General features: G+C 50.4%; 2 protein-coding genes and 1 long non-coding RNA gene across 6 annotated transcripts; 2 read left to right on the forward strand and 1 right to left on the reverse strand.

The window, feature by feature from the left end:
- Positions 1-19,246: 19,246 nt before the first annotated feature.
- Positions 19,247-28,705, forward strand: LOC123618378 (uncharacterized). 3 transcript variants are annotated; one of them, XR_012510903.1, is made up of 6 exons: positions 19,247-19,978; positions 21,214-21,399; positions 22,489-22,547; positions 22,937-23,114; positions 27,540-27,778; positions 28,071-28,705. It is a non-coding gene; the product is annotated as an uncharacterized LOC123618378 (long non-coding RNA). The 3 variants fall into 3 exon arrangements; XR_006726815.2 differs by having other exon boundaries at positions 27,709-27,778; XR_012510902.1 differs by having other exon boundaries at positions 27,540-28,705.
- Positions 28,706-29,408: 703 nt separating this feature from the next.
- Positions 29,409-37,609, forward strand: CDC42EP1 (CDC42 effector protein 1). The gene is made up of 3 exons (XM_074375513.1): positions 29,409-29,563; positions 33,832-34,568; positions 35,918-37,609. Exons 2-3 carry the CDS (start codon positions 34,106-34,108, stop codon positions 36,538-36,540), a joined length of 1,086 nt encoding a protein of 361 aa, XP_074231614.1. The 5' UTR covers positions 29,409-29,563; positions 33,832-34,105; the 3' UTR covers positions 36,541-37,609.
- Positions 37,610-37,613: 4 nt separating this feature from the next.
- Positions 37,614-41,261, reverse strand: LGALS2 (galectin 2). 2 transcript variants are annotated; one of them, XM_010960340.3, is made up of 4 exons: positions 41,187-41,261; positions 39,447-39,529; positions 38,105-38,261; positions 37,614-37,944 (listed from the first exon to the last, which is right to left on the reverse strand). In XM_010960340.3, the coding sequence occupies exons 1-4, from the start codon at positions 41,190-41,192 to the stop codon at positions 37,798-37,800; spliced, it is 393 nt and encodes a 130-aa protein (XP_010958642.1). In that variant the 5' UTR covers positions 41,193-41,261; the 3' UTR covers positions 37,614-37,797. The 2 variants fall into 2 exon arrangements, with proteins under 2 accessions (XP_010958642.1, XP_045376636.2); XM_045520680.2 differs by lacking the exon at positions 41,187-41,261 and adding an exon at positions 39,858-39,879.
- Positions 41,262-54,677: the final 13,416 nt, after the last annotated feature.

Consider the following 54,677-nt stretch of genomic DNA (forward strand, 5'->3'; position numbering starts at 1 on the left):
TAATTTCTCAAACTTAATTAACCATTTTTGTTTGTTTGTGTTGCTTTGGAGATCACCTGTTTACATCAAGAAGAAACGCTTTGGAAGTACTGAATTCTAGTGCAAAGTTCTCAGTTCACAGAGGAGGAAGCAGAGGCCAAATAGGACACAGAATTTGCTCAAATTCACACAGTGAGGAAGCAGTGGGACCAGGCCAGAGCCCAGCACCTGGCCCTTCTTTCTCCTCACCCAGGCTCTGTGCCCAGACACACACCAGGCCACCTTCCCAACAGCCCTGGGTGCCCTCGGCCTCCTGTACTCCTCCCACCAGCAGCCCTGCTCATTGTGAATGTTTTTAACTTAGCCAGGAGAATGGGATGAAAGCCTTAGAAAATGCTTCTATGGTTACTTTCTCATCAAGAAGCCTAAGCAGGGCCTGGAGCTAAGGCACAGAAATCAAGGACCCTGCAGACAAGTGGACAGAGCAGTGACAGGACACTGGTCTGAGCAGGGATAGGCTGGGTCCCCAACAGTCCTGGAGAAGCTGCAGTTCCCACGGGCACCATGCTCACACATTCACGTGCAGTTGCACACACAGACACACACACACGCTTGCCCTCAATGGACGTCCAGCCATTTGGGGGACAAGTGGGGACACACTCGCCTCCCCCCAAAACAGCCTCCTCGTTCATCTCCTGTCCCTAGGCGTCCACAGCACCAAGGAAGGAAGTGTGCAATTTAGCATCACCTCCACTAATGTCCTCTTATAGGTTCTGCTACATTCATCTCTCTGCCACGCACCAGGAAGGCGGGAACTGCAGCAGGAAGACAGGGGGTCTAGACCTCACATCAGGGGCCCTGGATCTCATCCCAGGCTCACTGTTACGAGTCCTGTTCCTCTGAGCCTCAATTTCCTTGTCTGTAAAAGGCAGGTTATGAGTAATCCCAGCCACACCTTGAGAGGAAGACTGTGTAGGAGCAGAGAAAGTGCCCTAGAGACCTACATTTGACCTTAGTTTAGTCTCCTGAGACAAACTCCTTCCTCTTTCAATATCTACGTCTGTAAAATGGGCCTAATGGTCCCCCTAGGCAGGGACCGTCTCTGCGCTACAATTCCTTTATTTGTGAAATGGACACCGGGCAGTCAGTCCTCTTCCTGCTTCAGAGCAAAGCGTGTCCCCATGTCTCAGACCAGTCCATGTCCCACCACCTCTGACCCTGCTGGTCCAGGTTACTAACCTGCCCACCCACAGGGCACTGGGCTAGTCTGCTCTGCAGCCAGAGAGATCGCTTTAAAAACAGTCAGAACCCTCCAGAGGTTTCCCACCAAACTGGAATATAATGCAAATTGCCCCGAGGCCCCGCCAGCTGCCCCACCCACCCCATACTGGCCCCCTCACTCATCCACCTCATTCCGTTCCTAGAACTGGTCAGCTTTTCTCATCTCAGGGACTTTGCTCAGCCTGTCCCCTCTGCCTGAAATGCTTGTCCCTCAGCTCCTGGCATGGAGGGCTCCTTCTAGCTACTCAAGTCTCAGATGAAATGTCACCTCCCTTGGGACAGGAGGGTCCACAGAGGCAGAGCCCCCCCTGCGTGGTCCCCATGCACCCCCTCAAGCCACCCTGTGCTATTTTCTCCATCTCTCATCTCTCCATCTAATGTTTCCCCATTTCTCGATTTCTTTACCTGTTTGTTGCCTGCTTCTGCTCCAAAAACAGAAATTCTTGGTCAGCAGCAGTGGGCTGGAATGTTCCCAGAACAGTAAGGATGAGGGATGGAGAAGGAGACAGAGCAGAAGGCCGTACAGGTCATTGGCAAGACTTCAGCTTTCCCTTTTATCAGAAGTAATACAGGGGACCCTTGAACAACGCGGGTTTAAACTGTACGGGTCCACTTATCAGCAGATTTTTTTTCAATAAATATGTACTACAATACTATATCATCCTTGGTTGGTTGAATCCAAGGATGCAGAACCTGGGATATGGAGGGCAGATTGTAAAGTTTTAAGAGGATTTTCAGCTGCACAGGGAGTCAGTGCTTCTAACCCCCACATTGTCCAAGGGGCAACTGTACTAGATTATTTGTGAAATGGGCACTGGGCAGTCCGTCCTCTTCCTGCTTCAAAGCAAAGTGTGCCCCCATGTCTCAGACCAGTCCGTGCCCCACTACCTCTGATCCTGCTGGTCCAAGCTACTAACCTGCCCACCCACAGGGCACTGGGCTACAGTCTGCTCAAAGCCCAGAGGCAGGCATCAAACTTTCCATTCACTCCTTTAGGGGGCCCTGGCACCTTCCCTGTTTCTCTTAGGCAGCCTCTGATTGCACCCCAGGAATTGGAGCCTTGATTTCTCTCTCCTGCTAGACTATAAATGTGGGTGCATGGTGGACCTGGGCTCTCTCACCTGAGTCCCCAGACTGATCTCACCTTGTCTGGCCATCTCATCACCAAGAGCAGGGCCTGGGTCTCATACATGGCAGCACCCAGCACGGGACCTGGCACACAGTAGGTGTTCAGCAGAAAATGGGTGAACGGATCTGGCACTGGGGAGAATTCCTTTTGATGGTCTGAACGCCACCAGAGTCAGACCGCCCCAGGGTTCAAATCCCAGTACAACATTCGACAGTGATCCTGGGCAAGTCACTATTTAGCTTTTCTCTACCCTTCATCTGAGGGGCCTTGCACAGCCCGAGTTTAGGGTTGTGCTAAATGTATATGCTCAGTTGAGTTCACCTAATGATGTCTCTTTCTCTTCCACTGCCCAGTGTCTGCCTAGGGTCGCTCAGTGCAGTAGGGGACCTACCCGGCCATGGGGGACCTACTTCTCTGGGACCTATTCCATGGGGGTGGGGAAGGAAGGGGGAGGACGGGGAGTCTTTTGTGGCCTATCGCAGGCGTCTGGGCCAGAAGCATCTTTAAGACTATCACCTTTCATTAGCTGTAAAAAAAAAAAAAAAAAGAAGGAAGAAGGAAACCCTGCCATTTGCAGCAACATGGATGGACCTAGAGGGCCTTACACTAAGTGAAATAAGTCAGACAGAGAAAGACAAGTACTGTATGATCTCACATGTGGAATCCAAAAAAAAAATAAAGAACTTATGGAAACAGGACAGATTGGTGTTTGCCAGGGGTGGGGGCTATGAGAATGGGGAAACGGGTGAAGGGAGTCAAAATGTACAAACTTCCAATTACAAGATAATAAATGGTGGAGATGTAGTCTACAGCAGGGCGATTATAGTTAACAATACTGTATTGTATATTTGAAAGTTGCTAAGAGAGTTTTTTAGTTCTCCTGGCAAGGAAAAAACAATTTGTAACTAGGCGAGGTGATAGATGTTAACTAAACTTAATTGTGGTGATCATTTCACGATAGATACACGTATCAAATCATTGCGTGTACACCTCAACTAATAGAACGCTGTGCATCAATTATATCTCAATAAAACTGGAGGGAAAGACTGCCATTTTACAGAAATTGGGGGAAATGTGACCCAAGGCTTCAGTAGCCTGGGTGAGCCCTGGGTTCCCCAAGGCAGGGACAGCAGGGCACCTGGAGGAGCACAAGTTATGGCCACCGGGAGCCACCCTCTAGCATCACATGAGCATCCATAGGGGCCAAAGGGCGGAGATGTGGCTGGATCCCCACCTTCTCTTTCCCCCGTGACTACCCTCAGCAGCCTTGGCAGCAGCAGAGTAGAAAGGCAACTCACCCTCATTCCAATTCAGATCAATTACAGAAAGATTTGTGCCTGCCTATCCTGGGGCTCCCTGGGGGCTGGGAGCTGGGCTGAGCTGAGGGGTCCTGTTTGGCAAGTGCAGGGCTGGCCTGGGAGAAGACAGAGAAAGCAGCCAGAAATTGAAGCTTAGCTTCTCCGACCCAGACCCCTTCCCCATGACTATACCACCCAGCCACATCGCAGATCCTCTCTGTGCCTCAGTTTGCCCCTCTGCACCACAAGGTAATTGCAGGCAGGAGCCTATCCCACCTGCCTCTGACCCTCCTCCTGAGAGAAGATGGAAACCCCAAGGCAGATGCAGGACACAGCCAAGGCTGCCATGGGATGCCATAAGCCACCCGCCAGCTTTTTAGGGAGCACATCCCAAAGGAGGCAGCCTCTTAGGAATGCTGCCTGGGGGCCCTAAATTCCAGAAAAAAAGCCTACAGAATTGTCTGGGCTGAGTCAGTAGGAAAGGCGGGCTGGGGGACCTGCCAGCTCTGAGTCACTGGGGCCTTACTGGCTTGCATGCCTTCCTTTGTTGCCTGCCAGAACCAAACGTGGGATCCTGCAGACCCAGGTTCAAATTCCACTTCAGCGAGGTCGTGACCCTGGGCAATGGAGACAATAACTGTTGTGTGCCATTAACTGAACGACTTTATGTAACATGCTTGGCACGAAGTTGGCACTCAGTAACAACAATAGCAAACCGTTTTGACTGTGTACTGGACATATTAGAGCATTATGTATATTATGTTTTCCAGAATTAGCTCCTTAAAATCTTAACAAACAGCTAGAACACATAGAGTCACAGGGGCAATTTTGTTGGTGCTGCGCTAAGCCTGGGGTGGGGGGTGGGGGGGCCTGCCCTGTCCTGTGTGATCCTCCTTCCCCCTCCCACCCAGGCCCACTTGCCAGGCCGTTTCCCCACCCAGTCTCTGTCTGCAGCCCTGTTCGGTGTCCTGGACCAATCACTTTAGGTTAAGTCGCTTGCAACGGTAAGAAGATGGAGTCCTCTGTTTGAGGGACATCAAAAACTAAAGCTGAGGAAGAGGCAAGAGAAGGAAAGGCAATCCAGGCAGAAGGAACAGCCAGTGCAAAGGCCCAGGGGCCGGAAATCTCACCTTCTGTTCCCCACCCCAGGACCCCCCATTCCCCTCACTTGCTCGGACTTGCCCCCTTCCGAGCCATCAGTGCTGCTCAGGGTAGTCCCCATGACTCAGACCCCACCCTGGGGGGAGGAGATGAGGTGCGGGGGCGGTCCTGCCTGGAAGGCCGGTGAATAATCATCCCACCAGCGTTCAATGTTCACTCACCTCCCGGAGAGAGCTCAGACCCGGTGCAGGGCACTGAACTCATCCGTCTCTCACGCAAGCGCAGGGGGCGGGGCTTGTTGCTCTCCCAGGCCGGGTGAGGAAGCCAAGGCTCAGGTACGGCCATCAGCAAAGCTGCTCTGTCCCAGTCAGCAGCCTGTTGACTTCAGCGCGCTCTTGGGAGGATGAACAGCCTGCGTGTGGACAAGGTTTGAACCCTACTCTACTCCTCACTTGTGACTGGACTTTGGGGAGCCGGAACCTCCTTTCGTGACCTCATTTTCCCCTATGTGTGCAGTGGGGGTGGCCTGATGAAATGAACCCGCAGCATGGCACAGGCCTGCATTCAAACCCCGACTCGGTGCCTCCGTCTCCTTACCTGTGAATGGGGATAGGTAAAATAGAACCTACCGGATAGGGCTGTTCTGACGATGAAATAATATTCACAAAGTGCCCTGCACGTAGTAGGTATTCAGTATAGTGATGGCTGTTGCAATCCACCAGGGCTCTATTTGCTGGGGAGATCCCGCCCTCCCCTCAACCTCCTGGTCCAAGTCCCGCACGCTTGGACCCTGCAGAACCTCTGCGCTGGTCCCACCTCCTCTGGCTGGAATGCCTTTCCCTTCCCTTTTCTCCTGACTGTTCCTCCATATCCTTTGTTCTGGCCCACAGGTCCCCTCCTCTGTGAGGTTTCTCTGTCCACAGGGTCTTCCAGTTTCTATGTCTGCCCTTTGAGGGCTCATGAAAATCTGTCAACTCTTTGATGTATTTGTCCCCTTCCATCCCCCATAGAATGTAAGGCCCTGACAGCCAGTGTGGCATCCACATCCTTCACTGCTGCATCCCTAGAACCTAGCTCCATGCCTGGTACACAGCTGGTACTCCAGAGATACAGGCAGAATGAACAAATGAATGAATCATCCATATTAGGTTTCTGATGGGTCTTACACCCTGAAGAAGCCCCCGGAGCTTCAAGATGACGGGACCCCAGGGCCTGGGGCCATCATAGTAACTGCCAACATTACAGAGTGCTTCTTGTGTGCTGGGCCATTCTGAGTGCTTTCCATGAATTAATCCCTTTAACCCTTGCAATAGACATGAGAAGTAGCCACTATTACTACCCCATTTAATGGATGAGGACACTGAGGCTCTAAGTTAAGTACCTTGCCCAAGGGCACCCACCTGGGAAGTGGGAGATCTGGAATTTGAACCCAGACAGAGTCTGGTCCTGGAATCAACTTGCTTTTTTTTTTTTTTTTTTAAATAGGCACATTTTTTAGAGCTGTTTTAAGTTCACAGCAAAACTGAGCAGAAGGTGTAGACATTTCCTGTATACCTTCTGCCTCCTCAGAGGCATAACCTGTCTCGTTATCACCATCCCCCATCATCAACTTGCTTTTCAACACTGCCCAACACTGCAAACAGGAAGGCTTCCTGGAGGAGGCAGGGCAGTAGCAGGATGTGGAAGAGTGGAATAGATTCCTGCACCACAGACAGGGCAGCTTGTTTGTGCAGTAGGAAACTGGATGTTCCCGGTGCGACTGGATGAGTGGCAGAGAGAGGGCCTGGAAAAAGCCCTGGGGAATAAAGTTACCAGATGTTCCCGCTGTCTACTGATGCACATCAATCCACCCAAAACACAGTAGCATAAAACAACCACCACCATTTGCGTAGCTCATGAATCTGCACTTGGGTGGCTCATCTCTGCTCACGTGGCATCAGTTGGGATCAAAGGACAACTAGAGGTTGGCCGGCTGGGGGTCCTCAGGCACCTCTGTCAGCGGTCCCCCTGCGTGGTCTCTAAGCACCACAGCATCAGGGCAGCCAGCTTCCCACATGGCCCGTCCAAAAAGGGCCAGAGCAATCTATTGCCTTTTATGACCTGGCCTTGGACGTCAGCCAGTGTCATTTCTGTCACACTTTATTGGTCAAACGGTTTGCCCAGGGTGGGGGTGGCAGCAGGAGCATGGACTGTACCTCTTGATGGAGGAGTGACAAGGTCCTGAAAGAGCACATGTGGAGTGAAAAATACTGTGCTGGACATTTTTGAAGATGTATTCTATCACAGAGGGCGACTGGGGCTGGGTCACAGCGTCAGCCCAGGACCTGCTCTCCCCGTGCACCACCAACTCAGTCTCCAAGTCCTGCATCGAGGGACTGCATGCCTCAAAGCTTTTTATAAAGCTATTAAAAAAATATTTAGTTAGGTGTAAAACACAATAAGATGCACAGATCTTAAGTGGGAACTCAATGGAGTTTGATCGATGGCTATACCTGGGTGACCACCACCCAGATCAAGACAATGGCTGTTTCCAGTGCCCAGTCAAGACCTCCTCCAGAGGCAACTACTCCTCTGTCCTCTGTCGCCACGGATTATTTCACCTATTTTTGTTCTTCATAGAAACAGAATCACCCAGTGTGTGCTCTTTTGTCTTGGGGGTCTTTCATTCACCAAATGTCAATGAGATTCTTCCATGCAGGTACGTGTATTTGCAGAGTATCCAGTCTCATTACTGAATAGTATTCTATTTTGTGAATATACTGTTTAGTGGACATGTGGGGCTCCTACCTGGGGGCTATTACAAATACTGCTGCTGTGAATAGTCATGAGCACTTCTTCCAATAAACATACGTACGCATTTCTGTTGGACTCACACCCAGAGGTCAGGTTGCTTGGTCATAGGGTTGGCATGTGTTCAGCCACAGTAGATCTGCCAAGAAGTCTTGCCACAGGCTTGTACCGTTTCCCACTGCCACAGGTGGTGGGTGAGAGTTCCACACCCTCACCAGCACTTACTGTGGGCACTTTCCTTTTAGTCTATTGATTGGAGGTGGAGTGGAAACTAGTTTTCTAAATCTCATGAAGCGCCACCATTTCTAAGACAGCTTCAAGGCGAGATGACAGGAAGGTAAACACCGTGTACAGTGGGGAGCCAACAGGAGCATCTCGCTAGTGTTTTACTTGGCTTTCCTTTATTTTATATGTTGATTTTTTTATTGAGGAGATTACAGATTGTTAAATTCCAACATAAAGTATGTGTGAGCACTTCTTGAAAAACTACTGGGTAACAGCAAGCAGCTAAGAGGCGACTCTAAATAAATGAACTTAGAAATGGAGGAGCTGTGGGGAAAGGACTGAAATGAACATCGAATCCACTTCAATATAGAATTAAAACTACACAAGTGGGAGAGGGTATAGCTCAGTGGTAGAGTGCCTGCTTAGCAAGCACTAGGTCCTGGGTTCAATCCCCAGTACATCCGTTAAAGAATGAATCAATCAATCAATAAACAGATCTAATTACTTCCCCCAAATAAATAAACAAGACAATAAAACGTTAAAAAAAACTATACAAGTGAAGAAGTTATGGCAAAAAAACAATTTAAGTGTTGTAAATGCCAACAAAGCAAAAATAATATGAACCATCATATCTGGGAAGTGATAGGAGGGGAAGCGGGAGAAAATGTAAAGGAGCAAATTCATCTTTTATTTCAAAGAAATGATACATGATGATTAAACTGGAACATGTTTTTTATTGAAGTATAGTCAGTTACAACGTGTCAATTTCTGATGTACAGCATAATGAAACGTCGTTTTCGAAAAATGACTCCAAATATTCCAAGTCAAAGATAAGACTGTCAGACTAGATAAAAACAACAAACCCAAATTTATGCTACTTACAAGAGACATGATTTAAATAAAACGGGAAGATTGAAAATGAAAGTGCAGAAAGAGATATACCACACAAATTATAACCACAAAATTCTGCCGTAGCTGTCCAGTGTCACAGAGTAGACTTTTAAGACAAGAAGCAGTACTAGAAATAAAAGGGGCGTATCAATCTGGAAGATAGCATAATCCCAAATTTGTATGTACCCAATCTCAGAGCTTCAAAATACAAGCAAAACAATTGAACTAACAGGCAAAATAGACAAACCTGTAGTCATGGTAGGAGACTCTTAACAAATATCTCTCAAAAATTTACATGAATTTAGCAAAGTCATTAGAAACGGGGTCTATATATGAAATCAACTATATTTCTCTCCACTGGTCACAAATATAAAACAATATTTTAAAATTGAAACCGTTAAACTCCTAGGAGAAAATACAAGAGAAAATCTAGATGACTTTGGGTTTGGTGATGACTTTTTTGATACAACACCAAAGGCATAATCCACGAAGGAAATAAATGACAAGCTGGACTTCATTAAAACTGAAAACTTGTGCTCTGCAAAAGACACTGCCAAGAGAATGAGAAGACAAGCCATAGACTGGGAGAAAACATTCCAAAAAATGTATCTGATAAATGACTGTTATCCAAAATATACAAAACTCTTAAAACTCAACAATAAGAAGATGAGCAACCTGACTTAAAAAGGAGCAAAATATCTGCACAGACACCTCCAGGGAAGATGTACAGATGTCCAAAAAGCGTATTTAAAGATGCTCAGTATCTTGTGTCAGTAGGGAATTGCAACACAACAATGAAATGCTACTATGCACCTATTAAAATGGCCAAAATCCATAACACTGACAACACCAAACGCTGGCGAGGATGTGGCACGACAGGAACTGACATTCATGGCTTGTGAGAATGCAAAATGGTACAGCCACTTTGGGAGACAGCTTGGCAGTTTCTTACCCCATTAAACATACTCTTCTGATCCAGCAGTCACACAGTCCTTGTTAGTATTTACCCAAACAATTTGAAAACTTAAGTCCACACAAACACCTGCACATGAATGTTTCTGGCAGCTTTATTCATAACTGCCAAAAACTTGGAAGCAACCAAGATGTCCTATCTTGGTAAACAAACAAACTGTGGTACATCCAGAGAACAGAATATTATTCAGTGCTAAAAAGAAATGAGCTATTAAGCCATGAAAAGACATGGAAGAAACTTAAATGCATATTACTAAGTTAAAGGAGACGATCTGAAAAGGCTACATACTGTATGATTCCACTTATATGACATTCTGAAAAAGGCAAACCATGGAGATTAGTGGTTGTGGGGAAGGAGGGATGAACAGATGGAGCGTAGAGAATTTTTAGGGCAGTGGGATTATTCTGGATGGTACTATAATGGTGGATGCACATCATTATACATTTGTCAAAATCCAGAGGATGTACAACACCAAGAGTGAACCTTTATGTAAACTATGGACTTTGGGTGACAATATGTCAATGTAGTTTCATTGATTAAAACAATGGGGCGTTGATAGTTGGGGGGAGCTATGCATGCGAGGACAGGGGATATGTGAGAATTCTCAGTACTTTCCACTCACTTGTGCAGTGAACCTAAAACTGCTGTGAAAAGTAAAACCCAGTTTTAAAAAATTGAAGTCGTATATGGGAATATCAAAAACAACAACTTCCTAGAAAGAAATCAAACAAAAGGTGTGCACGACCTCTACACTGAAAATTACAAAATATTATCGTGTTAGTCATTAGGAGAATGAAATAAGAACCACAGTGTCCCATTTCAGACCCGCTAGGATGGCTATAGTCAAACTGACAAACAATAACAAGTGTTGGCCAGGATGTGGAAAAATTAGAACCCGCTCACATTGCTAGTAGGAATGTAAAGTGGGGCAGCTGCTTTGGAAAACAGTTCAGCCGTTCCTTAAAAAGTTCAATGTAAAGTTACTGGAAGACCCAGCAATTTCATCTCTAGGTATGAAATACCCAGGAGAATTGAAAATATTTGCCCACACAAAGACGTATACATGATATTCACAGCAGTATTATTCATAATAGCCCCAAAGTAGAAACAACCCAAATGTCCATCAATTTGATGGATGGATGGATGAACAAAAGGTGTATATCCTGACCATGGAACACTAGTTAGCCATAATAAGGAACTAAGTAATGATATATGCTCCAGCAAGGACAAACCTTGAAAACATGATGCTAAGTGAAAGAAAGTAAACACAAAAGGTCACACATTTTATGATTCCATTTGTATTAAAGGTCCAGAATAGGTAAATTCACAGAGACAGAAAGTAACTAGCGGTTGCCAAGGGCTGGGGGGAGGGGCAAGGAGGGAATGACTGCTAATGGGCATGGAGTTTCTTGGGGAAATTATTCCTTTGGGGAGTGATAAAAATAATCTGGAATTAGGTGGGGGAGGGTATAGCTCAGTGGTAGACTGCCTGCTTAGCATGCACGTCATCCTGGGTTCAATCCCCAGTACCTCCATCAAGAAATAAGTAAATAGGTGGGGAGGGTATAGCCTAGTGGTAGAGTGCATGCCTAGCATGTGCAAGGACCTGGGTTCAATACTCAGTACCTGCAATCGATCAATCAGTCAATACCTAATTATCTACCCCCCAAAAAAGATTTTTTTTAAGAGATAAGTAAATAAAACCTAATTACCTCCCCCCAAAAAAGCATTTTTTAAATAAATAAAAATAATAATTTAGAGTTAGATAGTGGTGATGATTGTACAACTTTGTAAATATACTAAAAGTCCACTAAACTGTACACTTTAAGTGGGTGACTTTTGTGGTATGTGAATTACATCTCATTTTTTTTAAATGTTAATAACATTATTGTGTGAAAGTAATAAGATCTAAATAAACTGAGGGATATATCATTTTCATAGATTAGAAGAGTCAATATTATAAATATATCAGTTCTTCTCAGATTACTCTACAAATTCAATATAATCCCAATCAAAATCCCAGATGTCTTTTCCCCCCTGAAGTTAACAAGCTGATTCTAAAATGTATATGGAGAAATGTTAGCTATCTTGATTGCGGTGTGGTTTCATGGGTGTAGACATCTATAAAACTTCATCAAATTGTACATCTGAAATACGTGCAGTTTACTGTCCAGGAAACATACTACAAGAAAGATGTTTGGAAAACTAAAATAAAATGCATATGGAGATGCAAAGGAAAACCCATTTTTATCAAATAAAGAACAAAACCAGGGAACTTACTATACCAGACATGAAGAACTATTGTAAGGACAGGAATTTAAATAGTGTGGTGTTTCTATAATAGACAAACAGACTAATGGAACAGAATAGAGTCCAGAAACAAACCCACACATGACACAAAGTGACACTGCAGTGTGGTGGGAGAAGGATGATGTTTTCAGTAAATAGTGCTGGGTCAACTGGAGAGGCTGTTGTGAAGAAAAAATGCATCTTGACCCCTATAATAGCTTCCTGTGGCTGCTGTAAAAAATAACCACGAACTTGTGGCTTCAAACAGTAGAACTTTATACCTTCACAGTTCTGGAGGTCAGAAGTCCAGAATCAGTAATCACTGGGCCAAAATCAATGTGTTAACAGAGCCAACCTCCCCCTGGAGGCTCTAGGGGAGAATCTGTTGCTTGCCTCTTCCAGTTTCTGGAGTTGCTGGCATTCCTTGGTTCATGGCTGCATCAATCTAATTGCGAGGCCAGCAACTTCCAATGTGTGTGTCTCTCTGCTGTTTCTTCATAAGGGCTTCCGTGTGTGTGTGTGTGTGTGTGTGTGTGTGTGTGTGTGTGTGTGTGTGTGTGTGTGTGTGAAATCTCCTTCTGCCTTCTTCTTATAAGGATGCATGTGGTTGTATTTAGGGCCCAAATAGATAATCCAGGATAATCTATTTCAAGACCTTTAACTTAATAACATCTGCAAACCCTTTGCCATATAAAATAACAGGTTCCAGGGATTAGGAGGTGTGCATCTTTGGGAGCCCATTTTTCAGCCTAACATAACCCCTATCTCACGCCATAAACAGAAATAAATGCCAGACCTAAATGTGAAAGATTAAAACAATGAAGCCTTAGAAGAAAGCACAAGAGAACATCTCCATGACCTTAAAACAGGAAAAGTTTTCTTAAACTGTAAACAAAAAAGCTAATCATTTTTTAAATAGAGTATATTAAATTTAAGAACTAGCTTCAACAAAAAACACACTTAGAAGAGTTAAAAGACAACCCACAAAAGTGGGAGAGGATATTTGCAACACATGCATACAGCAAAAAAGCTTCTGCTTGAAATATATATAGAATTCCTATAAATCAATATGAAGAACATCCAATACAAAAAGATACCCCAACAGAAGAATAGTAAAGACTTGAACAGCTAAGAGAATACCCATGCAGCCAATAAGCACAAGAAAAGGTGCTCGGTTTCATTAGCAATCAGGGAAATGCAAATTAAAACCACAGTGCAGTAGCACTGCACAGCTACCAGAATGGCTAAAGTGAAAAGGGCAGAAAATATCAAGTGTCAGAGAGGACATGGAGTGATCAGAACTGGTGGGAGTGTCAACTGTTACCATCATTTCGGAAAACTTTTTGGCAGCTTCTGCTACAACAGAACACATGTAGACTTTTGACCCAGCAATTCTGCCTCTAGGTATAGACCCAACATGGTCACCAAAAGACACATACCCCAGGAGAATATTCATAGCAACACTATGTGTAATGGGCAAAACCTGGAGACTATCCAAATGTCCACCAACAGTAGAATGGATAAGATACAGTGTGGTGTATTAACTCAGTGGAGCATCACACAGCCATACGGATAAAGAACGTACAACCACGGGCAACAGCATGGATGGATTCTACAAATAGAACATTGAGTAAAAGGAGCTGCAGACAAAAGAGGACATGATTCCATTTACACAGAGAACAAAAGCAGATCAAAATCTTGAGAGCTCAGGACAGTGATTCCCTTTGCAGGGAGTTGAAAGGAAACACCAAGGGGGCTCATGGGGAGCTGGCTGTGTTCATATCTTTGTGTGTGTGTTCACGTGTTTATCTGGGTGCTGGCTACATGTCACGTTCATCCTGTATACACTTATGATAGATAGATAGATAGATAGATAGATAGATAGATAGATAGATAGATAGGTATTTCGATAGAAAATTGTACTCCCAAAGTAAATTATATGTAATCATATGGGTTAAATGCAAAAATGTCATTAAGTAACAAAAGCAAATGCAAATTGTGTATTGCATGCCACTGTTTTTTTAAAAAGTGGACAGGGTGACTATACACACGTGGGTGTATATATGTGTATGTACATATACACATATATGCATATGCAAAGATCCTTCCTGGAAGCGTGTGGAAAAACTGCCATCGGCTTATTGCCTCTCAGAGGGAACTTGTTAGCCTGCATAAAGTTGTTATCCTGTAAGTATATTTCTTAAACTATTAAATAGTTCACACATTTGAAAATGTTTAGAGAAAAACAACAATCAGCTAAAAATTTTTTTAAAAGACCGATGTTTGGAAAGTATGGGGAAGCAGCAAAGTCCCTGTGGTGCCTCAGCGAAGGGCTAAGTTCAGGGTTCTTCGGGTTTCTCTACAGGGGTCCCCTGGGGGGCTCATGTGCACCCCCCCACCCCCCTTACAGGTGGGAAACAGAGACTGAAAAGTCCTGCAGCCGCAGCAGCCCAGGTCGACAGGTCCCGCTCGCATTCGTGCAAGTGTTTGGTTTTTGCCCTGCAGCTTTGGAGTCAGACAGTTGTAGGAAAAGGTCGTGTGACTTTGGCAAGTCACGGCCTCCCAGAGCCGGGGTCTCTAGGTCTGGAAAATAGGGGTGGTAACCCCCGCTTCGCACTGAGGCCGGCCGAACGGATGTGTGCCGGGAGGCTGGCGGACAGCTGGAGCTCTGTAGGTGGCCGCGACCAGCCACTTGTCCCCAGGGCAGGGACCTGGCCGAAGCCTCCCACCGCACTGCTCCGAAACGAACACAAGGTGGCGCCCACCCCCCACAGGTCCAGGGAGGTCCCGCGTCTGAGGGCGTTGGCTGCTGGAAGGAGGGAGGGGAGGGAGGCAGCCGCTTCTGCACACGTGTACACACACTTCTGGGCCCTGGGGGTGGGGCGCCGTGCCTACTCATGGAGGCAGGACTGGGGGTACTGGGAGCCCAGAAGGAGGGGAAAGGGGAAAGACTCTCCACCTAGGATAGAGCCCTGGGATTAGAATTTAGGATCTTGAATTGTGTTGAATGGTAACCCCCACAAAAGATAGATCCACCAGAATCCATAAGTGTGACTTTATTTGGAAAAAGCGTCTTAATTAAGATAAGGATCTTGAGATGAGATCATCCTGGATTATCCAGGTGGGCCTGGAATCCAATGACAAGTGTTCTTGTGAGAAGAGACACCGACACGGAGAAGGTGACGTGGAAAGAGAAGCAGAGGTTGGAGCAGAACACCTGTGGTCGCCAGAAGCTTGAAGAAGCAAGGACCCTCCCCTAGAGCCTTGTGAGGGAGCACAGCCTTGCCGACACAACAGTGAGAGAATAAATCTCTTGTTTTAAAACCGAGTGCCTTCAGGCACCCAGTTTGTGTCATTCGCCACAGCAACCACAGGAAATTAACCCAGATGTTTACATTCTCTTCCTTCTGCTCAACCTGCTGACCCCTTCACACCCAAGAGCCTGCAGATGGCACCTAAGGTTTCCACTGATCCCACTATTTCCTCCCCAAACCCAAACTGCACTGTATCCACTGCTTTTCACCATGACACGTCTGCTTTTGTTGCCCTCTGTCCTTGCAGCTTGTGGGTCCCCTGGGCAACCCCTATGCACCATTCAAGGTGCCCCCCTTTAACGTCCTCTTCTAGGTATATTAGTATATTCTGGATCAACAGCTCCCAGCACACCAGGACTCCTCCTTCCCCTCAGCTCACTGCATCTACTCACTCACTGTATCATCGCTGTCAGTTCAGCTATGTGTCCCCCTACCCAATGTCCTCACCTCCAGGCCTCTCCATCCCCACAGCTACTGCCCTAGTTCAGGCCCCCTCCAAGTCTCACCAGGACCTTGTGTCACCTCCTCACTGGTCTCCCTGCCCTAGTCTGGCCCTCCAGCCCATCACCACTGAGCCTTGGTGCTCAGATCACCTCTCTGCTCAGGGTGCTCAGGGTCACTCCTCTGCTCACAAGCCTTCCATAGCTCCCTGCTGCCCTAAGGAAAGTGTCCACAAGGGAATGACTTCAAACGCCCCTTCCCACCTCTCACCCTGCCCCACCAATGTCCAACACACCCAAGTGCTGCACACCCCTGGGGCCTTGCATAGGCAGTGTCCTTCGCCTGGAATTCCCTCTCCCTTTCTGCCAGGCACACTCTAATTTTTGTCTCAGGTCGTCCCTCCTGCAGTACTCACCAGTTCTCACCATTTAGCAGTGACAACAGCTAAAACATCACCAGGCTGACCACAAGCCAAGGGCTGTTCTAAGTGTTTTACATGCTTTATACATGTTAACCCTTTGAATTCTCATAACAACCCCAAGAGAAATGCTCCATTACTGTGCCCAGTTCAGAGGCAGGAAAACTGAGGCCTGATAGGAGAAGAACCATTCAGAAGTGGCAGAAGGATCTGACCCCAGTCTGCATTGTCATTCCTCCTGGGAGAGGCCTCAGAACTGCTGAAACCTCTCCCATCCATGCTGCAACCACCCAGCCCCAAATTAATCGCTCTCTCCTCTGTAGATTCTGAATTTTGTAAACCACCCCCTCACTGCGCTATGTAGGAATTAGCAGATTACACAGTGGTCTCCCCAAAAAGAGCTCCTGGTTAACTTCACTTTACTTCTCTAGGTCCTTGGTAACTGGCGTGGGTTTGTAAAGGGTTCAGTAAACTGGAATGAATGAGTGAATGAGTGAATGGTTTCCAGGGATGTCAGATCCTGGGGATTTTTCACCCTCCTCAAAGAAAAGAATGCATTATGCAAATTATCTGGGGCCAGACCTTTTCCCTTCTCCCTCCCACGCTCCCTCCTCCTAGCCCCTCCCCTCCCCCACCCCCCCAGTTTCTGGGAGGGCACTGGACTCTCCAGAAAATGCCCCAGGCTCTCTACTGGAGCGTTTTCTGATTAGTGATGAAACTAGGGCTTAAAGCTGGTGAATCACTAGCCGCTGCCAGCCAGGGCACGTTGGGGTGTCAGGAGGGAAGGGAGAAGCCAGGCTCCCCGTCAACCTCCTATCTCATCACTGTATGGCCTCCCCAGCCTTTGAAGTCCTGGTGACACTAGCTGGAAAAGGACCTAGCCCTGGGTGCAGGTGAGTTTGAGCAGCTCCTAGACTGTCCCCACTCCTCTGACACACACACCCCAACCTCCGCCACTCCCAGGTCCCAGGAAACTCAAGGCCCCAACAGTTCACACACCCCATTCCCATCTTTGGTCTGGCGACTCACTGATGACACCCAGGGAGGCGCTGCATCCACATTTAGAGGTAGAAAACCAGCTTAGGGAGACGGAACTCCCAGCGACCACCCAGAGGAAGTAAGGAGGACACAGGAAGTTGAATCCCAGTGCTCTGCCTCCCAAGGGGGTTTCAAGCAGGACCGGCCATTTCTTGATTTAAGGATCGTACCCTTGGAGGACAAAGTATGCATTGCCAGCTCCAACCTTGAGACACCTGGAGGAATCTTAACAAGCGTCCCAGGGGCTTGAGGCAGGTGGGGAAACACCAATCCGACGGTTCAGGGCTCACGTCCAGGTTCAAGTCCCAAGTTGACGCCTAACAAGTCACAGTTCCTGTGACCTTGGACAAGTTTCTTAGCTTCCATAGGCCTCAGTCTGCCCATCAGTAAGATGGGAGCAACTCTGAGTACTTACACATCACAGGATTCTGGTGAGGATTGTATGAGACAACACAGAAAGAATTTAGATCAGGCAGTGCACACTCAATGAATAGCACATTTTTCAAAGGGTATTTTGAAGGAATGGTTCCCCAAGGAGGAAGCATTTGGAGTGAATCCTTGTCATCAGAGAGGAATGCTCCCCACACCTGCCCAGTAGAAGGCTCAGGCCTGCGGCCTCCTTACAGACCCGGAGGCCTATTCCACACCACACCTGCCAGGTGAGAGTCTGGAAGGTGGGAAGCTGGTATTTTTAACAAGAGCCCCAGGGAGTTCCTTGGATCAGGCAAGCCTGGGAATCCCAGGGGCTGAGTTTCACTTTTTTTCCCTTGTAGGCTCTTCTAGTAAAACCCCTTCCACCCACTTGTCAGCATGTCCTTAGGGGAAAACCAACTTTCGCTTTTTCCCAAGTAGTAATAACATTTAGCTGGTATTAAAGCCTCACTAGTGCCAGGGGCTTTGCTAAATCAATTCCATTCACCACCTGAGGACCACCTGGGGCAGGTCCTCTCTTTAGCTCCATTTTATAGAGGTGGAAACTGAGGCCAGGGAAGTTAATAACTTGCCTAAGGTCACAGAGCTGGAACTTGGCAGAGCCAGGACTCTCTCCACCACACAGTAGGGCCTTTGCAAGCAGCCCCAGCACCTTGGGGAAGTGCCTTGATGCTCCAGCCCAGAGCAGATCTCTCAGGAGCTGACAGCCTGCAGTCTGCCTTTTCCAGGCAGCTTCACAGAGCTGGTGGCCAGGATCCCAGTCCCAGTCCCCAGGCCCTTCCCCTCACCATGTCCACCCTGCCACACTGAATCTCAATCTCAGTAGTTCCTTTACTCGACCCCTCCGCCTCCTGGCCCTGGGGCAAAAGAAAGTGCTCTGGAGTCACGGAAAGCCCAGGCTTTGAGGCCAGGATGAATGATCCTGTCCCCAAGCCCACCCCATCCCTCCGGTCCCACAAATTTCCCCTCGCTTCCTCATCTGCACCTTTTCTCAGGCCCGTCATGTCTCTGGAAATGTTTGCCTTTGACCAAGCTGTTTCCCAGTTCAGGCACATCCCTTCCCAATTTTAGGCTTCTGTGTTGAGAGGGTGGCCTCCTCCAAGAAGCCTTCCATGACTGCCTCCTCTGGGTTAGCTGGCTCCTCAGTAACCCCACACCCCTCTAGGGGAGACTGCCTCAAGCACTAATGAGGTTGTGTCCTAAAGGTCTATCTCCGGGTCCTCTGAGCTAGGGTATGGGATGTGGGGGAGGGGAGACAGAGGACAGGTTTCACTGACCTCCTTCCAGATTAGGTTGGGGAAGAGGAAAAGGGCAGGTTTCCCTCTGCCCAGCCTCTTCCACTGGCCATGACCCTCAAGCCCTCGATCAGTACCTCCTGTTGGGCAACCACAGGACTGATTGGCTGGGACTGCCTGGAGGCGAGGAGGGCAGGGCTGTTTGCTTCCCCCTGGGCACCTTTGGCCAGCCCCACCCCACCGTCTGCCCCTGACCCCAGCTCCTCGGACCTGGGGCTTTGAACATGGAGGGATATTTCAAGGTATGAAATGACACCTTGGTCCCAGTTCTCTCTGGCTGGTCCCAAGGCATCCGGCAGCCCTGCCCCCATCCTCCTGGCGTGGAGGCCACAGAGGAAAATGCAGTGGGTGCAAGATGAGGCTGATGGAGTTCTGGCCCATCACTCCCACCCCGAGATGAGAGACTGAGGCCACCAGAACCTGACAAAGCCAGAGCTGAAGCCCTGTGGCCCCACTGGGGCAGAGTGGGATCTGGCCTCCTCCTTCAGCTCTCCCTCAGGCCCTCCACCATCAAAGCAGGGGAGGACTCTGGGGTTAGGGGAGGAGAACGGGGCGGAGCACCCAGACGTGGGGGGGCTGGGCCCCGGAGCCAGGGATGCTTCCTGCGGACACTGGACTCTCGACTCCCACATTCCTGGCCATTCCGAAGACTCCTCTCTCCTCCTCCCTCCTTGCTCTCCCCAGCATGGGGGAGGGCAGTGCCTGGGTCTGAGCTGGCTGCTTGGGGGGCCTCTGCAGGGAGGGACTGAGGTCTAGACTAGAGGGGCTGCCCAGGAGGCCTGGCCAACACACCACCCTGGGGGTCCTTGTGATCTCATAAACAGGAAGTCTCCCTCCTCCCTGTAGACCGGCCCCTGTGTACGCAGGCGCTGGACTGGAGGCCCAGCGGCCCTTGACCTCTCCGGCTGCTTCCTGTTAGCCAGGCCAGAGGAGAGAGAGAGGCAGACAGAAATGGTCTGAGATGGGGGAGAGGGCTGAGGGAGGGTGGGAGCTGAAGAGAAAAGCTCAGAGAGGCTGAAAGGAAGGAGGCAGAACAAGGCTGGCACATAGTAGGCACTGAATAAATATTCCGGCCTGAGGTCGGGTAAGGAGGGGAAGGGCTGCTTTGGGGAGAGCAGCTTAGTTGGGGGAAAGAGAGGCCTAGCACGTAGTAGGTGCTCAGTAAATACTTGAGGCCGATGTTTAGGCTAGGCGGGGAGGGAATGTTCCTGGGAGGGCAGCACTGGATGGGGGGGCGGGAGAAGGGGGCTCCCCTGGCCTGGCTGCTCCCTGTGAGTGAACAGCCCTCAAGACTCAGCATCCCATTGTCCCTGTCTGGCCCCAACCCCGCCTCAGGCCGCCCTGGCCAGGCCACTGTCTCAAGGCCTTTATTTTTAAAATCCCTGCGGTGTTCCCACCCCAAACCAAAGGAGCAGTGCCAGCTGCAGATCCGCCTGCGGCCTCGGCTCAGGGCCCAGAGGCGCCGGGGGTGGGGCATCCGGCCACCCTGCAGCTGCCGCTGCAACTCTGGGAGGGCTACTAGACCAGCCAGCATGCCCAAGCAGAAGGAGGCCCTGGGATGCCCCCCAACACTGGGCCAAAGGTTAACCCAGAAACCCACTAGGGTAGCTAGGGACCAGATTTGCATGTGGAATCCAGTGGCTTGTTCTGTAAAGCAAATCTTTGTTTCCCCACCTTCCACCAAATACGTGCACAGCACCTACTGTGTGTCAAGAGGGAGGCAGGGGCTCGACCTTGTGGCAGGTGGGGCCTGCAGAGGATGCAGGCGATGCAGTTTTGGGGCACTTCTGGAAAGAGCCCGTGCCTGGCTCCATTCCTTCTGGACTGTATGGCCTGGGGCAAATCATTTGGCTTCTCTGAGCCTCAGGCTCCTCCCCTGTCAGATGGGACAATGACAGCTACCATGGAAGGCTGGGGTCCATCTCCAGACCCAGCAGTGAACAAGGTAGACAGTCATGGTCCCTGCCCTCACAGAGCCTAATGTCCAGGGGGAAGGTGATTCCTTCCCCCACCACCATGAACAAGGTCATGGCAGTCACAAAAGGCAGAGTGGAAGGGAGGGTGGCAGTGGGTAAGGGGTGTGGGAAAAACTAATTTAGATGAGTGGTCTGGTAGGTGACATTTGAGCTGAGAGGGAGCCAGCCTTTCACTCACCTGGGGTAAGAGTTTTCTGGGCAGAAGGAATAGCAGTGCAAAGGTCCTGAGGCTGAGGGGCAGGTGAGGGGGACCTGAGATAATGGGTATGGAAAGACTCTGTAAACTCTCCAGGGCTATGAACTTGGAAGAAGTGGTTACTATTGCTATTGTCACTATGTCAAGTCTAGGGAGGAGACAGAGATGTCATGCCACAGCTGAGAGCTGCCCCTGCATCCCTTCCGGTTCACTTACTCCACCTAGAGAATGCGCAGCTGGCCGCCCAGCGGATGTGCCTGGGTCCTTGAACTACAAAGGGCGTTCACTCTGGCCCAACTTGTTTTCTCCTTTGATCCTCCCGACAGCTATGAGGTAGGGCTGGCAAGGCTTATTATCATTGTGTCCATTTGATGGTCAGGGAAACTGAGGCAGAGGTGGACACAGGATGGTGACAGTGGCTTGCTGAGATCACCTAGCTCAGTGATGGCAGAGCTGAGCCACAAGCCCAAGTAGCTGGGTTCCCAAGCTGGTCCATCCCCCTGCCTTGCCCCAGCATCTGGCCCAGCACCCACAAACTAGCACACAGACTCCACCAGGAGGTGCCAGCCACCCCCCAGGCTCCAGCCCGAGAAGAATGCAGCCTGACCCTCCCCGCGGGAGCGCTGGCCAGCAGGCTTTGGCAGGAGAGAGGCCGGCTGAGTCAACAAGAGGCTGGCAGGGGCTCAAGCTGCCCACCAAGGTGGAGTCAGAGACCTAGAAGGGGCTGTCCACTCCCCACCCCTCACTCTTACTCTCCGTGAGACCCTCCCTCCTGCTTGTCAGGGGGCCTGCCAGCCCAGTTAACCCCTGCAGGCCTGACCGGGGAACGGCCTAGTGAGAATCAATGGGTCAATCACCCTGCAGAAAGGTGCTGTGGGACCTCAGATAAGTCACTTCACCTCTTTTGGCTGGTTTCCTCAGCTGTGAGATCCTCTTCGTACCCATGAGGATGTTGTTGGAGTCTTTATGAATTAACAAAGATTACTCTGCACATAAAACTGTTCAAGCCATCACATTTCGTCTCTGCGAGCTGGGGTGCAAATTCCTGAATCCAAAGGCATTGCTAGGGGCTGAGCATGAGTGCTCGCTGTGATGTGACTGTTCAGTTCCTGAAACAACTCCGCAAAGTACAAGGAGCCTGAACACCTGCAATAATTATGTTATTGTAAAGCTCCTTTCCTGGGCATCTTCTTTGATCACCAGCATTACTGTTCCCATTTCACAGATGAGAAAACTGAGGCACAGGGAGACTACGGAACTTAGTAAAGATTCACAGCTGCATGGGACTAGTTGGAGCGAGGTCTTCTGACTCTTTGGCAAACATTTGGAAGGGAGAACACTGGGGGCACCTTTGTGCATCCCCAAGTGGAGAGAAGGGCAGTGAGCAGAGGTAACGGGGAGTTGATTTCTGCTCCATTTCAGGGAGGAATTCTTGACCGGCAGAGCTGTTCTCTTGCAGTGAGCTCCCAGTCACCAAACAGGTAAGTAGAAGCAACATTCAGGGCAGCTTCCGGGCAACTCCGGCCCCAGGAGGATGAGTGTGCAGCATGTGAGATCTCTCCCTACGTCCTTACGCTGAAAGGACAGGGTCCCTTTGTGGTCTCAGAAGGTCCCCTTTTGCCCTCAAGGCAACAGGGCACTGTGGACACCACAGAGGCTCAAATCCAGTGGGACCACTTCCGAGCTGTGAGAGATTGAGGAAGTAACTTTACCTCCTTGGCCTCAGTCTCCTTATCTGTATAATGGTGTTGTAAGCATTAGGGCAAATGCGAGGAAATCACCAAGCCCAGGGCACAGACTCGCTTCTGGCCCTCAGGAGGTGCTTAATTTCAGCTCCTCTCACTTCTCATCATCCTCCTCTTATCATCAGTCCAGGAAAGGGAGGAAGAAATCAGAAGCTTCTTAGCAGTGCGGCGATGGGGAGCATCATATGAACCCAAGACTCAGAGCCCGGAGCGCCGGGTTCGACTCCCAGATCAACAAACAACAGGCAGAGCCCGTGGGCCGAGGGAAGTTGGTTCCCTCCTCCACCACACAAAGGAGATCATGTACGTAAAAGCCCTTCATCCACTGACGTGGGCCAGCTTTTGTTAGAAGAAAACAGACGCAGACCCAAGCATCCAGGAATGAGCCAGTGGTTGTGGGGCTGAGGGAGGAGCCCCTACCCAACCCAGGCAGGGCCATGTGAAGCCCCAGGGGCTGGGCCAGCCTAGGGCAGGCGATGCTGGAGATGGTCAGGGCAAGGCAGGGCTGGCCTCCGGCCTACGGGCCTATCTCTCAGGCCAGGCTGGACAGCAGAGAATAGGCCATTGTTTCTGCTCCTCAAACACTTTTCCTGTCCCCCTCCCCTGCCCCTCCTCCCTCCACACCGCCCCCCCCCCTTCTCGAGAACAAAGATGTTCTGGAGAAATCCCCCCAACACTGCCCTTCCATCCAGGTTCCTGGCCACCTGGCCCAGCTCTGAAGAACCCAGCCCCATCACCCCTGGGGTGACAAGGTCAGCTGGCTGTGGCCCTTCTGCTGTCCCTCCCCACCCCCTGCACCTACAGGCCCCTCAGAGCCCCACTGCCTGCTCCATCCATCCATCTGACTGTCCTCCTTAGGGGTGGGGCTGGAGGAACTGACCCCACATCCTTCCTCAGCCCCTGTCCAACTTCTTGTCCTGTTCTCCAGGAGAAAAGGAGCCTGCGGTGGGGGGAGGGGGCTTCCCCTCCCCCACTTCCCCTCCCCCATTTCCCTGCAGAGAGTGAACAAGGAACCAGAGCTGAGTTGGCCTGGAAGGCTCTGGCTGAGAAAACTCTTCCATGCGGCCAGCCCTTTTCCCAGAGCCTGGAATTCCAGAGGCGTTTCCGGCCCTGACAGCTGCCTGCCTCTGGGAGCCATGCTCTCCCTGTGGGCCTCACAGTCCCACCCTCTAAAATACCCTTGAGATTAACTCCCCAGTCTGACCCTGCTGCTCCCAAGAACCCACTCACACCCAGGCATCACCTCGAGAAACCGCCAAACAGGGACAGCCAGGGACTAATCTGTCATCACCCAGCCCCCAGGCCGCCTGCGCGCCCCAGGCCAAGCCCTGATGCCCCAGCATCTCAGTCATCACCCCATGGCACATACACCCGTGCCAGGCACACATACTTAGTGCACCCAGCCTGTCTCTCACACCTTCTGGTTTACACAACTTCACACGTCTGCACAGAGCTTCATCCCACCTCCTCCAGGCAGCTTTCCTGGAAGCTCTGCCAAGTCTGCACTCTGTCTGAACCTTAACTCTCTGTGAGTCTGTCTGCTTTGTCCTGTTAGGCCGGCAGCTGGCACACAGTAGGTACCCAACAGATGCTCACTCACACTAAAGGCAGCCGTGGGGTGTGTGGTGGCTGACAAATGCCCACTCCACTGCTGACTCATGGTGCAGCCCTGGCAAGTCCTACCCTCTCTGGGCCTCAGTGTCCCCAGAAGCCCCCTGAGGCCCTGAAACTTCCCACTAAGTGTTGAGTTTTGGGCTCGGGGATAAGAGGAAGGAATAAGGAAGGAAAGACTGAAGGTTCCTTCCAGGAGAGTCTCTAGCCCCTGGCTCCATCAAAGCATGTTCCTGACCTCGAGTTCAGCCAGGAAAAAAAACTTGGGGCCAGGTTGCTGCGGGCCTCTGCTAATGAGAAACCCCAACAGGGATCCCAAGACACCCCAGGGTCTGTGACATCTGACGGCAGCCATTGCTGGGGAAAGGGCAGGGGTTCATCCTAGCCCACGACACAGAGGGTTCTCCCATGCCCCGAGCACAGTGTACAAGCCCTCTCTCCCATCCTCCACAGTAGACCCCCACCCACCCACCTCCAGTTCATCTTCCACCCTCTGGAGAGACCAGCTCTCTCCCCAGCTCCACCTATGGGCAATCTTATCCCAAGACCCAAGACCCAGCTCAAATGCCACCTCCTCCAGGAAGCCTCCCTGCACCTCCTCAGTCTCACTGGCCCCTTCTACCACTATTCTGGCCCTTCAGCCCCACCAACTCCTGGCCTCTGTCTTCCCCACCAGACCAGACAAGTCTCTGAGAGCAGGGACTGCATTCCTTCCTCACCACTGCCTCCTAACAAGGCACCCAGCTCAGGGCCTGGCCCACAACAAGCACTTACTTAATGTTTATTAAATGAAATCACCTCCTGGGAAAAGGGAAATTCTAACAATAGTAATAATAATAGCTACCCTTCTTTGACCATTAACTACAGGTCAGGTAGCGAACTTTACAGCTCATCACAAATGAAGCTCAGGTGAGGAAGCGGCTTGTCCAAGGTCACTCTGCTAGTGTGACGCAAAGCTGGGATTTGAACTCAGGTTTGCCTGATTTGGAAATGCATGCTGGGTCATAGAGGGGAGAGCACGGGGGATGGCCCCCTTGGTCCCGCTGCCAGTCTCCCCAAGCTGGGGGATTAGTCCACAGCAGAAATCACTTGCAGAACCCGACGCTGCCCCCTTCCCTGCGATGCCCAGGTGTGTCTGAGCCCCTGCCACAGCCCGTGGAGAGTGTTCCTGGAGTGGTCCCAGGAGGAGGGTACCTGCCCTCATGGTGGCTGCAGTCCAGCTGGGATGACAAGGACTCCCTTCCAATGCTGGCCGTGACCAGTTGTTCCCCAAGTATGCCAAGAGCACAGACATCACCATCTCACTGGAGAGCCAGCTCATATTGTAATTGATGCCAATATGGAGAATGGACGAGGAGCAGGGGAGAGGCTCACTCTCTAGGAGGGCCTCCAGGAGGAGGTGCCTTCATGGATATTTGCCCAAGGGTGACGCATTGATAAAAGTGAGCGAGGTGTGTGCCTGTGAGAAAGATGAGGACATGCTCAGAAACTCATGATGGTCAGCAGAGGCCAGGGGTGAGTTGATACAAGATCATCATAGGATGGACAGGGAAATGAGTGGGTGAGTTCATGGAGGGACAGGTGGGTCTTAGATGGGCATGGGTCTGGGCAGTGGATCAAGGGATGCTGGATGGATAGAGTGAGGGGTGGTTAAATGGAAGGACGAATGGGTGGGGAGGTGGATGGGAGGATGGGGGACAGACAGATAACGGATAGAGATGTAGGCAGTGGGTCAACTGAGGGGTGAGTAAGTAGGTAGGTGATGGGATGGGTGTGGGTAGTAGGGATGGGTAAATTGGTGGGTAAGTGGAGGGGTAGAAGGGTGGGTAGATGGATGGATAGGAGTATGGGTGGTGGGTAGATGGATGGACCAGTGGGTGCTCAAGAAATAGAGGACTAGGAAGACCGATCAATGGGACACAGAACAGATGCATAAACTAACCAAAAGCCAAGCCAGACTTTGGGATGGAAAGGATGCGTGCTTCTTAGGGAGGGGCTGGGGTGGGGGCTGATAGATGTGGCCAAGCCAACTCACTCCGCTCTAGGATCCCACACTCCAAACTTCACTGGAGCCTGGTGGGCAGCCACTGGCATTCCTGGGTCCCCAAAGGGGAAGAATCCCTCTTTAGCTGTGCCCTGCCCCCTCCACCCTAACTTCATAGAGGACTCCCTGGCCAGAAACTGCCTCCTTCCCATAAGCCCCATGCCTCAGCCCACCCTGTCTGCAGGGGTGAGTTGAGGGAGCAGCTGAGCTCTGTGATTATGGCCCTTGGGGGCCTGGCTCCTCAGGACTGGGGAGGAGATGGGCCTCCTGAACTCCAGGCAGCCAGTCCCACCTAGCAGCTCCCAGTCCCCAGCTGGGAGGCATTTGTTCTGCATTCTGCACGGTGATTACAGTTCTGCCAGGGTTAACTCTTGCGCTCCTGGGCACAGCTTCTCCACAAGAGAAGAAATGGGACCACAAGAAATTGGGAAAGGAGAAAACCATGGAAAGTGGGGAGGGCCTATCCCTGCCTCTTTCACAAGGATGTCAGACCCCTCTCTTTCTTCCATTTTCCAGAAGGAAAAGCTGATCCTTAAATCAGAAGTAGAGCCAGATACATGAATGCAGCCTACAAGGAGAGGAACTTCTATCTGGAGAGAGGCTTCAAATGAAGGGAGAGCGCCTCCCAGCCTCAGTTTACCCATCTGTAAAAATGGGACACAGAATTCCTGACTCACAATGAGCTAGCAGAGGCAAAGCGCCTGGTGCATTGCAGGAAGCTTCTCAACCACTGGTTATTCCCTGCCTGCCCAAGCCCAGAGCTAAAGAGGTCGGACGGTGTGTGTGATGGGTTATAACCACTCCCATTAACACTGCTTTCTCGGCCATTTCTCTGGGGCTCACAGCAAATAGTAAATAGCTACAAGCAGCAAACTTCCACACTGGTATTACACCCATTTTACAAACAAGAAAATTGAGGCTTAGAGAGGCCAAGTGCCTTGCCCAAGGTCATAGGGACGCCAATGGGCCACAACTTGGGTTCAGCACCTCTGACATCACACCAAACCACTTCCTTTGCCAGCTGCTCTAGGGACCCTCTGACTAGAGTGATCTGTAATTTATTGTCTAACCAGGTCCCCTTTGAGATTAGAAGGGCTATTAATGACGCTGGGACAGTCGGCCCTCATCTGGGGCTGTCCTGGGCAAGCCGGGAAGTATGGCCACCCTGCCACAGTTGGAGGCTTTGGGAAAGTCACTTCACTTCTCTGCAAAATGGACATGATGGCAGTGTTGTCCCTACAGGGATCTCATGAGGATTAAACATGATGAATCGTGTGAGGGGCTACAGGACCCAGTGCGCATCAGATGCTCAGTAAGTGTAGGTTATTACTACCGCTATTCATGGTAACAGCCCTGCCTCCATCTCTGTTCTTCCTGGCCATCCTTGGCTCACAGCAAGAGCTTCCAAATGCTCATCCGATCACGCTGCCTGCTGGCTTCCAATCCCTGCCTTGGTGAGGTGGGACACCCGGCCCAAGGTTAAACCCTCAATGCCTGGCCCAGCCCCTTGCTTGTGCCCCCCATCCAGGCATGTCAGAGGCAACCCCCTTCCTCGTCACCCAAGTTCTTCAGGGCCTCTGAGACTACTCCCATTTCTCCCCTAGGCAAAGCATCTCCAAGCCTGACCCCAGAGAAAATGCTGACTGACTGGAGTCAATCCTATTATTGAACCAATTGAGGATGTGCTGGAATTCTTTATATCTGTTTCCCCACCTGTCCAGCTGGGGAAATAACCCCCTCCCTCAGTGGCCAACATGAGGATTCAGGGAGCCAGTGAGAGAGGCACTGTGCTCTGTGAACAGCAAAAACCTTGACTCTTCCACGTGTGTGTAAATATGGCTCCTTGTCCTCCAGCCACTCCTGCTTCCTCCAAGCGGACCCTTAGCTTCCAAGCCTACTCATGCTGTCTCTCGACAGGCGTGTGAACATTTCCACTGCCCTTCCCTCTGTCTGTGTGTCCTTAACAACTTAACTCAGGTACCACCTCTTCTAGGACCCCTTGCTGAACCCCACCCCTGCCCTGCAGGCTGTGTTAGGAATCTCTGGATGCAAGGACAGCCCCCCAGGTCTTCCTGCCTGTCTTCAGGGGGCTCACAGTTCAAGGAGAGCAACGGAAGAGGTCAGCATGAGGCAGGGATCAGAGATCTATCTCCCCTCCTTGAGGATGGCACCGGGTCCTAAGGCATGGCTGACTCCCTGCCCCTCATGGGTGGGATTGAGGGGTGCTCAATAAAGCTTTCAGAACTTATCCACCTGAGCTGTGACCTCATGGACTAGTTCAGCAAGCCTCCCAGGCGCTGACACAGCAGAGAATACTTAACAACATTACATCTGATGCCTGCTGTTACGATTTCATTTTACAGATGGGAAAACCGAGGCACAGAAAGGATAAGCAGTGACCAGGGCAGGATGAGAAGCCAGTCTGTTGGGTTCCAGGGTCTACAGCCCTGACTACCACACCACTCTACCAGTGGTCCGTCAGTGGACTGCACCCCAGTCTGGCTCAAGTCTGTGTCCTGGCACCCGCAGGGTCTGTACTGGAGTGAAAGGCATGGGGGGTGAGGAGAAAGGGAGTGGGCACCCAGCTTGTAGACCTTAAGGTCTAAGCCGATCTCTACCTTTCGAGGCCTCGGGGATCCGGCTTCCCGGTTCCTCAAACTCCCGCAGGGAGCGCACCCAGAGGTTTCAGGTCGGGGCGCCCCAAGGCCACGCGGGGAGCCAACAGGAGAGGGCTTGGGAGCCAGGGACCCGGGTCGCCTCGACCCCGGCAGCCCGCAGTTTCCCCGCCTCCCCCTGCCCGGGGCAGCGGGCAAGAACCCAACCCGGCGCCCCCGCCGCTCCCCCTCCAGCTCTTGCCGCGGCCGTTCGGTGCCCGGGACGGGGGCCCGGCCCCGCCCGCGGGCGGGAGGGGAGAGGCGGGAGGAGGGCGCGCGCCCACACCCCGCCCCCGCCCCCGGAGCCAGCCTGCGGAGCCCGCGGCCAGGGCGGCGCAGACCGGCCCAGCCACTCGCCGGGGCTGCGCGCCGGGACGCTCTGCCGCCGCCGCCGCCGCCGCGTCCGCCCTGCACCCCCAGCTCCAGGGGCTCGCGGAGAGAAGGTAACAGCGAGCCGGCCCGGGGGTCGTCGGCCCGGGGCGGGCGTGGACGCCGGCAGGGGATCCCAGCGCCCGCGAGGACTTGGCACCCTCCTAGGCTCCCGGGGCCAGGGGCAGGGGAGGGGGGCCAGCCTGCCAAAGGCGCCCCGGGTGCCATCGGGCAGGGCCCGAGCGCTGGCCTCGGGAGCCGCGCGCGGGCGCTCCAAGTTTTCGGGTTGTTTTGCAATGTTCCTGGCGGGCGGAGCGGGGCAGAGAATTGGAAGGTAAAACGGGTTGCGGGAGGAGGGGGCGAGCCGAGGGCCGTCTACGCTCCTTCCTGCCCTGGGAAAGGAAGGGAAGGAACGGGGAGGGGGCTGTGTGTCGGAATGTCGGGCCCCTTGGCGAGGCCCGCGCGGAGAGCGGGAAGTGGGGGGAACCGCTGGGGAGATGGACCAGGCACCCTGCCCCCTCCCCAGCCGCCGCATTCCAGGCCGGAGCAGCGGGTGAGGTCATCCCGTCCGGTTCCCCTCGAGCCAAGGCAGCCGACTGCCCCCTTCCCCGCGGAGCGACCCTCCACATTCTAACCGCATGTCTCCCAGAGGGAATGTTTTCCGGCTAAAATCTTTCCCGGACTTCCAATCCCAACTGCCCTCGAGCTTGTTCTATTCTGGCTAAGCCATTCAAGACCCGAGAAGTTTGAAGTCCATTTTCTGGACCGAGAAACTGAGGCTCAGATTGGCGAAGACGCTGGCTCAGAGGCCATAGCTGCAGGAAGCGCGGCGCAGGGACTGGAACCCAGGACTCGGGGAGACTCTGCCGAAAGCCAGTCAGCCTCAGCCAGAGGCTGATTTGGTGCCAGCTTGGAGTGTTGGGTCAAGAAACACCTCCCCCATGTCCCCTTCCTGCCTTGTGGCCCATAGTGTGCCCTCCTACTGTCCCCCTTGGAGTCCTGAGAACAGGGTCTGCGCTGAGACTGCACACAGCTCGCTACCCTCGAAAGAGGCCCCAGTTTCCCCTTCTTGAAGCCGCTGGACTTTGAGGGGCATGGGAACGTAGCCTTCAGGGAGTTAACCCCTTATTCCAGAGGCCAGAGCAGCTCTAACCAAGACAAGGTCCCGCTGTCCTGGTCCTGGGTAGGGGTGGTGTCACCCCTTGCGAAAGGGGGCCTGTGTGCAGCGAGTGGCCTCCAGGATTCCAGGTGGTGCCGATAGCGGTCACCGCAGCCTGCAGGTAGCCCCAAGTGAGTTTTAGGTGCGGTGTCCCATCTCAGCCTTCCTTCTGCCCCATCCCCACGAGGCGGTCAGACAGCCCTTGGCCTCCTCCGACCGCACGTGCCTGCACAGCGGCCCCTGTTGGCCTCTCTGAATGCATGGTCCCGCTTCCGGCCCCGGACTTTGTCCTTGTGGTCATTACTGCTATTGAGTAAGCTCCTACCAAGTACCCAGGCCTGACTATTCTCTACAGGGTAGACACGAGGGCTCCTGGGACACTGAGGCTGCACAGTGGCCACTCTAGCTCAGGTCACAGGCACTGAATCTGCAGAGCTGAGTCTCCTGCCTCCCAGGCCTGCCCTTTCTGTGCTCAGCCTCCCAGCATCCGCCACAAAGCCTCCAACAACTCTTCCCTGCGCCACTGTAGTCTTCACCCACTCCCCTGGCATTTCTATTGATGTTGGTAGAATCCTGAGGAGATACCCAGACACACCACTTTTTTTGCTTTCTGACCTGGGGCAAGTCAGTCCCCTTTCTGTGCCTCATTTTTTCCATCTATAAAATGGGTGTTCATGAGCATTAGCACATAGTGGGCTGGTGGGGGAGATAGGCCGTGTTCCTGGACAACCAGAGCCCTGTTTACTCCAGGGCCAGGTGGAGCATACCTGAAAACCAGCAATACCCTATGGTCAGTGCCAAGTGCCAAATAGCTGCCATCAAGTGTCCCCAGAATGATAGTAGCATAAGGATGTTGGGTTTGAACCCAGCTTCAGGATCCATGGGTTTAATTATAGCATCTTCCACTCTTAAAACTCCCCTGGGAGAGGACCAGCCTTTGGTCCTGGTCTTGTTTTCCACGTGGGAAAACAGATCCCCAGGAGCAGTGCCCTGCCCTCGGCCCCACAGCTCTGCAGGTCTCTCTACAGCAGTGGGCAGGGTGGAGATCTTTTGGAGGTGCCCAGAGGCATTTGGAGGTGAGATCACCACAAGATTGGGGCAGAAGCTGGTCTCCTAAGTCAAAGTGGCCATGGGGTTTGGGTCTGGGCCAGAACCCCTTTTGCTGAGAAAGGAGGGGCTGCTTCAAGAAGAAAGGGAGTTGGGGGCTGGGGAGACATGAGTGTGGCCACAAAGCAGACACAGTGACCCCTTCTCGTGACATTTCAGAATGACCTCCCCCCCTGGAAAATTCATTCCTCATCTCTGCAGAGGTACCCATGCCAGGTACCTGCCGCGTGACTTTGGCCAAGTTCCTTCTCTCCAAGCCTTGGCTCTTCCTATAAAATGGGCTTTTCGGGGCTGCTGGAGAATCAGATGACATCATGTAATGACCAGCCAACTGCAGAGCACTTCATAACTTCAGCAAACATTCCACAAGGACATCTCCGTGCTGGGGGTGCCAGGGAAAGAGATGATTCAACCACCACCGCCACCCCCCCCCCAGATGGGGAGGAGTTAGGGTTAGGGGTGGATCAGATGGTGGGAAGGGAAGAGAATGTAGCCAAGAAAACAAAGCAAGCTTTGTTTTATTGCCTTCTTTGTTTTTATCTTGTTATTTAACCTATTTTGAATTTCAAATAACATTTGAAGGGCAATATTGAGATTTTTATGCTTGGAGGTGGCAGCAAAATTTTAAAAAAAACAAAACAAAAAATGTTGGCACTCAGATCTAGGCAATCTCCTTAAGGATCATTATCAACTTTTATCAGCTGAGGTCCAGGCCTGTGTAGGTAGGTGACTTACCCAAGGTCACACTGTGAGGCCACTGAATCCTCCACCTCCCCTCACTTGGAAGGTGGCAAGAGGTAAGCCTTTGGCATAAAGTATCGCAAAGAACTCCTGTGATTAAACTCGTATTGATTTGGCACTTGCGGTGTGCAGAGCCCAAGCCGAGTGCTGGGAGGGAGGGAGGAAGCAGGGAAATCCAGGCGGCTGCCCCACCCTCAGAGTGCGTTGCTGACCTAAGGAGACAAGCCTGGGCCCCACGAGCCAGTAAGTCTATGTGAGTCAGAAGCTCCGAGTTCAAGTTTCTGCTAGCTCTCTTGATGTGATTGTGGACAAGTGTGGCCCCTCTGGGCCACCGGGAAACCAGGTGTGGGACCATAGGCTCATAGATGTCCCCCAGCCTATACTTTCTATAATGCTAGACAGGTTGCGGTCGGAACAAGAGAAGCTTAGAGAAGGCTGGGACCAGGGAGGGAGTGTGGGCGAGAGATCAGGAGGGGAGGGACCAGGCAAGGAACAGCTTTTGGCACCAGCTGAGCTTTTTCTAAAACTTGTTCCCTGGTGACAAGGCCTTTTACATCAATTTGAAAAACGATGATAATGTTCTTTCCTACGGGCCTTCTCAGAGCCTTGAATATGCTCAGGCATGTAGTAGACAGCTGGAAAAACCACTTTTGACCACAGGAGCCTTTTTCCAGGAAGCACCTTGAAGGCGAAGGATTCTGAGGAACCTCTGCACGGGCTGTTTACACAGCAGTTCACAAAGCCTTCCCTGTGCACCCCCCCCCCTCCTGGCCTCTGACTGGAAGACAGTTTACCCCACAGAGAAGGGAGGGGACTTAACTCAACCCACCAGCAGGAGGCAGTGTAGCTTGAGGCTCCTGGGCTCTGGGTTTGGGGGCCCTGCTTCACCGTGGCCTCCTGTGTACCTGCCGGCGAGTCTCTTCACCTCTTTTCGTGTCAGTTTCTACTAATATAGAGCCTCGCTCGGGGCTGCTGTCTGGGTGAAATGAGTGATGAATGTAAGCCATTGGCACTTAGTAGGTGCTTTATTGATAGGCCCTGTATAATGACCATTCATACTTTTTACCCCTACACATCTGCAGCACACAGCTCTGAATTTTTTTGTGCTCCCTTGCAGTCTATACCTGTTCAAAGGCAACCACAATTCTGATTTCTATCACTGTTATTTCTGTTCTGCCTGTTCTTAAATTGCCAGTCCATGGAGTCATGCAGCATGTCCTCTGCGGGTCTGCTCAGCATTTTGACCGTGATCCCCATCATTTGTTCTCTTTAGGTGTTATTATTTGGACCCAGGATGCCCCTAGGCTCACCCCTACTTTTTTCTCTTTCTTTTAGGTCTACATTTGAGGCACTTCTCTGGTCTTGGACAGAACATTGACAGCTACTTCCACGGGGCTGGGAGACAGGCCTCAGGGAGAGACGAGCCATGGACCCCCCACAGCTTCAGCAATTGGGGGCAGCACCATAGGCGAGCAGACGGGCAGCCTCAGCCCACCCCCTTCCACGCCACGCAGGAGGAAGCTGAGAAGTGGACCCTCAGCCCAGGCCACCACCCTCTTCCCCAGGCCCCCGGTGGGCATGGACCAGCAACTGTGAACAGCCAGAGCCAATGCCGGGCCCCCAGGGGGCCGGAGGAGCCCCAGCCATGAACCTGGGCAAGCTCTCACCCGTGGGCTGGGTGTCCAGCTCGCAGGGGAAGAGGCGGCTGACTGCAGACATGATCAGCCCCCCACTGGGGGACTTCCGCCACACCATGCACGTGGGCCGTGGTGGGGATGTCTTCGGTGACACCTCCTTCCTCAGCAACCACGGTGGCAGCTCCGGGGGCACCCACCGCTCACCCCGCAGCTTCCTGGCCAAGAAGCTACAGTTGATGCGGAGGGTGGGGGCACCGCCCCGGAGGATGGCTTCCCCACCTGCGCCCTCACCTGCTCCACCCGCCATTTCCCCCATCATCAAGAACGCCATCTCTCTGCCGCAGCTCAACCAGGCCGCCTATGACAGCCTCGTGGTGGGCAAGCTCAGCTTTGACCGCAGCCCTGCCAGCTCAACGGATGGCCACTCCGGTTACGGTGAGAGCCTGGGCTATTTGCCCGTTTTTCAGATGCGGAGGTCCAGAGGGTTCGATGGGTCAGCCAAGCCTTCAAGTGAGCTCTTTTCTCCATAGTAATTTGGTCTCCACGGAGGTCAGGCCCAAACCCCAGACCATGGATGGGGAGGGGGTTACTGGGTGAGAACCAGCTCACTCCCCAAAACACACTGAGATTGAGAGGTGAGGAGATGAGGTTTGAGTTCTGCCTGCCCCTAAGTTACCTCCCCATCTCAGGGCCCTCGGCTGGGCCAGCCCCCTTCTTCTAGCCCCCTTCAATGGAAGCAGCCCCCTTGTGTCAGAATGATGTAGTAGAGAGACTAAGAACCAGGGCTCTGGATTCAAATCCTGGTTCTGCCTGATTTCCAGTGACCTCTGTAAGGTCAAGTCCTGCCTGTATAAGGGGTCCCTTAGGGTCATTGCTAAGTTTCAGTGAGGTGATACACATATCATATGTGGCCCAGAATCTGGCACATAGTAGGTGCTCAGGGTACGGGAGCTGTTGCTGTGTTGTTATTTGAACAGAGGTTCCTGTAACTTGACAAACTTGGAAAAACCACTCACATGGACAGAAGCCAGAGCCTTCCTGCCAGGGTGGGGCGTGGCAAGTGCCGCCTTGGCTCCTCCTCTGGACAGCTCACCTGGGAACCAGAGCCCCTGCTGCCACCTGGTGGCCATTCCCTGCACTGCGGCTTTGCCCCTCCACCAGAGGCTTCCTCCAATGCTCCATCTCCAGGGGGTGCTACCCACAACCCCCAAAGGGCTGGTCCACACTCCCCCTCACTGTGTCTCAGGCCTAGTTGTCCTGGAGCCAGGGGCTGGGACAAAGGACCTTTGGAGGGGGTCTGCCTGTCCTTTTGGTCTGTTATTTCTATGCAGTCTGATCCTAGCTGCTGGTTCCATCCCTGTGCCCACAAACCAGCCCATGTGCTGTGGCTTCACCTGCAGCCCTCAGCCACTGTCATGGCAGGGGACCAGGGGTCATGGCCAAGTTTAAAGTTGGGGCTGAGAGTCAGGAGAGTTGAGCTTCAGGCTTGGCTTCAGCCTATCAGACCCTGGCCCTGGGCAAGCCCTTCCCCTCATCCCAAACTGAGTCTCACTTTCTTCACTTGCAAAATGGGAATGAGAATTACGTCAATTTCCAGGGTTGACAGGAGGATCACACATGAGAGGACGGGGTTCACCGTACTGGAAAAATGGGAGAAACCGAGGCCAGAGCAGGGAGTGGCTTACTAAAGGCCACATCGCAAGCTGGGATTGGTCCTGGCTCTCCCTTCCCCAATTCCTGGTTTGGGACCCCAGCCATGACCCTGGTCCCTGTTTCTCTTTTAGGCCTGGACTCTGGTTTCTGCACCATCTCCCGCCTGCCTCGCCCAGAAAAGCCCCGTGACCGAGACCGTGATAGCACCTTCCCCTCTGAGCCTGAGCTTCGCCGCTCTGACTCCCTCCAGTCCTTCCGCCTGGACCTCGACCTTGGGCCCTCTCTCCTCAGTGAGCTGCTGGGGGTCATGAGCCTCTCAGAAGCCTCTGCAGCTGAGACCCCAGCCCCAGCCTCTGCTGCAAATCCCCCAGCCCCTGTCGCAAGCCCCCCAGCCCCTGCCTCAAGCCCACTACCCCCTGGACACTGCCCCAATGGGGTAACCGCTGGGTCAGGCCCAGTGGCTGAGGCGACGGCCAGCCCGCTGGGAGAACGTCCCTGTGCACCTGCTGACGTAGTCCCTGGCAGGCGCTGGGGAGCAGGCTGGGGTGGCAGCCAAAGCAGCCGCCACTACAGTGAGATGGATGCTCGGCGGGAGCCGGTGGGGATGCTGCCCCAGTCTCGAGCCTCTTGGGAGAGCCTAGATGAAGAGTGGGGGACAGCCCAGGCAGGTAGCAGGGCCTCTGTGCCCAGCACGGTGCAAGCCAACACCTTCGAGTTTGCTGATGCTGAGGAGGATGATGAGGTCAAGGTGTGAGTGGCTGGGCATGGTCCCAAGACCCTTCCCAGCCTCGGGACACTGCCTAAGAACAGCCCAGGTGCAGAGCCAGCCCCTCACCTGACAGCTGGGTCCTGCCGACAACAGGCAGGAGAACCCAAGTTGTCCCCAGACCCCTCCACACCTCTGCAGGACAGACATGGGAGGGAGGCCAGAGACCAGGCTTGTTCTGGGACCCCGGGATTCCCATGAGCCCTGCAGGACTGATCTGCCTCCCCCCACTGCCATTCTGGACCCAGTGGCCATTCCTTGGCACCCCACCTCCGTGCCACCCCCACTGGCTGGAGGGCCCGGCCTCACAGTGCAGCCTTTGTGCTGGGAGAGCTGCCCTTGCTGGATGGGGGTGGGGAGCACACCACATAGAGCCTTTGTCTCCTCTCCCAGAGGGACCACCTGCCCCAGCTCATCCTGGAGCTGCCCTCAGCAGGGTCCCCGCTTCCTCCCTGAGACCCCAGCCCTCCTAAGGCTACTTCCCAGCATTCCCACCGCCACCCCCTCTTGCCCCAGAAGCCTCTGAGGAAACTCAGGTGTGACCTCGGGGAAGGGGGCACTCCCATATTCCTGTGCAACCTGCCTCTGGGTCCTGATTAAAAAAGGCTTTTTTGATAAAAGATGTCCTGCAAAATGCTTGAGGACCTGGGAAACCAGCATCACCGCCACCTGCTTGAATACCCTCAGCACTGGGTTTGGAAAGTCAAGGACTCTCCCACAGGGTCCCCAGTCAGGGGAGAGGCTGAGGCTGGGGGTAATGAGTAACCAGGCTGGAATGAATATTCCTGTGATAAGAGGCCCAGGTGGGAGCCCTTATCTGCAGTTCCGGGCACAGCCCCTGGCCCAGGTGCCGGGAACCATAATCCCACAGGGCAGCTTGGCACTTGCCCCAGTGACAGAGGGGACGGGCAGGCAGAGGTGGTGGCTTAGAGGTGTTCAGGAGCACGTCCCATCCCCCACTGGGCGGTCCTGTGACCTTGTGTCTCCCGGTCTCCCCGTCAGTATCAGGAGGGTGCTGGGAGCATTAAAATAGTGGAAAACAGCAGATCCTACCACAGGAAGACTGTAGAGGTGGATTCTTTTATTTGTTCTTAGCCTTGGCGGGGGCCGGCGGGGACGGGGCTGGGAGCTGCAGAGGGGAAGCCGTGCCCCTAGGGCTGCTGGTCTTGAGTGAAGGTGAGGGGGGGTGAAGCTCGGGCTAGGGAATTGGGCGCCAGGGTCTTGCGTACTGGCGAGGGGCTGCCCTCATTCTAACTTGAAGGAGGAGATGGTGAACCCGCCTTGAACGCTCAGGTAGCTCAGGTGGCTGTGGCCCAGCCTGTTGGGAAAGGTCAGCTCGTGTCCGTCTGGCAGCTTCACCTTGAATTTGTTGTCCTCAAAGGTCACAACGATCTGCGTGTGGTGGGAGGGAGGGTGTCAGGGAGGCAGGAGGCACCCTGGGAACAGGCCAGGGCGGTGCCTGGTGTCTCCCAACAGTCCTGGCCCGTATAGAGGCCAGGGTGCCCCACCATCCTTGATAGCCTCCTCAGGCCCCTTCCCCCTTTGGCCTCACCTTGACCACTGACCCTTGGCTGAAGCACATGTGATCATCTCGTTGCTCCTGTCCCCAGCTGCCATCCCGTGAGTTGCAGACAATGGTGGATTCGCCAAAGCGTGGGTTGAAATGCAGGTTCAGTTTATCTGTCCCCTGGCCCAGATTAATCACAAAGCTGCAGGGGAAGGGGTAGCAGGTGAGAATAAGGGGGCAGCCCTGGGTAAAACAGCTTGGGTCGCAAGATCTTGGTTGACCACAAGCTGGACAAATCTCCAATGGTTGTGTTAATAGAGGTTTGTGCCTTAAAACAAGGGAGGTGACAATTTGATCATACTTGGCACTGGAGCATCACATTCCACTTAAAGAGTACAGAAGCTCTTGACAGCTGGGTAATTAATAGAGACATTTTAGAAATTGAGAGTATCTGTCCTGGTGAAGGGAGGAGAATTGCTGTTCTCAGCCATCTGAAGACCTATTCAGTTTAGCCATAAAAAGGTTGTACACCTAAAGGGATGAGCTCCCTGTCATTTGAGGTATATGCAACTGGGTTGTGTGATCTCTTGGGAGGATCACTACAGGGGTCTGGATTAGATCTTCAGGGTCCCTGAGAGGGGGGCATTCTGAGTCATAGGGTGCCTTCATTGGGAGGTCTCAGACCAGAGGTATCCCACCTTGCTGTCACCTTGAAGGACCCAAGTCAGAGAAAGGGTAACTTTCCTCTTGGCTCCTACCCGATGCATCTGCCTGCCTCTCCCAACCAAAAGTTGATGGAGATCAGTCCCAATAAATGTAGAGGCTTTGTTCTGCACACAGGAGAGCCCACTGCTGAGCTGTAACACCCAAGGTGGAGAAAAGCATCTGATTCTAATGGAGAGGATGCCATGCAAACAGTACCACTTGGCACCCCCTAGTGGTTGTCCCTGGTTTAATGTGTGTGAAAGGGCAGCCTCTGACCATCAGCTGGGTCAACAGGGTGGTGTCCCTAGTCGTTTGCGCCTTCAGTAGAGGCACCCAACTCGCAGAGGACTGGGCAGAGTGGTGAGGTTTCTCCACTTGCCCCTTCAGTCTCTATCGGGGCCAAGGAATTGAGTATATGGTGTCCGCTGTGGATTCTGTATGTCTGCAAGCCTAGCCTCAGATGTGAAGGCAGGCCCTAACAGAGGAGCCAGCAGGGGTGTGGGAGGGGCGTGAGAGCAAGCAAGAACATACAGTAGGTCCCCTCAGAGTGGTCTGAGGTCACTGTCATCTTCTGACCATTTCACAAGGCTGCCCTGCCTGCCCCACATCCCCAGCCTGGTTCCAAGTCTGTGGGCAGTCCCCCCGCCCCACCCCCACCCCACCTGCCCTCTTGCTTGCCCACCTATCAGCATCATCGGCGATCTTGCCCTTGATCTTCAGGGTTGACCCCACCTTCATGTCCATGTTCATGATCTCAAATTTCCCCTGCACAAACAGAGAAACGTACCACAAAAATCCATCACACGTGTGCCCAGCGCTCTTCTGCTGGTGAAGCCCATTCAGGAGCCTCAGCCCAACCTGATCTGGCCACAGGCTCACTCTCCCTCTCCCCCATGAAGGCACTGGGCTAGGAAGGGAAGAGCCAGAGTGCTTGGATCAAATCTTCCCAGAGCCCCCACCCACCCCTGGCCCATTTGGCTTCACTCTTACCCACCCCAGCCTGACAAGAATAGCTGGATCTGGAGACGCAGGGTCCAGCTGAGGGAACCTCAATTTACCCATCTATGAAATGGATAGAGTGGTCCCCACTGACCTCACTGTCCCCAAACGTGTTCAAGTGATGAGGTGCGGTGCCTTCAGCAGAATTCCCCAAACAAGGACACATTTAGTTCTTGCACAAATTTGGAGTCATTTTACTGACAGAAAATGACTTGTATCACAGGGAGGCAAAGCTGGGGTAGGGGTGGGGGCAGATAGTGGTCAGGGTCTAGTGCGGGCTCTGCCCCTAACTGGCCAAGTGACTAGGAGCCGGCTGTGCCCCTTTCTGGACCTCAGCTCCCCACTCTTTAATATAAGAGATTTGCACTATGTGGTCTCTGAAGAAGGAGGAAAGAAAGGGAAGGGGTGAGACAATCAAGGGAAGGAGAAAGTCGGGCAAGTCTCTGAGCACAATGGTCCTCCCTGCGAGGCAGACATGGGGGGAGCACTGTGCCCCCCACGCTGGACCCTCTCTTCCCCTCCACGCCCTGCACCCCACCTCTGCTGACTTGAATGGTGTCTCCCAAAAAAGCCATGTTTACCTGGAACCTGAGTGTGACCAAGTTGAGATGAAGCCACAGTGGATTAGGGTAGGCTCAAATCTGATCTGACTGAGGGAAATTTGGACCCCAAAACACAGACACACAGAGAAGGCCATGTGAAGACGAAGGCATAGACTGAAGGGATACAGCTGCAAACCAAGGAATGCCACAGATGGCTGACAACCAACAGAAGCTAGAAAAGACAAGAAAGAATCTTCCCCTGGAGCCTTTAGAGAGACCATGGCCCTGCCAACAGCTGGATTTCAGAACTCACACCTCCAAACTCTGAGAGAATAAATTTATTATGGCAGCCACAGGAAACCAATACACCATCTAATCGTCAGAAGACACCGTCTGTGATCTAATTACCCAAATGTAGGAGACTGAGGTTCAGAGAGGGACAGTGACTTGCCCAAGGCCACACAGCAGGCTATGGCAGAGCAGGGTTTAGAATCAAAGAATCAGGGAGGGACCTCAAAAAACATCCACTCAACTCCCTACAGATTACAGAGTGTGATCATGAGCAATTTAATCTTCCAGCCTCAGTTTCTTTATCTTCATAAAGCTCAGTAGACATTAGCAGTTGTTACTATTACTGCTATTAGTATTACTGATGAGAAAACTGAGGCTAGAGGGGGAAAGAGGCTCAGAACAATGGTAGGGGGAGCAGAGAACCTCGATGCTGAAAGGCTATGGAGATGATATGTCCGACATCCACACAACAGGGGAAACAGAGGCTGGGAGGGTCAGCAATGCTTTCCTCCAGCACCCACCCCACCCCGACGCAGGGGAAGACGTGAAGGGATGGAGGAGGTGGGCAATGCAGAGTCCAGCATCCTCACCGACATGGTGGCAGCTCCTGGAAGAAGCTCTCGGTGACTCCTGGAGGGCTGGGCTCAGGGTCTCATGTCACAGTCCAGCTTATATCCTAGAATATTACACATTAACTACCCCAAGGCCATAAATGGGGACTTTGGTCCCTTCTGCCAGAGTGTCTCTCCGCCGGCATCTCCTGGTCCCCAGAACAAACAGGCAGGAGGTTCCTCACCCTCGCCCAGCCCATCCAGCCCAGAGAATCCTCCTGGCCTCCTGCCAGCCTCCCACCTTCTCTCAGAGCCCTAAGGGACATGGCCCTGGAGCAGCACTGGACTGGGTGTCTGGAGCCAACACAAACCAGATGAGCTCGGCATGCCACCCAATAACCCTGAGCTCTGCTTTTTTGCCCTTAAACAGAGAGACTTGCTTTGCAAAAATCTCTATGCTTCTATGATGTCCCGATTCATTTTGAGAGGCTTTTGTTTTGTTTTCTCCCCTCACGCCATGATTCTTCTGATTGTACATGCAAGTTTTAAAAGCAATAGGTGGAGTCAAAGAAAACGTCTAGAAATATCTACAACAAACTGGCGGTCAGAGGAGGGAGTGGGAGGGTTGGGGGAGGAGCTGTGGGGACTGGGAGTTCAGTGCTTTGCTCATTTCATCTACTACTTGTGTAATTGACATGCTTACTATAGGCAATTAGTGATATTAAATAAAGAGAAAAACGACCACCCTCCCCCAGGATGGAGCCTGCCTACTCGATCTGCACATTTCCTTCCTCGCGATTTTCTACAGATTTGTATCATAAACATCCCTATGCCTCTGCCATTTTTGCTCCTGCTTCATTCAGTAAACATTAAAGCCCACAAATCTATATTTCAGAACTATATTTTAATGGTAGTGAAATAGTCTACCTTTGAATGACTAAATTTATTCAACCAATTCCCTTCTGTTGAACACTTACATTAATTCGAAGTGTTTGCTATTAAAAATGCTGCTGCATTAAATTAATTGCACATAAGGTTTGGCAGCATCATGACAACTTCTTTAGGGCGGCTTCCCAGAAGCAGAATTTTTCTAGAGCCCTGGTTTGGCAAGTCAGAAGGTTTTCCATTAGAGCTGGCAGTGGCCACTCTGGGTGGGGTGCTGGGAGGCCAGCCCTGCCCAGAGCCCTTCGGTGCCAGGAGCTGACGGATGGCTCACTGCCCAGCACTCACATAGGACACCACCTTCAGTCCCCTGCCGGCCCAGAGCAGAGAGTGACTTCCTCATTTTACCCACAAGGAAATCGATGCCTGCTTGATCTTTCTCCCAGGGCCATTATAAAACCCAAGCAAGATAAGGAGTTTTAAAGTGCTTTATAAATGGAAATTCGAATCAACAGAAACTACACCTTGTGGAGGTGATATTTCTCTGATTACAGTCATAATTCTAGCTCACTGTAGAAGGTTCTGGAAAGTACACAAAGTAAAAAGAACTTAAAAGTTCATTTGTTTTAAAACAACAATATCCACTGGATAGCACAGGGAACTATATTCAATAGCTTGTAATAACCTATAATGAATATATTTATCTAACTGAATCACTATGCTGTACACCAGAAACTAACACAACATTGTAAATCAACTATACCTCAATAAAAAATTTTAATTGAAAAATACTGAAATTAAAAAATGAAACATTATATATACTTTTTTTAAAGTTTGGTTTAGAAGAATGTTTAAAGACAGGAGAACATGACCACATTTATGAATTGTGCACTCTTCTGTGTGTATGTTTTACATCAATGAAAGATTTTAAAAATAATAATAAAGGAAAGGAAAAAAAATCACTGACACTCACATCTCCAGTCTTGTTCTCTGTGATGCCTACCTTCTGGAGGGTATACACCTTACAAAACACTTTCTCCAGCCCTCAGCACAATAAACTCAATCAATTCTGAAGGAGATCTTTATTATTACCCCATTTTTCAGATGGGGAAGAAAGGTTCCTAGGCTTTACATAGCTAGTAAGCAGCCTAGCTTGCCTTGTCTACAGACCCACTGCTCAGATGACTGCCAAGTCCTGTCACACGGCCCTAGCAAAAAGAATATTAGACGTTCGGGAGTATGATCTTAAGCCCTTTGTGTGGTGACAGCCTCTGAGATGACCCCCAGTGATTCCTACCCCTTGTATACACCCCCATGTATAATTGGCTCCCCCTTGAGTGTGGCTGGACCCGGTGACTCGATTCTAACTAACAGCATACTAGAATCCCAGAACAGAATACTAGAAGATTAGGTTACAGAAAGACTGATTACAAAAAGACTGTTTGCTCACTCTCCCTCATTCTTCCTCTTGCTGCCCTAGCTCTGAGGGAGGCACACAAGTGAACCATGCTATGAGTAGCCCTGTGGAGGAGCCTGTGTGCCAGGGAGCTGATGTCTCCAGCCAGCTGGCAATGAAGACCTGAATCCCGCTGATACCTATGTGGGTGAATGGGGCAGTGGCTCTTCTCCCACTTGAGCCTTGGGATGCTGGTGTAGCTAACACCTTGCCTAAAGCCTTGTGAGAGACCTTGAGCCAGAAGGCACCTGGCGAAGTCCTGTCCGATTCCTGACCCACAAGAGCTGTAAGAAATGTATTTCTTATTTTAAGTCCCTAAATTTTGGCTAATTTGTTACACAGCAATCAACTAATACACTTTGCCAAGCAGCTGTTATCAGAAGCTTGGTTTATTGGAGAAATAATACTCACGAAGCCCTCCCGACTAAAGAATTTGAAGTCCGTGCAAGTCCCTGGACATTCTACTACCTTGGTCTTTTTAAAGAACCAGATGGGGAGGGTAGAGCTCAGTGGCAGAGTTCATGCCTAGCATGCAGGATGTCCTGAGTTCAATCCCCAGTACCTCTATTAAGGGTAGATTTAAAAAAAAAGAAAGAAAGAAAGAAAACCTAATTACCACCCCCTCCAGAAAGAAACGAAGAAAAGAAAGCACAGCTCTTGGATTTGTTTCCTTCATTATTTTCTGCTTTCATGCTAATTAACTCTTACTTTTTTAAATTGATCTTTTTCTAGTTTATTTTTTAAAAAAATTTTCCCCTTTATGGAGGTACTGGTGATTGAACCTAGAAATTTTTAAGATTTCATATATAAGTGATATCATATGGTGTTTTTCTTTCTCTTTTTGACTTACTTCACTTAGGATGACAATCTCCAGATCCATCCATGTTGTTACAAATGGCTATAATTATTATTTTTTAATGGGGGTGCTGTACTGGGGATTGAACTCAGGACCTTGTGCATGTTAAGCATACACCACTGAGCTATACCCTCCTCCTCTTCTAGCTTCTTAAGTCCATTGACTTTTGATCTTTTCTGCTTACTGATAAATGTATTTAAGGCTTTGAATTTTCCTCTACCTACTGCTTTGGCTGCTTCTCATAGGTTTTCAGATATTCTGATCAATGTTCCAAACGTTACCCTTGAATCAAGCTGGATGATCAGGAAGTTATTCTCAGCACTTAGTAGTATATGCTTAATAAAGATTTACTCACTGACTTACTGAATTGGAAAAATCACCATCAACATTGTCATTGGGGAAGAGCTGGAAAGTGAAAACATCAGTACTATGGGATTGGCCAAGTTAATGATGCTACGAAAATATAAATGAACTGCGTGCAACGTGAAAAATCACATTTTTGGTGGACCCTTGATGGCCATGGTTCCTTGCCCGTGGTACAGTGTTAAGTGAACAAAACAGCTAAAGAAGCGGGTCCCCAGGGCTTCATGAAGGGCCCTTGCAGATCTGCCTTCACTGAGTTGTGCAGGAGGCCACTAGGCTGCACTGAGAGGCAAGGGTGAGGAGCAGACATAATAAAACTGCTGGTGTGTCCACCTCTAAGGTACCAAGGAGGACATGGCCTGGCTGGCCACACAGGGCTCCCTCGTATAACACAGCCTCAAAAGACTTTATTCAAATGCATGGGATTAAGGGCCTCTGCAGAAGAGAAGTATAAAATAAAGGCAGCTCTTAAGGATGCCAAGTCTAGGTGGGGAGATAAGTTTGAGCACAGGAAACAACTGGAAAATAACTAATTACACCCTAACGGAAGGCTTCAGGAAGTCCCAGATTCCTGGGGCCAGACAAGGTTCTCAAATGTCACTTAGCGGACAGTACAGGACAAGAATCTTGGTTCTAAACCCTCTGGGTTCAGTCTCCTCCTCTGTAAAACAACGTGCTATAAGGATTACGGGCAATAAAGCCTGGCATTTCACTAATACTTAACAGAAAATATTCGTTGTTATTATCAGGGGCCCAGCGCCCCACCTGTGTCGGCTGTGAGGGTCGACTCCTCCTGACAACCGAGTCTGAGCCCCAGACCTGTGGGAATGTTCTTGCAAACTCCCAGGACCCCATCATGACTATCGTGGGCCTGGGGTACTTCTGCCTTCAGGGGCTCCTTCCTACATTAAAAAAAAAAGTATATGTATATGTATTATGTATAAAACATACACAGACACACACACAGAGATATAATTGTATATTATGACTGCACTGAATAAATACATCAATGTCATACATTAAAACATTTTCGTCTACTTAAAAGTTCATTTTCTTCTTCTGATTTTATAAGAGATTAAACATTTAGGTGGGCCTGTGCCCCAAACAGAGAAATTGGCCCGTGGCTTCCTGCGTCTCCCACTAGCCTCCTGCTGTTGGGGACTTTGGTCCTGGATCCGTGAGACCTCTCCCTATCTCCTCTCCTGTCCTTCTCCTCCCAAAGAACAAACAAATCAACACATCAGTGATGTCTCCCTGCTTCCCTCCCTGCTCACGCCCTACTGAGCACCGTCTTTCTGAGATGACAGAGGGAACAGGGAGGTGCCAGGGTGGGGGTTGGGGGGAGGCATGCATGGAAAGCTTTTGGCTTCAAATTGGCAAATGTCACATCCTGGCTTTGTCACCTACAAGCTGAGTAGCCATGTCAAGTCACTGCAAGCCTCAGTTTCCTCAACTGTGAAAGGGAGCTAAGACTATCTTCTTCAAGGGCTGATGGTGAGAATTTTAAAAGATTTTGGGGAAGGAGGGTATAGCTCAGTGGCAGAGTGTGTGCTTAGCATGCACGAGGTCCTGGGTTCAATCTCCAGTACTTCCACTGAAAAGAAATAAATATTTATAAATAAATAACCCCCCAGAAAAAAATAAAGACTTTGATTAAAAAGTTAACCTAGGTAGCATGTGGGACACACAATACCTGCTAAAAATCAAGAAAATAAACAATGTATTTATTTATGAAAAAAGTTAAATAAATCACCCTTCTTGGCTTTGAGGGAGGATTCCTAAATGGGGCAAGGCTTCACCAGAGACAAGGAAGCCAGGTTGCCAGGAAGGCAGTGGAAAGAGCAGCTCAGAGTGAATTTGCAATGAGCAGCATCCAACAGCCTGGACTCTGGCTGGCGCACGCACCCCCTCCCCTGCCCCGGGAGGACAGGTTTCCTGAGAAAGCCAGTGTCCATCCTCCCAGAGCCCAGAGACCCTGGGACTGGAGCATGGTGGGTGAGAAGAAAGATGCTGGTGACAGGTGTACCATCTCAAGGGGCCAGATGCTCACACCAGCAAGCTGGGATCCCCGTCTCTCCTGGATAGATGTGGGGCTCATGACCTGTGTGTTCCAGTCTCTATGCAGAGCAAAACCCTTCATATCCCCACAGTCTTTTTCTTCAGGTGTGCTAGCCTCAGGCACAGGGAGGTCTTTCTATAGCTGTGTGATCTTGGGCAAGTCACATAACCTCTCAGGGCTTCAGTTGGTCCATCTGCAAAACAGGAACTGTAACTGTGACACCTCACAGGGTAAACGTGAGCCTTGCCTTAGGGGAGAATGTCTGTGAAGAGCTAAGCACAGTGCCGATCTATGCTCAGTGCTGAATAAATGTTTGCTGTTATTAATATCAGATCCGCTTGAATGCTCAGGCTACCTGAGCGGATGTTCAGCCTTGCTTCTCCAGCTCTGACTAATTGACTATCTGTCCTTCAAGGGGCGTCCACAGAGCTCTTACATCATCTGGTCCAGAGATCTTCCTTGTTGAACCTGATCGCCAGGTTCTGCTGGCTGCATCTGGTCGCAATCCCAATGGGCATCTCTCCGGGAATGCCGAGGTCCACTGGAGCTCTCGGGTCATCCTCACCTCACCTGGAATTACGGAGGGCCCATGAGGGAGGAAGGAATTTGGAGATGTAGGAGGAAGGAATGAGCTACGCCACTTAGCTGTCTCCCCTTCTCCACTCCTGCCCCTATAAGCCTTCCACCGCCCTTTGGGGTCTTTGTAAAATGGAAATGACAACACTCCACTCTCCTGCTCAAAACCCTCCAGCACACTTAAAACAAATCCAAACTTCTCCCTTGGCCGACCAGTTCCCCCGGATCTGGTCCTGTCCAACTTGCAGCCTCATCTCACCCCACATGCCTCCTGGCCAGGCTGACACTTGGATTTGCCAAGCTCATTCCAGCCTCAAGCCTCGGTCTTTGCTGCTCCCTGCACCTAGAACTCTTCCTCAGCTCTTGGCTGGACCTTATCGCATTGGTCTTAACTCAAAGGTGGGTGGGTGGATGGACGGATGGATGGATGGATGGACGGACGGATGGATGGACGGACGGATGGATGGACGGACAGATGGATGCATGCATGGCAGGATGAAAAGGTGGATAGGTAGGTGGGAGGGTGGGTGAGGGGGTGGATGGATGTATGGGTGATTGTATAGTGGGTCAACCACAGGAAGCACTCATCATAGAGCTCAGAAAGTGGGGTGTGATTTTCAGGGGCTCCAATCTAGTGATGCATTTCATTGCATTGATCGTCCTCAAGTTCTAACTCTGCCTCTTACTGGCTGTGTAACCTTGGGCAGGTGATGTGGCCTTGGTTTCCCCACCTGGAAAATAATTTTAAAGGTTTTTACTTCACAGGATTGCCATGGGGTTAAACGAGAGAATCCACATCATGGGCTTGACATACAGAATCTGGCACATAGTAGGTGCTCAACCATTATTACTCTTCTGTACCTGATAGCTAATGGCTGGCATTTACTGGACGCTTCCCATGCTTTGGGCCATTGTGAGGACCCTCCTACACCGTTGCATTTACTGTGAGGCGCTCAGGAGACTGCATGGGGCCGGCAATCTGTAGACAGTCATTCTCTCTTTTAGACACGTGGCACCCCAACTTTCAGTCTTCAGCAGGATGGTTTGGGAGTGATGACCTTCCTTCCGGCTCAGTATCCAGGGATCTCTGGGTCTTGTTTCCCCCTCTGCCCTGACTACACACCTCACAGCTGGAGGTTCCACTGGCCTGCTCACAGTCTCGCCTGCCCTTCTCCCTGACTAATTCTAGAGCCCTCCAGCCCATGCCGCCTCAGTCATCAGGCCCTATGGCCTCAGCCCAGCCCCCAGGAGTTTATTTGCAAAAATAGATAAAAGAGCTCACCATCAGTTCACTGGAGACTGTCTATTTCCTGGCAGGCAGCAAACACCTGTTTGGTTTTAAAACCAAGGTTTCAACCCTCAGGCATCACTGGTGGGAATGCAAAAAGGTGCAGACATTATGGAAAACTGTTTGACAGTTCCTCAAACAACTAGAGCCGGAATGACTGTATGACCTGCTAGTTTCACTCCTAGGTGGAGTTAAAAGGAATTGAAAACAGGAACTCGAGCAGATATTTGTACACAAATGTTCAAAGCAACGTTGTTCACAATAAGCAGAAGATGGGAAAAGCCCAAGTGTCTGTCAACAGATGAATATGTAAACAAAACATGGTCTATCCACACAATGGAGTACAATTCAGCCATAAAAAGGAATGAACTGTCGATACTGCAACATGGATGAACCTTGAAAACATAATGCTCAGTGAAAGAAGGACGACACAAGAAGCCACATATTCAGACATAGAAACAGCCTAAATGTCCATCAACAGATGACTGGATAAAGAAGATGTGGTATATTTATACAACGGAATAGTATTCAGCCATAAAAATGACAACATAATACCATTTGCAGCAACATGGATGTCCCTGGAGAATGTCATTCTAAGTGAAGTAAGCCAGAAAGAGAAAGAAAAAGACCATATGAGATCGCTCATATGTGGAATCTTGAAAAAAAAAAAAAGAAAGAAAGAAAGAAAGAAAGAAAAGAAGCCACATATTTCACAATTCCACTTGTTTGGAATACTTACAATAGGCAAATTCATAAAGACAGAAAGTAAGTTAGAACTTACCGGGGCTGGGGAGAGGGGAGGGAGTTACTGTCTAGAGAGTACACAGTTTCTCTTTGGGGTGATGAAAATTTTTGGAAATAAATGAAGATGGTTGCATGTAACTAATGCCACTGAATTATGTACTTGAAATGGTTAAAATGGAAAATGTTATATGTATTCTGCTACAGTTTTTTAAAATTAATAATGTAATCTACCAAAAATCATTGAATTGTATACTTTCTTTTTTTTCTTTTTTTTAAAACCATCTTTTGAATTGTACCATTTAAATGGGGGAATCGTAAGGTGTGTGAATTATATCTCAACAAAGCTATCTTAAAAATCAGAGCTTCCCTAGAGTTCATTAATGACAACTTCTTTCACTTATTTGCCGTTTAAGGCTCCACTTGGAGTCTGGGTTCCAGTCACTGCGCCTGGCCATGGTATTTTCCGGAGGCAGCAGAATGGGAAACCGCTCTCCAAGAGAGAGAAAGCATTTGCCGCCTCCTGCTGGCCACTAAGAGAACAACCTAAATTAGGAAGAAAAATAGCTTGTCAATTGCTAAGCATCTACCTTTAAAAAAAAAAAAAAAAAAGGTGGGGAGGGTATAGCTCAGTGGTAGAGTGCGTGCTTAGCACGCATAAGATCTTGGGTTCAATTCCCAGTAAAAGTAAATAAATAAACCTAATATCCTCCCCCACTCCCCCAAAGTTAGCAAAAAAAAAAAAAAAAAAAAAAGGAAAGGAAAATTAAGACGTGTGGGATTAAAAAAACACTTCACAAAGCTGAAAAGGGATTTTCAGGGAAAAGCAAGTCCTCCCTCCCACCCCACAGCCACCCAGAGGCCAAGACCCTTCTGCTTCCTTCCAAAGACACTTTTCACCCCACACAGGAGCGAGTGTGCTGTACACACTGTCCTGTACCTGGGTTTTATTCTCCTAATGTATCTTGAGGATTGTTCCATAGCAGCAAAACACTTTTCTCTTTCCAAAGACTGTGTCCAACCAACCTGAGACCCAACTAATGGGAAATTGAGTTGGACATACATTTAGTTTGAGTTTAGTGGATTATAATTATAAGGTTCGCAGTCAATTTCCAGAATAGTGATTACTAGCCATCCTAGGGTAGAGAATGGTTCCCAGAAATACTCCAGTCACCCATACCCGCTCTGCTGATTCACATGGTGTCCTGACACAAAGGTGCAGGGTCAGAGGTCACATCACTATGTCACCATGACATAGATCCTAGGCACTCGGCATGGGAAAAAATTTGGGCAGTGGAGGAGAACCAAGGTCTGCATTGCATAGAGCCAGAAGCTAGTCTATGGAACATTCACTCTTCCATTTCTCAGATGTGTAAAATTGTATGTGGAGGATTCAGTTCCCAATGACACCCAGCTCCAGCAGAAGTCCATGCCTCTGGGCTTGCAGTTAAAATAATACAGCATGCCTACTTATAAATGCACCACACACTGCTTTCTTCTGGGGGAAAGGAATCATAGAATTCATCAGAACGCGTCTGTTGTAGGACACCAGCCAGTAGCAATACTGCAAACAGTAAGCACATCTGGGCATGACTTTGAACGTTTTATATATCATGACATATGGGGTTCTGTCTCACACGCAACACATTTTGTTCTGACAGAATCTGTAGCTTCTGGTGAAACAACACAGAAAATGTGTCTTTCCCAAATTTGACAAAATTAAAAATTAAGATTTACATGACATTACCAATAACAGATTGTGAAGCTGAGAAAAAAAAAACTTTTCTGAAGTAAAAAAATAAAAAAACATTTTTGCTCAGGCATACTAGAAGCCTGACTTTTCTTTCTCCTTATAGAAAATATAATAAAGTCACTGCTATGTGAAATGCATGCAGCCTAAAATTGTAGAAAAAAGGTATAAAGCCGCATGTCAGGTAGTTAGGTAAAAATTTCTTACTGTTCTGACTTTATGATTATGGTATTTGTCAGCCTTTTAAAGTTTGCAGTGGGGAGGGTATAGCTCAAGCAGTAGAGCATGTGCTTATCACACGTGAGGTCCTGGGTTCAATCCCTAGTACCTCCTCTAAAAGTAAATAAAAACAAATAAATCTAATTACCTCCCCTACCAAAAAAAAATTTTTAAGGAAAATACAAAAAAAAAGTTTGCAATTTATAGGAATGTATTTTCTCATTCTAAATAAATACCAGATTCTGCATACATAATTTTTGGGGTTTTTTTTAACGAGATCCCCAAATTTTTACAAACTTCAGCCTCCATAAAACTTGAGTTCACCTGGTCCTGATATAAGCCGCATTTCTTACCTTGGATGAATATCTATCAAAAAAGATTGAAAAGCTCTTGACTAGATAAGTTATCTCAAAGCTTTCTTCCAGCTCCAGAATTCTCTAAGTCTGTGTCTGTGGGAAGCACACCCTGTCCCCTCCCCCTCCCCCCAGCAGCTGCAATGCTGACAGAAAGGCAAGGAAGTCCTTTCTTGGAGCTTCTCCAAGTCTGTCCTGCTGTACTTGGAGTCACTGTCCCTCGGGGAGACAGAGAGACAAAGTGCTAGTGTGCGAAGTTCCCGGGGGGGAGAAGTGAAGCCCTAAAGGTACACACTTCGGAGGGGAAGGAAGAAAAAGGGGTGGGACCAAAGCCTAAACGTGGGGAACAGAAATGAGGACCTCTCCCAGTACATCAACAGTAGTCACCACTTGGAATTTCTTTATTTAGCGCTTACTGAGTGCACTCACATGCTATGTCTTCCACATGTTATGTCTAATCCTTTGCCGACCGATGCTCAAGAGGTGAAGAACTTGCCCAAAGTCACATCACTCTGCTCTCTCCTGCCCTACACACAGGTCCCTCTAGCCACGTCATGCTTCCTGGGTTCCTAAAAATCTTACATGCCACATACTGTCCCCTCGTCTAGGGGAGGACATTCCTCCTCCTTCTTTAGCTGTCTGCTCAAGGTCCCCTCCTCCTCTCTCCCCTCGCTCCACCAGCAGGGTCATTGGTCTCGCACTCCTCTGCTGCACTTAGGATTTACCAATACAGGACTTGCTATGGCACCGCAGGTGTACAGCTGTCTGGTGCACTGTCTTCTTGGCACTGCCCCGAGCTGAATCTATCTTTTTCATTTATTATTTATGTTTTTTAGTTTACTAGAATGTAAGTCCCATAAGGGTGGTGCCTCTCCTCTCTTATTCACCCCTGTGTTCCCTGACACAGGACTTGGCACAAGGTGGGCGCACAATTATTATTGCTTCCAAGTGTAGCCTCTACCTCAGTTATATTACAAACTCCAAGTCTCAGGGCACAAGAATGAATGGTACGCGTCTGTCTATCAGCCAATTAATGCAGGGCTATATTTGCATATTGCCTCCCTATTGGTGAAATCCGGGGTTTCTGGTTTTTTTCCAGCCAGTGGAGGGAGGTTCATAATGCTGGCCTCTGTGGCCACACCCTCCTGTAAAAACCAGATCTTCCTACCCACTGGAAAGGAGTATGTGGGGAAACCCGTTGCTCAGACACTTTACTCCCCAGCACAAGTTTATTCCTCCAACCCAGGTTGGCGCACAACTCAGTCGTCAGCAAGTGTGACCCCACCTGGTACACCTGAGCACCAGAGCTGGGAGAGGCTGATGTTGCCAAGAGCTGGGGCAGAGGGAGGCCAGGGACCAGGGTCCCACTAAGCTGGGGTGATCATCCACATCCCGCAGTCAGACCATCGGGGTGAGTCTACCTTACCCTAGACCTGCACATCTCTGACTTAAGGTCCTTGAGGAACCAGAGCCAGGAAAGGGGGTTCAGGGAGCAGGGGGTGGACTGAGCATAGGATAAGGCTAACTTTGAACTGCAAATTCCTGGGCCACACCCCCAGAGTCCAACTTGAATATGAGTTTGTCCAGGAGCCTGAATTCATAATTAACTGCCCAGGGGATTTTTGACACAGATTGTCACCTCAGAGAAAACCAGCAGAGTAGACCCAGAACAACCTTGGGAATCAAGCAGAACTTGGTACCAGCTCTCCACTAACCCATGGCCTCAGTCAAGATTTTCTTTAACCTCGCTGGACCTCAGTTTCCTCCTCTGTAACATGGAAGACTAATCCTTCCCTCAAAGGTATGATATATATGTAAAAGTCATGGGACACAGCAGGTGAGTCAATAGCTAGAAGTAAATTATCCACAGTGTGGAGTCAGGGCAAAGGCAGCAGAAGAAACCAACTCCCAGGACATGGAAAAGCCCAATAAACAAGTTCACTTCTCTTGTAGCCTCAGTCCTCTCCCTCCACAGGCAAGAAATGACCCAGCCTCCCTTGAACCAAATCTTATTTTTGCTGTCCCATTATTTCAGGCAATCCAGATTTTCTGGGAAAGCCTGAATTGCAAACAATCAATTAGATCATCTTCTGTAATATAGGCATTTATATTTGCTCTGAATTTTCTATTTCCTTCTACCTAAAAGGTCATTCTTTTCCATAAATGTGTTAAATGTGCAGGGAAATAAGGCTGAATTTAAATACTTTTTGAGCCTTTTCATTTATGTAAATTCATAAATCAGGGCAATAACCTTCCTTATACTGCATGGCCTAGTTCTGATTCAGAAAAGATGAGTCCCCTCCCCGTCTCTGCACACATACATATGACCTCAGAACATTTACACTTGCCATTCTCTCTGCCTGGACATCCTTCTTACATCTGGCTCTTTTGCAGCTTAAATGTCAACTCCTCAAGAAAGGCTGCCGGGGTCGCTCCACACATGGCTGCCACTCTCCTTACACCAGCCTGTTTGGGTAGCTTTGTAATTATCTTGGTGTGTTTTGTTTGTTTTTATGTTTTCTGTCCTTTGAAGACAGGGTCTTGGCCTTATGTGGGTTCTTATGATGGAGCCTGTGTGGGAACGTTGATCAACCACATCCTCAGGTCCTCAGAATTCTCATCTGTAAAACAAGAAGAATAATATCCACCCCTGGGGTCTGTGTGAGGATGACAGGAAGCAATGACAGTCATGGGGCTCTGTGTCCCCACCCCCAGGGGTCTGCCTGGAAGGGAGATGTGAGCCAAGATCTGGCTGGGGTCACAGGGGCTGGACTTGAGGCCACATCTCAGTTTGTTCCCTGGACCTTCTACAGTCCCCCCAAGAAAAGATCTGGTGCTCTCCCAAATATCTCTCCTCTCTCCTCCTCCCCAACGCATCATCACCAGCATCTCCAGTGTTGGAGGGGTTTCTCTGGGATGGGTCTGGGACATTTAGCCACATTTCTGGTTTAGTTGATTACAGCTGCTTCAAGGACAGCACAGCTTTG

Source organism: Camelus bactrianus, chromosome 12, assembly GCF_048773025.1.
Source record: "Camelus bactrianus isolate YW-2024 breed Bactrian camel chromosome 12, ASM4877302v1, whole genome shotgun sequence".
NCBI lineage: Eukaryota > Metazoa > Chordata > Mammalia > Artiodactyla > Camelidae > Camelus > Camelus bactrianus.

Bases quoted from the DNA above. Each gene is read 5' to 3' on its own strand.
- CDC42EP1 (XM_074375513.1), top strand. From the start codon at position 34,106: ATGCCGGGCCCCCAGGGGGCCGGAGGAGCCCCAGCCATGAACCTGGGC. The intron at 34,569-35,917 runs GTGAGAGCCTGG...TTTCTCTTTTAG, and splicing joins GGATGGCCACTCCGGTTACG to GCCTGGACTCTGGTTTCTGC.
- LGALS2 (XM_010960340.3), bottom strand. The intron at 38,262-39,446 runs GTGGGCAAGCAA...CTTCCCCTGCAG, and splicing joins ATCGCCGATGATGCTGATAG to CTTTGTGATTAATCTGGGCC. The intron at 37,945-38,104 runs GTGAGGCCAAAG...CACCACACGCAG, and splicing joins GCCAAGGGTCAGTGGTCAAG to ATCGTTGTGACCTTTGAGGA.